A 72,089-nucleotide genomic window follows, 5' to 3' on the forward strand; every position below is an offset into this window, starting at 1 on the left:
TGTGCTGACAGCTCAGATCCTGGATTTTGCTTCAGATTCTGTGTTTCCCTTTCTCTCTGCCTCTCCCTCACTTGAGCTCTCTCTCAAAAATAAATAAACATTAAAAAAAAATTTTAATATAACAACTGGGAAGCAAGCCAAAAATACAGAGAACAAACTGAGGGTAGCTGGAGGGGAGGTGGTGGGGGATGGGCTAAGTGGGTGATAGCATTAAGGAGGGCACTGGGGATGAGCACTGGGTATTGTATGTAAGAGACGAATCACTGGGTTCTACTCCTGAAACCAATACTACACTCTATGTTAACTAACTTGAGTTTAAATAAATAAATGTTTAAAAAAATAGTAAAACTGAAAAAAAAAAAATAGAGACCTGAAAAAAAATTTTTTTTTCTCATTCTAGAATGTGGGCTCAGTGGTTGTCTTTTTGTCGTAGAGTAAAAAATCTCAAGATTAAACAACAACTTCAGGCACTGATTATAAATATGAAGATTGGGGCGCTTGGGTGACTTAATTGGATAAGTGTCAGACTCTTGATTTCAGTTCAAGTCATGATCTTACAGTTTGTGAGTTCGAGCCCCACATGGGTCTCAGCGCTGACAGTGCAGAGCCTGCTTGGGATTCTCTGTCTTCCTCTCTCTCTCTCTCTTTCTCTCTCTCAAAAATAAATACATACACTTTAAAAATAAATAAATATGAAGATTAAGATATTAACTTCATTATTACTGTCAAGATGTAGTGCCCAGGAAAGTAGAAAAACAGCAGTCCTTCCAGACCATATTCCCAACAGGGCTTATTTGTATATGGACCCTGCTACATGTTTGATGCATGGAGCAAATGCTTTATCTAAGAGGACATTGGATGGCACTTAGCCGTTGTTTTGCCCATGTATTTCTGTCAGTAGAAACTTAAACTGAAAGTTCTTTGAGGACAGGAATTATGCTCAGCTCAGGCTTTTCTCTGGTACCATGCATGGGCTAGATGCTAATCAGGTTTAGAAAAATGTTCCCCCACCCGCAGTCAGCTGTTTATGCCTGGGACTCAAGCAGCCCTTCTCCACTTCATCTAGATCTCTTTTATGGGTAGTAATCTTCCTCCTTTTCACTTGAATTTTTTATGAGAAATGGAAGATTAAACAAATATAGCCAATTGGGAGAAATAAAGCCTATGGCTAAAATTGGATTGATCTGCATTCCTTTGGGTTTGGTGGCTCATTCCCCACATTTCTCTAAGAGTTGAATCTTACCTAATTATTTCTCTGGGAGGATTATGATCAAGAGTGGGTATAGGGGTGCTGGGTGGCTCAGCTGGTTAGGCGTCCAACTCTTGATTTTGACTCAGGGCGTGATCCCAGGGTTGGGGGACCGAGCCCCACTTTGGGCTCTGTACTGAGCATGGAGCTTGCTTAAGGTCCTCTCTCTTTCCCTCTGCCCCTCTCCCCCACTCACATGCACTCTATCTATCTAAAATAAGAAAGAAAAAAAAAAGGGGGAGCGTCTGAGTGGCCTGGTTGGGCTGGTTGGGCTGTGATGGCTCTGACTGACTCAGGTCATGATCTCATGCTTCATGAGCTCAAGCCCCACATTGGGCTCTCTGCTGTCACCTTGGAGCCTGCTTTGGATCCTCTGTCTCCCTCTCTATGCCCCTCTCCCACTCACGCGCATGCACCCACACTCTCTCTCTCTCAAGAATAAAAATAAAGAAACATTAAAATAAGTAAAATAAGAAGAAAAAAGAGTGAGCATGTTTGGAGGCACAAATAGTCAAACAAATGTTTTATTTGTTGCGTACAGAAAACCAGATAACCAAAGGAAATCCAAAGTGGAGAAGGGAGGCCCAGGAGAAACACATCAGTAGAGGGCTGGAGCCTGTTTCAGATAGGGTTTGAATTCTTGTTTTGGAGGGTAGAGTGGTTAGAAGATATTCCTAAATTCAAGTGTTGAATGTGCTGGTCTTCAAGCTCTGAGCTGAGCCTTTTGCCACTGAAGCCCTGTGGAAAGCAATCAGAACCATTTAAATTTGACATTTCACAAGCTAAAAGCAGCCGCTTCATGCTCCTGTGAAAGTACCTAGTGGCTTTGCCCAGAAGTTTTCTACCAGAGAGAGGAATCACTGCAGAGGATGTTTGCATCTATTTTGAATTTCCTAGGTGTGCAAGGACTCAAGGTCCCCATGATGGGTCTCCTCTCCTTCTGGCACTTGGGGAGGCCCAACATTCTGGAGAGGTCCTTGAACATTTTCCCCCAATGTCAACTGTTGGTTTTCCCAGAAAAGATCTTGAACTTCCACCTTCCTCACTTTTCCCCTCGAGAGCCTTTGTAATATCCGGTTGCTAAATGTACTGTCCTTCATCACAAGCTTTCTGAAGATAGGTAGATTCTACTGTCCTTGACGATTCTCTGGCAGCCCTTGGCATCTCTCTCGGCAAACCTCTCACCCCTCCTCAGTCATCTCAGTGTATAGTGTGTAGAAGTACCGGTATCATCTTTCTGGGTCTGAAATCAGGTGTGAGGTCAGAGCAACCCAAGAGAACACTTGGGTGTTCTCACCCACTTGGGTGGGTGGAGTGGGGGAGACTGCAGTGCTGGGAAGGGGCTGGGTTACTGATGCTGAGCTGGTATGACATTCACCCTAACATTTGGGGTCATGAGGAGGTCATGACTATCCAGGGTGGACAATGGGGTGTTGCATAAAGAGCTCCCCAGGCAAAGTTTTACAGGGAAGGAGAGTCAAGATAATAATTTGATGGTAGAAATCATTTGAAACATTTACCTAGATCAGATATTTATAAATGCAGTATACAGGAGTGTTCTTAACCTGAGGAGGAATCGACAGGGCTCCATGATAGACTTTAGGTAGTCTATAAAACCTTTGAAATCACAGTCAAAATTGTGTGTGTGTGTGTGGGGGGGGGGGGGGGGAGGTCCATAGCTTTTATCAGAATCCCAAAGAGGTATAGCACATGAATAGTTAAGAATCAATCAGTGACTGGTGCTTCCAGCATCTCTAACCAGCCCTCTAGCAGCAGGAGACTTCTGGGAGAGCAGAAACCATTCCTCATCAGTGTATCATTGTTAGAAACATTGCATAGCCCAGCCTAACCCTCAATGGGAAAGACTTCTAAGCAAGACAAGAAACCCAGGAACCAGAAAAGAAAATATGGACAGGCTTATTATAGAAACTTTTTTAAAAATTTAATTTATTTGTTTTGAGAGAGGGCATGAGTGGGTGGAGGGGGCAGAGAGAGAGGAGAGGAAAAATCCCAGGCGGGCTCTACACTGTCAGTGCAGAGCCCAGTGCGGGGCTCAATCTCTCAAACCATGAGATCGTGACCAGAGCCGAGATCAAGAGTCTGATGCTTAACCCACTGAGTCACCCAGGCACCCCCAGAAAAGTTTTTATACAGGAAAAAAAAAACAACAACTTGTAAATAAAATGAAAAGCAAATGATAAGGTTTGTTATAAAAATATTTGTAATCTACATAATAATAAAAAGTTAAGTCTTAAAATACAAAAAAAAAAAAAAAGGTTTAAAAATGGGGAAAAGTGGGGCGCCTGGGTGGCGCAGTCGGTTAGGCGTCCGACTTCAGCCAGGTCACGATCTCGCGGTCCGTGAGTTCGAGCCCCGCGTCGGGCTCTGGGCTGATGGCTCAGAGCCTGGAGCCTGTTTCCGATTCTGTGTCTCCCTCTCTCTCTGCCCCTCCCCCGTTCATGCTCTGTCTCTCTCTGTCCCAAAAATGAATAAACGTTGAAAAAAAAAATTAAAAAAAAAAATGGGGAAAAGACCTGGAGAATTCATTTATAGATGAGGATATTCAAATAGCAATAAGTATTTTAAGAAGACCCACAAACCTCCCTGATGATCAGATATGTACAAACCAAAACAGAGACACATTTCTCATCAGTTAGTTTGGAAAAATGGAGATCAATGGTGTCTCATGTGGTCATAAACTGTTGTGGGAATATAAACTGGTGAAATATTTTCAGAGAGAAACTCAATAGTTTCTAATTAAATTTAAAATGCATATAATTTTTGTTTCAGAAATTTCACTTATAGGAATTTTGTCCTCAGAAAAGTCATGCAAGCATGTACAATGTTTACTGAATCAATGTATTAGGAAATATCTGACAGCAACATAAATATTAATTGATAGTAGAATAATTTACAATACATTATGGTTGATCTATACTGTGGGATATTATGCAACCATCAAAAAAAAAAATGGTGTTGCTTTCATGTCATGACATGGAAGAAGGTCCATGTGATATTACCATGCCCCAAAAATAAATTTATACCATAGTAGGATCCTATTTTATCTTTATTATAAACTACAAAACAATGCATATATGGGTGAGTAATGTGCACGTTCATGGGTACACATTTCTTATGGGCATAGCCAAAGTTCTGGAAAAATACATATTTATCTATTAAATTTATCTCCCTGTGATATTTGGGACTCACTGTTAAAATCTGTTTACATGGGTGCCTGGGTGGCTCAGTTGGTTAAGCGTCTGACTTTGGTTTGGGTCACGATCTCACAGTTCGTGAGTTCGAGCCCCATGTCAGGCTCTGTGCTGACAGTTTGGAGCCTGGAGCCTGCTTTGGATTCTGTGTCTCCCTCTCTCTCTGCTCCTCCCCACTCACGCTCTGTCTCTGTCTCTGTCTCTCTCTCTCAAAAATAAACAATAAAAAAATTTAAATAAATAAAATCCATTTTCAGTGTGTTGAATTCTCAACCTCCGTGTACTACTTTTGTAATTATAAAACCAAAAACTCTCCTTCAGAGTTCATCTCAACACAGTTGTGATATGGTTTGTACAGAGGCTGTTTTGACCCAGTTTTGAGGGCCTGGATAGAGTTTTGTCAGGTCCCCTTCTTAAGCAGACAATTAATTTCACAACCCCAACCACCTCATTTATGGGGCTCCTCACTCCAGACCGTTATACACTTGTGCTAATCACCCCAGAGCAGGGACCAGATGATCACGGATAGCCCCGATGCCCCAGAGCCTGGTTACTCAACTAGGCAATCCTAGACTGGTTGACCTCGTTTCACGTATTCCTTCCCACAGAAACCACAAGAATGTGGAACTTTCCCACAGTTCTGTTTTCTCTCTCTGCCTTGTGACTGACCCTGGTGTTTCCCCAAGTGGTCCTGAGTGGTGCACTATGCTCTTCCCAGGAAACTGTGAGTATAACTATCCAAGACTCTCCAGCTTCTCTCTCTTGATGTGAATCTGGCCTTACTATATCTCATCCGAGGTAATATGGTTAAAACATTAGTAAAACGTGCTTGGCTGTGCTTTCAAGGGACATCCCATGAGTAGATGCCCAGTGGTCATAGAGTTAACACCAGAACTACCCCTATTTTATCTGCCTTTGCCTGGCATCTCCCCTTGGCTTTCACCATACTGACCTTTGCCTGGGTTCTGATGCTTCTTCTCTCCTGAGCTTGCACTTGATGCACCTTTGGCTCCATTTCCTGGCTCTGACTTTACCTCTCCCATCTGGTCCAACGTCTCAATGGAGCAGTTATTGGCTAATGACCTGCTGTCTGGCCCAGCTCCCAGCAAACGTGACCCAGCTTCATGGACAGTCCTATAGCAAACATGGCCAGTGAAGCCCAGAGACAGAGCAAAAGTCTGAGACTATTAGACCTGGTGCAGGCTGAAGCTTGGGTCAGAGAGCAGGCAGACTGTCACAAGTTTGGAAACTTGGGAAACCAGCACTTACCAGCAACCTCTCTGAAGCCATTCCTATAAATAGAAACGTGAGCACATTGGGGACACTGGAGCTGAAGCAAGCGGGGTTTTAGGAGCCAGATGGACACAATGAAGGGCAAAGCAAGGGAGAGGCCAAATGGGTGAGTTGACTAGAAACCAGCACACCCATAGACGAGGCAGTGCAGGTAATAAAGTGAGAGGGATTTTTAACAGCTCAGGTTTGAAACCTGGTTCTCCATAAGAGACTCTTAAAAACTGAGAATAAACTGAGGGCTGATGGGGGGTGGGAGGGAGGGGAAAGTGGGTCATGGGCATTGAGGAGGCACCTGTTGGGATGAGCACTGGGTGTTGTATGGAAACCAATTTGACAATAAACTTCATATATAAAGAAAAGAGACATGGTTCTGCTGCTTCTGTGCTACCTGCACAGACGTGGACACTTAAACCTTTCAAGCCCTAATTTCTTCATCTGTTAAGCTGGACGTACCCACTGGCCCACCCATGCCCACCTCACAGGTTGTTGTGAATTCCATGCCCTGTGTCTCTCCTCACCAGAGACCAGAGATCTAGAAGGCGTGAGAACTGCCAGTGGAAAAACAATTGACAGGCTCCTTGTGGGGGACACCTTGATTAAGAGCCAATTAGCTTCTTACATGTCTCTGCTCTGGCCCTTCTAAGGCCCTCCAAACAGGAGCTGTCATGATGTGGTGGCCATTGCTGAGCCATGGAGAACCTGAGAGGGAGGGTCCTGATACTTGGTTGGGCATGAATTCTATCCCTTTCATTTCTCCTCATGTTGCAAGTCTAGCCTCCACAGACCTTCAAATCCCATGCCCTTCCCCTCAACACCCCCTGCCCCACACACATACCAACTTTCCTCTCATCCCTCGTTGGGGCTGATGAGTTAAGAGTTACACATCTGTGTCCAAAATCTCAAGCCAAGACGTGAACTCCCAAAGCTACCTCTGCAACCCCCATCTTGTTCACCAATTCCTCGGGAATCTCAAGCAATTTCCATTATTGCCAGACACTGTGTTTCCTTGTTGCGTTCCACTTTCATACAACTGGAGTTTGTAGACAAGAAAAATACAGCTGTTACACAGCACTAACTGGGCTTTTATGTCGCTTCACAGGCAGGAGACTGGCTGTGGAGTGCCACACACCTCCTTATCACGGCTTGCGTGCTGGGACCTCTATTCATTTTATGCATTGTGTATCTCGGAATTTTCCAGGATGTGGTGAAGTCATGTTGCTTGCTCTCAGAATTATGCAAAAAGCTATTCTTTTTCTTGAGCAAGAAATCGTAGGCACTCCAGAACCCTTTTGACTCAGGCAGAGCTATGGGGTGGGTTTTCCACAAAAGGCAGAAGGAATGAATTGACACTGACTATGTTAACTAGCCCTCCCAAGGGGAGTGGGGGCCCCTGCTCCAAGCCAAGTATGAGGGCCATTCTGAGGCAGGAAGCCTTTAAAAATTCACAGTGGAGTTCAGCTCCTTTAGCTTTGGGGGTCCATTATGTATTGGCTGGGAGAGCTGTAATCATCAGTTGCCTATTTTTTAAATTAAAATAATTAGGCCAATATAATGTTCAGGAGAAGGCCAGAATTGACAGCCTCTGTTTGTCAGCAACAGGGTCCAGGAGGAACTAGAGCTGTGTAGGCCCTTTGGGACTAGCATCCTGTGAACTGAGAGTCAGGGAAGATATTACCCCACAGAGGGAGGAGGAGCAGAGGCCTTCATCCTGGAGGGAGCCCTTGGCCTTCTGCAAAAGGGGGATAAGTCATGCTTGTCCAGCCGTTGGGAGCATCTTGGGAGGTTCATGCTTCTCTCTGCTGCTTTCAGACCTCAGGACCCTTATCAGTGGATACACACACTGATTTGCCTCCACGGGTAACCACTGTAGCTGCAAGTTCCCTGCAGGTGTTAAGGGTTTCTGCTCATTTCCTCTCTGTAAGTATTCAGGATGTAATAGAAGGAAGGATGAAGCGGAGGAGGAGAAATGAAGCAAAGTGCTTGAGGAGAGAGCCTTCTGGGTGATGGCAGAGCATGGCAGCTTCCGAAGGGAAGGCCTCCTTACTTCTGCTAGGGTCACTTTGAGCTTTCACCACTCAGGGGGTTAATATTTCTGCCCCCAGAGTAGGCTACAGGGAGTGGGTGCTGCTTTTGCACTGTGGGTGTCCAGCAGCTCCTCCCCCCTGCCTACCACACCCTCCAAAGTTTGGGGTGGAACCGTAGCCTGTGGGGAGTTTGTCTCACAAACTTCATTAGGGTGCAAGCCCAGTCTCATTACTTGAGCCTAACTTTGCCACGTTAGCCTGTAGATCGGACGTTCAGAGACCCTACTGGGCCCCCATCTAACTTTCCCCGTCCTCTGTTTGTAGTGGCTCCATCTGAGTCAGACCCTTTTGGACACTGAGTGAAGATCCTCTTGTACCTCTTCTAATATCTGATTTCGTGGCTCTGTGGAATCTTATACACAGTGTCCCTAAATAAGACCTCAACCTTAGCACAGAGCTCAGCCCTCTATTATCCAATCCCTCTTCACACTGGGATCCACAGTCTCATCGAAACATTGACACATGACCTCCACCCCCACTATTAGACGTGTACCCCCAAGAAATGCCATCTTGGACTTCAATTTTCTATTCTTACCCAAAGAGCCTTCCAGAGCGAACTATCTTGTGGCCTGTTGCCTGTCCCCAGTATCAACTAGACACTTCCTGAGAAACTGATTCAGGGTCAGACTGTACAAAATGAAGACATACAAAATGGAAAGGAGAATTCTCTCTCCTCCATCTTTCCATTCCACCCCAGAGAAAAGATGTTCATTCTTGTTGTAATCACACCATAACTATAAATAATAGGTTTATTTCTTTATCTGGATTCACCAACTTCCAGCTGCATCTATTGCTCTAGGTAATGCTTATGACACAAAAAGTTGGGAAAAGTTGGAGCCATTGCTCTATCTGTACTTGTAAGTAAATCTTTTTTCTTACAACCGCTCCCTACCTCCTAATGCCCCCTCTTTGATGCACTGTGTCTTCAAAGCCAGTAGGTGTTTATGAATGTGAGGGTTCACGTTGGGATGGGCTTTGATGATGACTGGCAACGGTGGCCATTTGGGACATGTGTTAAAGGAGAGGACAGACGGCAGAGTGAAGCTGGCATTCCCCTGCAATTTTGCATTCTTCCACTATTTCTCCTGCCCAGACAGCACTGGGCTAGGCAGGGTCCTAGGCCTGTGGGTAAAAAGCAGATCAAACACCATCTTTGTCCTCCACATCCGGCAACTGCTGCTGGTGCGCCATGGGCTGCCAGCGTCCCTTCCCAGCCCCACCTGTTCTCACACCAGCCAAGGGAACTGATGGGCCACAGACACTTCACAAGCATCAGAGACTTAGAGAAATGAGGCAAACCTGAGAGACGAGATGTGGGGGGGAGAAATATCTGGCCTGAGACTCCCTGCTCACCCTCTCTTCGGCCGAACCGACCTCCTGCCTTCCTCTTCCATTGTCCTACAAATCTGATGTCCTCCTCTTCCCTTCTCAGCTCTGCATCGGGCACTGTCATGACCCAGGGAGGAAAACCAAAAGCCTTCAGCCATCCTCCACACAGGCAAATTCTCACTGGCTGTTTTCTTCTAAGACTTCAACTTGAATCTACTGGGGCTTCTCCATCTGGATCTACGCTGTCCAGTAGGATTGTCGCTAGTCACATGTGTGGCTATTTAAATTTAAATGAATTAAAATTAAATCAAATTAAAAGTGGTCAAGAGCCACTTGTGGTTAGTGGCCACAGAAGTGAAAAGCAGAGAAATGAAGCAGTTCCATCCTTACAGAAAGTTCTGATCTATACCTGACTCTGAGCTCCCGACTCCCCTTTCCTCATATTTCCATTCCTTTGTAATATACACAAGAAAACACTTTTTTTTTTTTTTTTTTTTTTTGGTCTAAACCTCTTCCTAGTCAAGGCTCCACTCATCTCTGTGTAAGGAAAGTTTGTTCAAAGATTTTCCCTACGACAAAGGCCCACCATTCCACCTCTGATAAGAATTGTACCTCTCTGCTGGAATGCTGAAACACTGGACTGAGTTCTCTTCTGCTTTCGGGACAGGGATGGGATGCAAGCCAGCCCCCAGGGGGCCCAGCAGGTCAAGGCCAAGGAGGAACCTGAGTGCTGGACTTAGATGGGCAGTCTGGAAGACTCTGTACAGACACTGATGATCAGAGCTGAGCAAATCGGAATCAGGCACTTGGGCAAAGCGTGAAAGACCATATCTAAAGATTAGCAGACCGAGAGAAATAGAAGCGAACAGTGAGGTCAGTGAATTCAATTCTCTTATCTGAAGAGGAGAACCCTGAACTGGTTAAACAACCGGCACAGCTGACGATGAAAGGCCTCAAAATCTGTGTAATGCCGGAATGTAGCAAACAGATCGACTCACAATGAAGTGCAAGCACATTAAAGAAAGTGCGTGGTGCTGCGGGGAGGCCTCACCAATGAAATGAGCACGCTTCAGAAAAAGTTTACTCTAGAATGGAATGGTTTTAAATAACTCCCACTTTTCTTTTGACTTTTGGCATAAAATGGGAAAGTCACCCTTCACAACACAGCAAGAGTTGAAACTCACGACTCCACGTGAGTGCGTGAGTGTGTTTGTGTGTGTATGTTAACTAGGAAAAAAAATCAAGAACTTTTGTTGCTGTTGTTAAATACCAACAATACTCACGTTGAAAACAATGCATTGGTCTACCCAGAATGAAGGCAGTGAGGGGCACGTAGTAAGCAATCAATGAGTACTTGTTGATTGATTGAAAATAAATCACAAAATAAAAATATAAATTAGGAGTTTGCGCCTCTGCTGACCATCCTTTCCCTAGACTAATGAGTTGTTTATTTCGCTGGCGACAGCTTCCCCTTAGGGTTTGTTAGTGCAAAATGGTGTTTACTGAGGCTGGGCATGTGCTAATCAGTGTTAGAGATTAGTCTGTACCTCGAGCAGTGGTAACTCCAGAGACAAGACAGCGGGGACAAAACTTCATTTGTTTTCATCTCACAGTGGGTTCTGATTTAATTCACGAGTCCTATAAACAAGGAATTCTGTGATTGGCATCTCAGTAAGTGGAGGGGCCCTGTACACTTGGGACATGTCCTGTGTTTGAAGGGCTAAGAAAGAGGCACTGGCTGGTTAGGAATTTCAAGCCAGACAGTCAGGTCTGTAAGCAGGAGCTGTGAATACTTGTACTGCATGTGGCTTGTGCATGACGCTCACATTGCCAATAATAGCAACTGAATGGGCATTTGTTGTTTTTACTGCTAAGTGTCCATTTCTCCTTCTACAGATGAAAGCGATCTTACAGATTGCTTTGGAGGGAGTGATGTTTCTCTTCCCGCCCCTCGTGTTAAAGCGATGGCTTACTAGCCATAAGGAAGACACTCCAAAATGTAACATCTCAAAAAAGACACAAGGTTATTTGTCTCTCATATGACAGACAATCCGGAGCCAGGAAACAGGCTCTGCTCCATGCGGTCAGCCCGGGACCCAGCTTAGCAGGGCAGATCCGCCATCCTCCTGGTTGCCAAGATGGCCCCAGTCTTTGCCATTTCCACCCAGCGGGAAGGACAGGAAACACGGAGGAGTGCCAGTCCTGGAGGTGTCTACGTATCACTCCAGCTCATATTCCGCTGGCATGAACTTTGTCCTTGACTACATTTGGCTGCAAGGGAGACTGGAACTTAGAGTTTCCAGTCAAGCCCCATGTGTTGCGGCCATACTCTAGGCAAAAGGCAAGCACATAATCAAAGCTAAGGCAAAGGACGCCGTCCCACAAACACTCTCCCTAGAAATCTGAATCTTGAGCAGCGTGGCAAAAAGCCTGGAAACGGCTGGAGCCGGGCCAGCTCAGTGGCAGCATCCTGAAGAGATCGTCGACTGATTTCTGCCATCCGCACTCCTGGAACCACCCTAATACTTGTCTGGCCTTTTCACCTCTCCCCATGGCATTGCTGTAGGTAGCCGTTGTTGTTCTGCTAACCCAAGTTGGTGTTCACTGCTTCCAAGAAAGACGCACCTGATCCAGCTACCTCTCGTCAACCACCTAACTTCTGTCCCAATGACAAAGATTTCTCGCGTGTCACCTGTTGCCAGACAACGTTCTAGGCGCCGGGTTCCATCATCGCGCCCTCACTGAGCTCTGTCTGCTTCACAGCCACATCCTCTGATTTCCTGTGAGCAAACCTCCTGGCATTCAGGGCCCTCTCCTCACTTTCTCCCCGGCAGCCTGAGACTCCGGATCGCACTCTGCAAGTTTCCCACAAGGGCAAGCGCGGGTGAGGAGATGATCAACACGGCTTGTGCTTTCCATGGGCATTCTCACTTTTATTTTGCCTGGTTTTTTATGTTTGCAATATGTAAATTAATTGCCAGTGCATCTTGCAAGTAGGTTATGTCCGGGCAGCGATCTGACTATTGCTCTGCAGCCTCAACAGCTCCACCAGCCATAGGCATAATTTTGGTGACAAGCTGGAATTTGCATATTTAGCAGGCATCAGTGCACTGCGTTCCGGTGCACCCAAATGAGAATTCCATCTTCCTTCAGGCTATTATTACCCGCATCCAATACCAACAAGCACATTCAAAAACAGATGCCTTCATTAAGGTCTCCCCTTCACCTCATTGTCATGCAAATAGCCCAAATCAAGGAGTCTAGAAAGTGCCGGAGAGGTGACAGGAGAGCATCTTAAATAAGTAGCAAGTCAGTGTTCAGGGCATTCCTTGATTAATTGGGAGTTATAGCAAAGTGCTACAGGCTTCAGCCAATGGGAGCTTGCTGACACCAAATTATCTTTGAATACCTCCAGTAACTCTGAGAAACTCCCTCTCGCCACTTCTGTCGAGACTTCGAGACTTCGTGGGGTTTCTTGTTTTCCCCACCTTCCCTTGAGGCGTGGAGGTGGGATGGAAGCAGGGGTGGGGCTTGGAAGGAGTTGCCTTTTGCAAATATTCCAGCTAATTAGCAGAGCGCCGGCCGGTAGCCCAAGGGGCAGGTGTCTGGGCAGTGTCTCCGAGTCTGGAGTCTGATTCGGGTGGACCCTGAGCACTCAGTAATAGCCCTCTAACAGGTTTCAACCCTAAAGATATGTGGTGGCATGACGGCATGAATAATTCAGTGAGCATGAGGTCTTGAACCCACGTTTTTCTCTCATAAAGAGGAAAGCTACGAGCCTCAGGTACCAAGTTTCCAACTTCTCAGAGCTAAATCTCGCTCTTTCAGAGCTTGGTTACTAAGTGCTGTGTAGGTGTGAAAAGCCTCATTACCATGTAATTTTGTTGGGAGCAGACTTCCAAGTACCTGCTTTACTTTATATTCACATACACAAAAAAGATCAAAATGCATTTTATTTCCTAACAATAGCCAATTTGGCTATAATTATTGTGGAATACTGAATTTTAAGGCATGGCACCCAAGTGACTCCCCACGTCGCTCCCTTCCGTACGTGAATATATTCTTATTTATTGCCTTCCCCATAATGAACTTTGAGATAAACAACAGAAAAAGTAATTTGTTTTTTGACAATGCTGAACCTTTGAATAGAGAAAATCACACAGTTAAACACAGAGCGCAGTCCTGTGTGGTAAGTGGTATCCATGGCAACCAATAGATTTTATGCTAAGTCTGGCCTTTAAAAACATTTCACGTTTACCACTGAGAAAAAGATGGCCTTGATTTAAAAATGATACAACAAGTACCACGAATGGGCATGCTTTCTGCTCTGAGCTGCAAACACAATTAAGAGGCATCTCCTCAGCCCAGATCACCTCAATAGTATCTGTGTCATCCTTGAGGAACATCACGGCCAGCTGCAAAAAAAAGAAAGAGGTTGAATATTTTGTATTCTGCTGCAGGGGCTGCGAGGCAGTTTGTTTTTTACTTGTTCTCCTTGTATTTAACACCAGGAGTAAAAAATAGGGAGTAAAAATAGCACGTTTCCCTCTTATCTTAGTCTGTGATCATGGCGACAGTGAAAATATTATGGCCTGCTTATCTTGGGAGTAGCTCCAATCATGCCCGCTTATTATAACTTGAAATAATGGATGGAGAAATACCTACCATACCAACTTCAGACTGAGCGACGCTAAATTAGTTTCTGTTCACATTTAGAAAGTTGGGTACCAAAAATGGAATGCAGTTGTGGCAAAGAGAGGATGTTGCCTTAATCATACACTTAAATAAAATGAGAAAGGACAAGCCCCCTTCTTCTTTAAAAGGAAAAAAGAGAGAGATTTGGTCGATGATGCATCAAAGGAAGGAAACATAATAAATGTCTTTGGGAGGAGTTTGTTTTGCTGAGCTATTTGTAAATGCTTCGATAGCTCCCTTAACATGGCATTTCTACGTTTTTTTCCCCAAGATGAGTTGTCCTTTATTCCTCAAAATGGGATTATCTTGACCATATCAAGAATTAGAGAAACCTCGATATATTTCGTCTGAAGGTATTTTCAGCTGGAAGGCTTTTGCAATTGGCTGGTGTTATGGGCTGAATTGTGTCTCCCTCGAATTCGTGTGTTGAAGCCCTCACCCCCAGTAGCTCAGAATGTGACTTTATTTGGAGATTGGGCCTTTCAACAAGTGATTAAATTACAGTGAGTCTGCTGGTGTGGGTCCTAATCCAATCCGACTGGTGTCCTTATAAGAAAAGAAGATTTGGACACACAGAGACACACAGGGGATGTGCATTCACAGAGGGAAAATGACGTGAGGACACAGCGAGAAGGCAACCATCTGAGAGCCGAGAGAGGCCTTGGAAAAAACCAAACCTGTCAACACCTTAAGCTTGGACTTCTAGCTTCTAGAACTGTGAGAAAATCCGTTTCTGCCATATAAGCCACCCAATCTGTGGCATTTTGTTATGGTAGCCCTAGCAGATCAATGCATCCAGGGCGGGAGTGAGGCATCCTTTTACAGAAAGAACAGCTTTCCAGAAGGTGTGTTAATCAATACATTGGGGAAGAAGGTCAGGATGGAAGGAAGCCTCAGTTGTTCTATCTTCCCTGAAGCATGGGGGTTTTCTGGGGGACAGTATTTGTCTACTTCACAAATACTTCTCCTACCTCCTCTGACTCAGTCGTTCTTATTTGTCAGTGGCAAAAAAGACAATTTTGTGACACCTTACTGTCACCTTTAATTAAGCAAGGATGCTTTCTGAGCCATCCACATTTCATAAAGACAACAGCTTACACTTCTTTCATATCGCCAAATACCTGAGCAGTGACATAGACCCAGGAGGGTGGTGATGCCAGAAAGGAATGCGTGTGTGCAACGGGTGAGGTGGTTGGGGTGGGGGCGGGGGGTTGCTGTACTTTGTTCCTAACATTCATAAGCTTTGCTTGATGCCTGGGCCTCAGGCCCAGGACCACACATCAGCCACCTGCCCAAAGGCATGGGCCATTCATCTTTCTGAGATAATTTTCTTCTTTCAGTCCACAGAGAGCTCTGGGCTATCTTTGGTCAGGGAAAGAATGTTGACTGTTTCACATACTGAAACATAAATCACTCTCTCTAGGCCTTGTTAACTTTTACTTATAAACTGTTTTAATGTAGAACTGTCAGGACCCTGTGAAAATAATGGGTGGTGACAGGTTTAGGATTAAAATCTTCTCAGGTAGTTAGGGTGGTGAGTCAGGTTATAAATTGCTTTTAAAGAGCTGAGGCATGGACTATGAGCTTCATATGCTTACTCCAAATGGACACCAATGAGGCAGCTGGGACAAGTATATGCTAGTAATTCATCTTAATTATTTGTCAGCAAAGCCATCATAATAAGAGATGTCTTTCATTTTGATTAAAATGACCCTTGGTAATCTCTAAAGGGTCTTGTCTGAAAAGCACCATTGAAAAAGAGAAGTTGAATCTTCTGGGGCTTGGGATTTTATGTCTCAAGCAAGGAGGCCTGAATCAGAAAAATATACCAATGGATGTGAAGATATAGCTCAAGTGTCCAATTATAGACACATCCATAATTCTCTCAGATGACCTCATTTGCTTCAGTGCCAGGGCATCGGTGGACTCATAATTTCTCTTAAAACACATCATGTCTCAGGGCTTACTGGATAGGGATGGCTGTTTATTCACAGAGAGCTCAGGCTTTGAGGAAGGACCAGGACCTGTCATTATACCCCACAGAGAAGGTATATATTGTCTAATGTAGAAGTTCAATGAGTGGACGAAGCAGGCAGCAACCATCTCCAGCCATAGTGAAGCGAACAGGTTTCTTGGGGGGCTCAAAAGAGTGTATGGATGGCCATCAGGGGAATGAAACTTGAATGGGAATTTAGGCAGGAACCAGGTTAAACACTGGGTGAGTTGAGAAGAGCAGACCCACACTGCTTGGGGAGCCTACGGGAGGACAATGGCCACACAAAGTCATCTTCAAGGGGTCAGACTATCAGAATCCTCTATTCTTTCATTCAGTAAACAGTTATTGCATGGCTACTATGTGCCAAGACTGCTCCAGGGCCTGTGTACCTCTACGAACATAACTGACAAAAACCTATCTTCTCGTGGAACTTACATTCTAGGGGAATCTGTTACTCCACAGGAAGCCTCATTCACCAAATGGGACGAAGGCAACTTACGTGGTTTGTTCCTTGTGACAAGACTTGCCTGGGAAGGACAGCCTCAGGCAGCTGGGAAAACACTTGCCAGGAAATGAGCTGGAGGGGTTGGCTGCCTCAGAATCACACATCCTCTCTGTCCAATGCTTCTGGTGGAGAAGCCTTTCCATATCTTGGAGAAGCTCTACAATTCAATAACAATTCACTAAGATGTTTCTGACTCTTAAAACATGTAACTATAGCTACAGACAAACTGCATTACAGGGCTTCAGAGAACCATCTGCTAGACTTTAATTTGCTTCTTAGGACTGAGAGGATTATAAATCATGCAGTAACACATCTAGGAACATTCTTTCCTCCATATTTCAGCTTTAAAAAATTATACATAGTAGTATCAATTACTTTACCCTCACCCAGAACCTCTCATCGATGGACAGAAACAAAATCTCATTCATATGATGTTCAGTTTTACTAATATGATATGCTAATACAAATAGAAAGTAATTTGAAATACTTTTCCATAGGAAATTTTTCACATTTTTTTCTCTGTTAAATCTATAAGGCTATGTCCATGTCATTCCAAAGAGTCATTAGCAGACTTTGAGACTTAACAATTGAAGGAACATATAAAACTCATGGATAAAATTATTCAGGAAAGATAAGATTTCCAACCCACTATCCTTAGGAAATGCACTTCACTTTGTATTTCTAATAATCAAATCTTCCATTTGCAAACATTTGTTGAGCACCTGTATTATGCCAAAGCCAGGCCCCTCTTAGGAGCTCTCAATTTAGTGGCAGAGAAAGATGTGAACATGAAATCGCATAAAATATGATATGGTATAAAGAACTATGTTTCAAGATACCATGGATGCACAAAGGTGGAAGTCTTTACCTCTGCCTGGTATGTGGTTCCCAGAGGAAAGGACATTTTCACTTCCTTGGGGAATTCCCAGAAAACACAAACCGCATATGTAAAAGAGGAGAAAGAAAGAGCATGGAACATTCTGGCGACTACAAGTGCTTCAGTAAGAATAGAGCCCAGGGTCCACGAGGCAGTGATGAGAGATGAAGCTGGAAATATTGACTAAAACCAGATCATGGTGAATCTTTTCAACTCTATTCAGGGATTTGTACTTGATTTTAAAAATAAGCAGCCTTTAGAGGAAGGTTACTTTTTCTGATTCACCTACCAAGTGCGTACTCCATCATCTCTGAAATAATGAGATTCCAAAATGGTACACTCTGTGCCCATGACACAGAAAGAAGTTAATGTATCCATCTAAGGATCAAACCTTGTCCTTGTTTTTTATGGATCCATGCCTTAACAGTTGCTTTGACTTAGAAAAATAGTTTAGTGATCTAGGAAAGAAGGGGCCTATCCTATAAAAGGACAGTGGTCCCGTCTATGGCCATACCACCCTGAATGTACCCTATCTCATCTGATCTCAAAAGGAAAGTGGTCCCAACTTTGAAATCCAAAGTATGGGTAAGGAAGATTAGTATCTTTCTGACCTCGGAGACCTGAGGTTTCTGCATCTGAGGCTCATCCGCCCAGACCATATCTCTTAGGGAAGCCCCTAAACTGTACAGCTATGAAACTTGGAAGACTAAAGTTAGGGATGAAGGAGGGGGCTGAGAGCCAATTAATACATCCTGGTTTTTCTATGTCTCTTTGCCCCTTGTCACTTAAAAAAAATCATATAAAGAATAATGTCCAGGGAATGTTTTTCTTTAGATCTTGCCCGAACTACTTTCAGATGTGATGAGATGGCATTCTGCCTTATTTAACAAGCCTGGAAAAGAGGAGTAAATGAGTTGATATGACTGGAGAATTTTGAAACCCTCTCTTTAAATGGCACTCATTTGTTTTATAGACTGGATGGGATGAAATTTAGCAAATCATACTTGCCTTTCATTGTGGAGAAGATTGGAATCTGTTGACAGAACATTTCTACTTGGACTCTCATGGTTTTACCTCAAGCATCCATCAGTTGCTCTGGGTGCTTTAAGTTTTCCTTTCACTGTCATTTGCTGATTTCCACCACAGAGATATTTTAGCCAACTAACACTTCTGTGGAGAGAGAAGGTGTTGGCGGATTGAAGAGAGCCCTGTCAATTCTCCCTATTGCATTCTGAGCTCTGACAGTCTCTTGATTTGTAGGGTGGGACAAAGCACTTAACCTTTGTGTCTCCAAAAGCAAATGATAAATTTTGTCCCATTTACACTGTTTATTAACAGATGGGAGTTGCACATGACTAACTGCTTGGTTCCTTCATTTCTTTGACCTTAAGATGCCAGCCTCGCACGAGGGGTTGCTATGCAGAGATGTATAGCATGCAGAGCCTCGGAGGAGGTGAGCAGCAAATGTTTGATGATGATAATGATGATGATGAAATTCACTTGACTTCTTAGCAAATGCCAAACTCCCTGCAAGATAACACATGTGGAAGCTAAGCCTTATCTACTATGGAGCCCTGGAGGAAGCTGTGTAAAGCAGAAAATGAAAGTGAGGCCTCACCAAAGCTGAACATACCCTATTTTACCATAGAAAAGCCACTGATAATAACTAAAGTGGTTCAAAACCAAATGACAGGTCAGATCTTTGATAAATTACCAGAGATTAAATCAGCTAAGTGCTATTGACACTTGGCCACTAAGCCCAATGGGGATTCTTTGACCCGGGAAAACACTCATCACCACTATCTTGGCAGTAGAGGAGAGAAGCAATGAAGTCATGGAGAGTCTAGCCTTCCATTTTCCATTCACTTTATGAATCTGTTTGTCAGGTTGCTCCCAAAGTCTTCTGCATAGCAGCAAAGGATACTTCTTTATCCCCAGATGAACTATAATTTTCTCCTGCATTTGTGTGTGTATCTGAATCCATATGAAGTTGCAGGGAAAGATTTAGAGCTTTCTCTAAACTCATATTTTCTAAAATGTGTTCCATAGAATGCTAGTTTCAAAGATACTCCTAAAATTAAAATTCCTTCAAGTAAGTTTGGGAAATGTTTTCAAAACGTATTTCCTAAGTGCTGGGGATACAGTGATGAACAATTCATTCAGTGCCTGAACTCTCATGGATCGTGGCATGAGGTAAGGTCAGTAGAAAGACAGAGATGGATCATGTCAAGTCTTATAAACCATGGTAAGAACTTTGGCTGTTATGATTAGAAAAGGCAGTCACTGGAAGATTTTAAGAAGCTTTGTTCCTGTATATAATGGAATACTAAAGTCTTCAGGAGCTTCTGAGAGGAAGAAATCTGTAAGACTTTCTTTTACGTAATTATTCCAGTTTACTTGACTTATAACACCTACTAAAACATTGGGAAACACAATGTTGAACTTGAGAGGGAGATCGCTTTGCCCAACTTTGATGCCCTTGCATATTGTGCCTATTTAACACTAAGATGCTATTCCTGGTCCAGAATTTTCACTGCAAAATTGTTCCCATTTTGAACCTTGACTACTCTATGCTTTTTCCCACTCCTCTGTTCACAGTGTTGAATTACTGTTGTGTGGATTCATTTATTTCTTCCCCTGTATTTGTGTAGGTTAAGTGCTATCATTAATAGACCTAGAAAAGTATACTGGCTCAAGTATCATAGAAATATATGTCTTGTTGATATAATAACTATAAAAGGCAGGTGAATAAGTCAGCGGTTATCTTTCCTCCCCACAGTTCCACACAGTCATCCAGAGACCCAGGATGATGGAAGTTTTGCCATTTTCAATACATGGTTTCAAATTTTCTCTGGGACTCATCTTTATTCTAACCAGAGTAGAGGAAGAGAGCATGAAGAAGTATATATATGCAAGTGTGTGGGGGGTGGGAGAGTCATGAGACAGGGCCGGAAAACACCCAACACTTCTGCTCACATTTAGAACTAGAAATTATCAGATACCTGAGTGGCTCAGTCAGTTAAGTGGCCAACTTTGGCTCAGGTCATGATCTTACAGTTCATGAGTTCGAGCCCCACTTCGGATTCTGTCCTGACCGCCAGATCCAGCAGCCTGCTTCAGATTCTGTGCCTCCCTCTCTCTCTGCCCTTCCCCTGTTCACACTTTCTTGCGTGCATGTATGCATGCTCAAAAATAAAACATTAAAAAAATTTTTTTTTAAAGAACTAGAATTGTCACATGACTCTACTTAGGTGCAAGGAAGTTAAGAAATGTAGTCCCTGCTTGTGCAGCCACAGTCTATACTATGGATGGCTTGCCTGAGGTATGTTGAACAGCTACTCTTTTCTGCTACACACCTACCATACTACTAGCTCTTTGAAAGATGAACTGTAAGTTTTTAACGCATTCATCTCTGTTAGTTTCATAAATATATCATGGTTCTGGCATAAAACATATGTCCAGTAAATTCTGGTTGAAATAAGCAATGGTGTGCCCCAATTTTAAATATCTCAACCAGGAGGATGGCAAGAGTTGAAGAGTTACCAGCAAACAGAATAAGGTAGGTATCTGGTATTTCAGTCCCAAAGAGATATACATTGGCAGAGAAAGCGGTTGAACTTGAAGTGTAATTTCTCCCATGATTTATCTAAAGGAAGCCTTAAGCAAAGCAGAGGCAAATTTAAAGACAGGCATGAGATTTTCAGAGGCTTATCTACAAGTAAGGAAAGTTCTACATTTCTTCATTGTGCTTTTGGCTTGGAACCTCTCACCAAACAGCCTGAAATGCTGTCAGACATCTTCTGGGTCATAAATCACACAGACGCATGGTGAGCGCTAAATCAATAGAGTTTCTAATTTTTGAAAAAGTGGGAAGGTGCTTATATAACCCTGCTGGGGAAAGGGAAGGCCATTGGCAGCTTGCCTTGTTTATCCTGAATCGGATTCACATTTGGAGGCCTCTCCACTCCCTGGAAGCCCTTTTGCTCAGATGGCACTGGAGAAAATGCTGAAATCTGCAGTCCTTGGACACCCTATTTCCCCATATTATCTTGTTCTAACCATAGTTCATTTTGCAATTGGACCTGACTAAAGAGATGTGTTTACAGTGTTGCACACTGTCATACTGCTAACATTTTCTCTTCTGTAGGAGTAAGAAGAGGTGGGAGCTGGAACAGAACGAACATTTATCATCAGGGACACCTTCCCTCCCAAATGTGATCATCATACCTCTTCAGAGAAAGAAAGCATTTTGGGTGCTTATTTTGTATGATCAAGAAGTTTTCAATCCCTAGCCCATAACACCCCCACAAGATGATCTCAAAGCAAAGAACATCCAAGCAGAAACAGCCCGTACTTCAGCCCTCTAAGCTGCTCTGCCCAACCCACCCCCTTTTTTATCTCCATCCAAAGATAGCTAAATGCTTTGGGCTTTCTTTGGGGTGAAAATGTGTTATTCTTTTGAGCAGAACCAAGGTGGGGAGAGGCGCCAGCAGCTTAATATACCACATACATGGTCCGTTGAATCAGTCCAGCAAATTTCACTGGAGATAGATATCAAAACTGCCCTTCACGGACCAGGGAGAGTTAAGTGGGAGAGAGATAAAAAGATGTGGCATAAATGATCAAAGCAATAAAACTCACTGCTCAATTAGTCCCTCGGAGAGGCAGGAGGTAGAGGGGATTGGTGGCTGAGGAGAAGTTGTATATTTGCTCTGCAGGGATCATGTTCATTTACTAGTGTCACCCAACCTGCTTGATTCAGCTGCAGAATTCAGACTGGTTGTTAATTTTATGGGAAGTCCACCTACCTCACCCCCTCCTCTTCGGTTACTTTAAAATATTAGCCAGTTAAACTAAGGATATCCATCATCCTATGCAAAGCATGCCTCTCTGTTTTGATGGTAGGAGAAGAAAACAGTATTGCACATACTACAACTATTGCTGGTAATTTAGGTTTCTTTCATTTGCCCCAAGCTACCATTATAGGACACACTGAAAGCAAAAATTCTTTAGGGTCCATCTGGCAACTTCTAGACATATATTCTATATGAATATATGTTTTTATCGGCTCAACGTTATAAGCAAGTCTTGATATTAAGCATTTCTGGCAGCAGCTCCCAGCCTGACCCCGGAGGGTGTTCTAGGAAATCCAGAACTAGGGCAAAATTAGCTGTGCCCCAGAAAATCTGGTCTGTCATTGAGAAAGAGCAATTTGTATTTTTGAATTTTTCCAATCTGGTCTAAATTAGCCCTTGTACTGCCAAGGTCTGGCTACCTAATGAGAACAATTATTTCTGGATCTCAATTAAATTGAATTAAAGAAGTATTTTATTTGTTTTTATTTGTAATTTTTTTCATTATAAAAGTAATATAGCCACATTATAGAGAATATGAAAAATATATTGGAAAAAAAGACTCTCATGATCCCCTGCCCTAATAAGACCACTGTATCAATCTTGGTGCAACTGAATAATATTTAAGGAGCATCTAAATATGGGACAGTGCACTGTGGTGCGACAAACAACTGCATAACAAGAGCATAAAGTAAGAGTTTTGCAGGCTAGTTGGGAAGGCTGTACATGTGCATGTAACTCAAGTAACAGAATGATACAGTGTGTGATATGGTCCAAATGACTGGTACAGGCCTCAGAGGGAGGAAACAAATAAAGGTTAGCAGGTCAGGGAGAGCTCTACAACGGGCATAGGAAAAATGAGCGGCACTCTGAAAGGTGGACAGATATGATGGGGGAGAGGCTGCCAGATCAGCCAGGCAAGGGAAGAGGGATCGTGGAGCCTGGACAGAACTAGGAAGTGAATCTAGCATGTTGGCAAGAATAAAGAATTTTGGCTGAAGGATTTACATAGGGGAAAAGTCAAGTAGAAGATCTGCTAGAAAGTATGAGCCCTGGTAGTACAGCCTGAAAAGTTCTTGTGAGAAGGGATTGTGTTATCCTGCTCACCAGCACAGTATCTGTCACATAGTGGGCACTTAATAAATTATTGTCCTACTACTCACTGATGTACATCTTCAGACCCACACAGTGCTCAAGCAGTGTTTTTTGACTAAATCAAAGGATGGGGTCAGGTTATAGAAGGTCTTGCTCCTTCCTCAAGACTTGCAAGAGTCTTCAAATTCAAGAATGAGTCTTGCTACTGGGCTTTTTGAGTCAGAGTTGGGGGAGAGACAGAATGAGAAGGCGGTCTGAGAAGGTGTTGTTGTACCAGAGTGACTGATGGAGTGGAGAAGGGGGAGCTTAGAGGAAAGTAGAGATAATTGAAAATTATTATAATAATCAAGGAGAGGATGTGATGAGAGGCTGGAGGAAATGGTAGCAGGGGAAACCAAAGGGAATGGAGAGAGAGGAAGGAAGGACAAGTCTGAAGAATAAGTGGGTATTATAGAGAGTGGTCTTGAAGGCAAAGTCAAAGCTTTCATGAAAGCCTTGAACTTGGAAATCTGGAGGTATCAATGAGGGAAACTGGGTCAAAAAATGCGCTCTCTTAGCAGGAAAAGAATATATTCCTTTAATTCCCATCACCTATTTCACCCATCCCCCTACCCACCTCCCCTCTGGTAACCATCAGTGTGTTCCCTATTGTTAGGAGTCTATTTCTTGGTTTCTCTCTCTCTCTCTCTCTCTTTCCTTTGCTCACTTGTTTTGTTTCTTAAATTGCATATACGAGTGAAATCATATTTGTCTTTCTCTGACTTTCTTCACTTAGCATCATACTCTGTAGCTCCATCCATGTTGTTGCAAATGGTAAGATCTCATTCTTTTTATGGCTGAATAATATTCCATTGTGTATATATACCACTCCCTCCTTATCTATTCATCTGTTGATGGACACTTGGGCTGCTTCCATAGTTTGACTCTTGTAAATAATGCTGCTATAAACATAGGGGTGCATGTATCCCTTTGAATTAGCGTTTTTGTACTTTTTTTGGGTAAGTATCCAGTAGTGCAATTCCTGGATCATAGGGTAGTTCTATTTTTAACTTTTTGAGAAACCTCTATACTGTTTTCCATAATGGCTGCCTCAGTTTTCATTCCCACTAGCAGTGCAAGAAGGTTCATTTTCTCCATATCCTCGCCAACACTTGTTGCTTGTGTTTTTGATTTTAGCCATCCTGACAGGTGTCATTATAGTTTTGGTTTGTATTTCCCTGATGATGAATGATGCCAAGCATCTTTTCATGTGTCTGTTGGCCATCTGGATGTCTTCTTTGGAGAAATGTCTGTTGATGTCTTCTTCCCATTTTTTAAATTGGATTATTTTTTTGGTGTTGAGTTGTATCAGTCCTTTATATATTTTTGGTACTAACCCTTTATCAGTTATATCATTTGCAAATATCTTCCCCCATTCAGTAGGTTACCGTTTAGGTTTGCTGATTTTTTTTCCTTCACTACGCAGAAGGTTTTTCTTTTGATGTAGTCCCAATAGTTTGTTTTTGCTTTTGTGTCTGTAGGCCCAGGAAACATATCTAGAAAAATGTTATTATGGCCAGTGTCAGAGAAATTACTGCCTGTGCTCTCTTATAGGATTTTTATTATTTCACTTCTCCCATTTATGTCTATAATCCATTTTGAGTTTGTTTTTGTGTATGGCATAAAAGAGTGTCCAGTTTCATACTTTTGCACGTAGCTGTCCAGTGTTCCCAGCACCATTTGTTGAAAAGACGGTCTTTTTCCTGATGTAGATTCTTGCCTCCTTTGTTGAGGATTAATTGACTATATAATTGCAAGTTTATTTCTGGGTTTTCTATTCTGTTCCATTATCTATGTGTCTATTTTGTGCCAGTATCCTACTGTTTTTATGACTACAGTTTTGTAATATAATTTGAATTCTGGTTGTGATACCTCTAGCTTTATTGTGAATGATAGTGAATATTAATTCATGTTTAATATACTTTTAACAATTTTAAAACATTTTGTTTACTTTATGGGCAGATCATATTATAATTTTTTTTTTTACCTTGCATGTGGCTAATGGAAAGCTGACACCAGAGAGTGTCAGCTCTGCTGGTTTCTTATTGTTTGCTTGTGCTTCTATTAGAAGTAGGGTGAACACATGTTCCAGTTTGCTTAAGACATTCTCAGTTCACACCAACTTTCTGGAATGATGATTAATAGTGCTTCCTTTCCTCTCAAAAGAGTCCCTCTTTGGATGATAAATTGGAAAATCACCCTATTAGTACTATCTTCAATTTATTGTTTTATTGCAAGAAACCTTTTAAGCCACTTGTCCAGCTTGGGTGGGCTAGTTTGGTTAAAAATAAATGATACAATCCATAAATCCACTTCATGGGCATGTATAAACATATGTGCTGCAACTGCCTTCAGTAAATTCTGGGACCACTGTCAATCTCTCCTCATGTGGGCATCGATTCAGCCTTAAAGGGCCACTGTGTACTACACATGACCCATGACTGTCTGACTTGTAGACTGAGTGAAGGATCACTATCCACAGAAATACAAATCACTAACAAAGTAATTTCTATCTTAGTTTTTACACAAAAAATAATTAGGTGTTTGTTAAAACATTCACTTTAGTGAATTGCCACATGCTCCCAGTGGGGATATCCATTCTACTTTGGGATCTTGGAGGATCTACCTTACTCCTGTCTCTATCTTTGGCACTGTATCGAGAACATAGGAGGTGTTTAGGGTGTTCAAGGAATAATCAGTGAATGAATTAAATATTTGAATGAATTAAATTCAAATAAAATGCGGAACTGGAAGTGGTGAAGAGAAACTAATGTCTATTGAATACTCTTCTTGAACTCGATGCTTTTTTTGTTGTTTTTGTTTTTCTAAGTTTTTATTTAAATTCCAGTTAGTTAACATACAGTGTAATATTAGTTTCAGGTGTAGAATATAGTCACCCAACACTTACCTACGACACCTGGTGCTATCACAAGTGTCCCCATCACCTATTCAACCTATCCCCCCCCCCACCTCCCCTCTGGTAACCATTAGTTTCTTCTCTATAGTTAAGAGTCTGTTTCTTGGTTTCTCTCTCTGTCTCTCTCTCTCCTATGTTCATTTGTTTTATTTCTTAAATTCACATATGAGTGAAGTGATATGGTATTTATCGTTCCCTCACTGACTTATTTAGCTTATCATAATACTCTCTAGCTCTACCCATGTCATTGCAAATGGCAAGATTTCATTCTTCTTTATGAAGTATATATATATATACACTTCATCCGTTTATCATGCAAATGAAATATAAACCTTTTTACCGAGAGCACAATAGTGCACCTGTTTCCCTCATGAAAATATGATTATGTTCCACAGCAAAGGGGCTTAAGTAGGAGTGACATATACCTCAGGGCTTCAGGGTCCATCCTGTTATTAGCTGTACAGCATATTCTGGGCTGGTGGAGTCACACAGTTGCAGGGCATAGTTGGAGTTCTTCTCCTTAGAGTTCATTTCCAAACCAAAGCAAAGAAGATAATCAAAATGACTTTTGGCTGGAAGCTGTGTTGAGCCATAAGAAAAGGGGGCCTAACTCACACAACTTTGCAGAGTGAATTAACTCGGAGGGCCAAATGGGAGAACTATATGAAGTACACACACACACACACACACACACACACACACACACCACATCTTCTTTATCCTTTCATCAGTCAATGGACATTTGAACTTAACACTTTCATTAATGCTTTCATTCAGGTATGCTTTATTATTCCATTCTTGCAGATGAAACTGAAGTTCAGAGGAATTACATAATTTGTTCAAAGTAAGTGGCTGAGTCAGGTCTGCCTGACTTCAAACCCATATTCTTGCCAAGCACTGGGAGCATAGAGGCAATATTCACAGGCATAAAAATCAATGAGTTTTTCAAGGCAGAGAATGTAAAGTCAAAGAAGAAAATGGCCAGCGACTGAGTTTGGGGAGTTGCCTACAGGTGAGGACCAGAGAGAGAAGGAGTGAACGGAGAAGTATGAGAGAAACCAGGAAAAGTGCTGGGTGCTGACATCTGCCAAGGGAGAAGAGAATTTCCTTAGTAAAGGATGACACATTCAAGATTTGCCACAAACCAAAGAAACAGGGGCTGTGGGAAGAGTGACTGGTGACCTCTGAGAGTGCATGATAAACTGTATGGATAAAGGCCATGCCTTTGAGAGTTTAAAGAAAGAGTGATTGATGAAAAAATACAGAGAGAAGCACACAACTCATTTGGGAAGCTTCTCACTGAAAAGAAGTTGAGGGCCAGGAGAACCAGGCAATGTTTTCTCAAGTCACAGGAAATTTGCGCATTTGTGAAGATGTAGCAGAGATGATTGGGTGTTCACTGGATAGTCCAAACAGCCTCCCACATGTTCCAGGCTTCTTTGCAAATAGCTTTAGGGCTATGTGATTATTTCTGTCTATGGGCTCTGAGCGGGTGTGACATGAAACTTTTAGTGGAGGCTAGTAAGAGCTGATGAGTCTTCTCCATCACCCTTTCACGGACTCAGTGTCTCTGAATGTTACATTCCGGAGAGCATCACTTCAGAATGATGGAGGGCAACCAAATCCTTCCCAGACTTTGTGAAAATGACACATAAGTCTTTGCTGTGTTAAGCCAATGAAATTGGGACTGTTGACTGATAAAACAGCTTGTGTCAATTATTCTAACCAAGGAGAGGATGGGATGAAAGAGAGAGAAAGGGAAAGTCTGAGAGTGGCATTTTTCAGGATTCAGGAATGAATGGAGTTTTTTTTTTTTTTTAACGTTTATTTATTTTTGAGACAGAGAGAGACAGAGCATGAACGGGGGAGGGGCAGAGAGAGAGGGAGACACAGAACCTGAAGCAGGCTCCAGGCTCCGAGCCATCAGCCCAGAGCCCGATGTGGGGCTCAAACTCACGGACCGCGAGATCGTGACCTGAGCTGAAGTCGGACGCTTAACCGACTGAGCCACCCAGGCGCCCCTAGGAATGAATGGAGTTTTGAAAAAACACTTATTCCATTGGAAATGGAAGAAGCTGAGAGGACAGGAGTGAAGGCTGAGGGTTTCCATAGCATGATCCAATCTTCTTGGCAAGCAGAAGATGATCTAGTAAACACTGAGCCTTCTGGGTGTATGTGGGCTTGGAGCTGCAGGAGAGACCACAAGAGAACAATTGCCATCCTCCCTGTGCTAACTGGAGAGTTAATGAGGGATCATTAAAGGGATTACTCACCTAGAGCCCGGCTAAATTTGAATTTCTCCTCAAGAAAACTATAAAGAGCCTGAAAATGTCCAGAGGATAACTAAAAGGATGGAGGAAATGTGAATTTTATTGGAAGAGAAGTGAAAAGGATTAGAACCCTTCAGCCTGGAAGCACAGTCTGAACAAGACGTGATCAAGGTGTTTCTTCCATGAAGGGGACAGAGGAGGAGGAGGAGATGGTCTGGCTCACCCAAACTTGCACAACCATACAAAGGAGCATAGCCTGAAACCTGAAAGACGTGGTGTTAAGATAGAGAACCACAGTACTACTGTCTACAGCAGGTTCATTATTGGCATGAGGTATGGCATAAGTGTAAATATAAATATAGCAGAAAACTGACTTCTGAGACCAAATTTCCAACAATTTGCACAGGCATTAAATATAACAAAACAAGGAGTTTGCATGGTCTAAGGCAGAGTGGAAGTAGAATGTGGTTTCAAGACAGAGAGACCTGGTTTTAAGCTCTCTAACTGTGTTCCATCACACATTCAACAAATATTTATTGAACACCTACTATGTGCCAGCACTGAGCGTCACAACAGATTCTAGCAGCAAACGAGATGTACATGGTCCCTGCCCTCATAGAGTTTACAGCCTAGTGCAGAAAGCAGATATCAAATAAATGATTGCAGAAATAATTATTTAAGTTAAAACTGTGATAAATTCCTCCAAGGTCAGGCCCAAGGTGCTGGGAGAGCATCTGGAGGGATTAGACCAATCTGGGGTGAGAGGGGGAAGTTTTCCTTAAAGGAGTAACATAGGAATTAAAATTTACATGATCAGTAAGAATTGGCAAGGGAAGAGGGAGGAGAGGAGAGTTCTAGGCAGAAGTGAAGGCTTTGAGGCCAAGTTCCTTGCCATCTCTGGGCCTTGGTTTCCTTATCCGTAGTAAATGCCATGGGTGACTCACAGCAGACCATTACGCACCTCCCCTGGCTGTCTTGAAGGTTGGATGCAACAGCTCAGAGCTGCCTCTTTAGAGAATGTGTTCTCTGCCAGCAGAGCTATTTGACCTGGCAACACCCAGGAGGTTATGACATCCCTATCCTGCCCTCGCTCTGTGCAGGTGGAAAGGGTGGGTGCAACCCACAGCCGAGGACTGACTGATACAGGTAACAGATGGACAGCCCCTCCCCCAGCATGGTCTGTCATCCACACTCCAGAGCTTGGACAGGATCTGGCTGAGTCTGGACTTTCACTGGGACCATGTTTTTGCTTCGCTTCCTCTCCCGCCTTATCCTGTGGCCCTCACTTCCTCAGTGGTTTCTCTCCTGAGAGTGCCCCCTCCATAATCACTTACATAAGAATCTCCAGCTCAGGCTCTGCTTCAGGGAAGACAAGCAGAACAGTTACCTTAACTGAAATAATGGATGTCAAGAACTTGAACCATATAGCAATAGCCATGGAATGGAAGAGCACTGGACTGGGTGGGAATCCACAGTGCTGGCATGAGGAGCACTTGGGAGCACTCTTTCACATCTCCCCTCCTCCAGATATTTGGCTCCCTCATTCTGGGCAAGGACATTAACCATACTGCTTACAAAGGATATTTACATCCTTTGTCAAATTTGGCCCTCAAAACAACTCCCTAAGTAGGAAGGAGCAGGTATTCTCCCATGCCTCGTGCTCCAGAGGAAGAAAACAGGGGTCGGAAGGGTGAAGTTCATCCATTAATGTTGCCAGGACTCATAGCTGCGACCCTGCTCCCCAGGCACGTACACTTCCCTGTAGCTGCCCACCCGCCCTTGACAGGTGCCCCCAGAAAGCCTGAGCAGAGAACATGATGGGGGACTTGCCTGACTTGATGTGGCATTTTTCTGCTCCTGTGGATTTGTTTTCATAATCTTTGCTAATTTGACCTTGAGGGCAAACATGTTAATTGTGTGAGTGCATGCAGCACTTTTCAGAAAGTGTATCTGTGTTTCCTTTTTTCTAACCTAAATGAGACGTGCTGCTTTCCTTTTACTGCTGAAAATTTTCCCCCTTCTTCAAGTGCAAAAAGCAGAAAATCTTTTAGAGTTCAGCTAGTGTGTAAAGATCTCAAGGGGAAAGTAAATGAAATGCTTCAGGTATCATTTCAGTTAGGGAATTAAGGGGGTCTTAAAGAGCCATGGCCTCCCAGGTAAGTTTGCTGAAAGGGGTTGAATGGATGGTTTCAGGGAATGAGTCCCACCCACCCTCTCCCCTGGTGAGCTTTGAATAAGAGGGCAGAGTCACCTTGTGAGTCCCCTGTCTGGTCCTGACATTCTATAGGCAGAATAGAGGATGCTTTGGCATTTGTGTGATAGCCTCTGGATTTTTCTTTTCCTGCCTCCAAGTGCACAGAAACAGGACTTTCATTTCTTGAGAGTTAATTTCCTTCAGCAGCTTATTCTCATCTGAAGTCACAATCCTCTTTGGGGAAGCAATTGGTTATTGTGTAAAGGATTTTGAAGTTACATACTAAGGATTATGACTCTATTTGGTGAGTAAGAAGCAATATCAGGAGAACTCTTAAGCACCAAATACCCAGTTTTGATGAAAATGTTCCGACTGGAGATCAATAAGAGAAGGAACAGTAAAATCTATGAAGTTGTCGTAGGTGGGAGACTTGGTAATGCGAACTTTATCCAAATGCAACCTATCATTTTATCGACCACGCCTTGCAATGTGTTTCTGCCCCGTGTTATAACGGAGCTTCACTGGTTTTAAGAACCTCTTCGTTTCTGTTCTTTGTATCCCATCACTCTCATCATAAACATAATCCCTGCTCCGCCTACCTCAGAGGTTGCAGAAGAACACATGACAAAAGGTGCTTTGCCGGAAAAATACTTCACGTCTGCAAGGAGACCTGCTCATCATGTGCAGCAGCAGCACTCTCGCCCCACAAAACAAAGCCCTCAGCATGAGTCCTCTCCACCCTCCTGAGTGTTGACGTCTTGAACGGTTCTCCACCAGCACTGTTGTATTTAAACACGTACTCAAACCTGACCGAAATAACACTCATGAAATATTAACTTGCAAAATCTAAGCCCAGGATGCAAAGAGGTGGGACAGTTGCAAATTTCATAACGTTGATCATCCGGTGTCTTTCACTTCTGTTTAAATTTTTATGAAAGCTGTGTATTTGCAACCAGAACACGCTGTCCTGGAACTCAGAAAGTTAACTTCAGCCTCGCGCGGGACAGCTCAGAATCTGTACGGGTACCTTACCAGAGCTGTGCTCATCTTTACTCAGGGGAGGGAGGCACGGTCTCCCATTTGACCCTCCGAGTTAATTCACTCTGCAAAGTAGTGTGAGTTAGGCCCCCTTTTCTTATGGCTCAACACAGCTTCCAGCCAAAAGTCATTTTGATTATCTTCTTTGCTTTGGTTTGGAAATGAACTCTAAGGAGAAGAACTCCAACTATGCCCTGCAACTGTGTGACTCCACCAGCCCAGAATATGCTGTAAAGCTAATAACAGGATGGACCCTGAAGCCCTGAGGTATATGTCACTCCTACTTAAGCCCCTTTGCTGTGGAACATAATCATATTTTCATGAGGGAAACAGGTGCACTATTGTGCTCTCGGTAAAAAGGTTTATATTTCATCTGCATTAAAGTGAATTTTCAACCATTTCAAGCTCTTATTATTAGTTCCCATGTGTCTATTTGCAGAGTCAGTAGTGAGTATCCATTTATCCTGAAGTCCATGTGCAATGCTCAAATGGCCATATTTTTCCTGCACAGTGACAAGTGACACTCTTCATGATGATTCTGAGTACTATGAGACCCTGCGCCTGTGGAATCATCAAGGAGACAGGCTTAGGGTTAGTGGTCGTCATTTGGCTGTAATTAATGGCAAAACTCTGGATTAGATAAATTATTAACCCACCATCCTATGATCTCACTGCCAGCTAAGAAAAAAGAAAAACTGACATCTTTCAAAAATGGAAGCTAAGAGAGCCACTTTTAAAACAAATCACCAAAAGAATCAGAATTTGGGCTTTTAATAGCTATATTCATGATGAAGTTACAGGGGCATTCACCTTCTGAAAACAATATAGATGTGTACAAACACATAACCTTTTCTGACCCTTCAAGTCACGATCACTCGAGGGGCAGTGATTTTGCCACTTGCTCATAGGGAGAGAGCCAGGGGATGGCTCAGGTCATAGTTCTGATGAAAAAAACCCCAAGGAGGCACATTTTCATGAGGCTTTGTACCCAAGCCAGGGGAGTAAGCCAAGTCCCACCTCTTTATAGAAATAATGTTTCTCCATTGGGCAGTTTTGTAGGCGTGTCTCTGTGGGGTCCTCAGCATACCCATCTGCTGGAAGGTCCTACTGCCAGCTGGGACTCATGGGTCTAAGATGACTTTTCAGTAGGACCCACACCCTTGGGGTACCCAGCAGTTCCCCAAGTGTCAGGATTGTCCTAGACAACAGCATATATCTGTTACCTTTCAGAAGCTATAGGATACTGGTTAAGTGCATGGACTTTGGTGTTAGCTACAACAGACTTAAATTTCCTTTTTGCCGTTTACCAGCTGTTAGGTTACCATGGTCAAATTACGTCACCGCTCTAAACTTCTGTTTTCTCATTAGCATAGCTAGGAAAATAATGTTAGCAATAATGTCTATTTGTAGAGCCACTATGAATTAAAGGAGATAATGTACTTATGTCTTAGGCACAGTGCCTAGCACATAGTAAGTCTTCAATCAAGAATGATTATTATTTTTATCTGGCAAATTTCCACAATTATATATATATATATATATACACACACACACATATATATACATATATATGTATATATATACATATGTATATATACATATGTATATATATATACACACACACAGGCTTCCATTATCTTTATTGATTTAATAACCTAAAATCATTTTCTCACTCATTATTATAATAGCAATCATTATTGCAATTACTGTTTGTTCATGACACCTCACATTATTGTAATTATTATTTTTATCCTACTCTCACAAATGTCATCAATAACTACCAGCCATTAGTTGTCGTTAATAATTACCAACTCCATGACATCCCACCCCACTGCTCAGGATAAATGAGTTTGTTTTATGAGTACTAAGGGCCAGCTGTAAATGAAGGATTTCTCTCCATTAAGCCAAAAAAATCTCCCAGGATATTCAAGGTGAGTTTGTTTTCTGCTCTGAATTTAGTTCAGTAGCTGACTAAATTTAATGTCTGACTGAAAACATCTGAAAAGACCATGTTCTGAAGGAAAATATTTCAAGGCTCTGAGGCATGTGTGAAATCATGTACACCAGACAGGAACTTGCCATCCACTGTTTTGTGAGGCAATATTCTAGAAGAAATAACTACGTTAGTTGGTTAATTAGCTGGTTAGTTTGTTTGTTTTAAAAATCACCTGAACTATCAGCTCACTTCGGTAAACTTTCCTTAGTGAACGCATGAGTATATGAATATGTAAGCCAAATCTCACTTTAGGTTTTTCTCAAATTATTTTATTTTATTTTATTTTATTTTATTTTATTTTATTTTATTTTATTTTAGATTTTATGAAAATTGAATACAGCATATGGTATAGAAGCCAGACCATGGGGCTCCAGCCTCCAAGGAAATAAACTGCAGTGAGATGCGGCTTCACTTAAGCCATGAAATGATGAGCCTTTAAGAGTGACAAATGAGATGAAGAATGACCAACATTCCATTTTGAGTTCTAGACCTTTCATTTCCTTCCTCTGCATGTAACTTGCTATTTTCTTTTGCCTCCAGGGTGAAGACACTCTGGAAATCAGGAGGTTGTAGAAGGGATGTAGGGTGGGTCAGCTGCCCTCTTCTCCCCTCCTCTTTGAGGTACTACCCGTGCTGGGTCAGTGTGCCACTTCCACAGGAGTAAAGGCATGTCATCAAGTCCCCCAAATGCTTTTCTACTCATGCAATTTATATGCTTTTGATCTGCTCCCTTAATGGTAAGGCTGCAGAATTCTCAAGGTCAAGCACCAAGTTGGACTAGGTTGGTATCTCCAGCACTTTACACAGAAGCTGTTGTGCACACGTGGCCTACAAAGATTCTTGAATAAAAAGGAGGATGTGCAGAGTCCATGTAAGAGTGGGTGGGAGGGGCATGAAATGGGCAGGCTGGAGCGTGAGCAAAAGCAATGATCTGGGCTCTGTCCATCCTACAGAACAGGGTCAAGTCACCTTGGATCAAGTCTACCTTTTCCTGTTGTGATTTATTGCTGGTAGAGAGGTTTTAGTGGAACCGTATGAAATTCCATCTTTGTTGGTCAAAAATGTACTCTTATCAACCATTTAAGTTTCAACCTAACAATAAGCAGGGGGGTTAAGAGCATGTATTTGAGATGCAGAGTTGTGCATTTGGTTTCTGACCAGTGCTTAGAACCTGCATGACATTGAACGAGTTAATTCACATTTCCAAGCTTCCATTTCTGTGTACAACTGAGGATGCTAACGCTTGCTTAGTGGTGAAGACTGAGGTAAGGTTATACACGTTGACCACTTAGCTGGTATGTTCTCCAGGGTCTGGAGCACTCAGACCGTGTTGCTTTGTGTCTGCCTCTATTGTCTTAAACCTAGACACTGGCTGCCTTTCCTCAGTCACCCTGCTATGCTGCATTGTACTTTTTGCATGATGCTAGTTATTACACTGTTTGCCATTTTAAAACTAGATTGAAATAGAAGCTTAAAAACAAGGCATTCAGTTGGGCTTTTTCCTATTAAAATCAGAAATTTCAATGCATGAGGAAAGCATTTTTTTTTGTATTTAATTATTCAAACTAATGGGTTTTATTGTAATGAGATTTTTAAAACCATTATGATGGGCAAAGGGCTGAAGCTTAAAATATTTTCATTTACAGATAGGTTCTGCTTTAATGAAATCCAATATGTAAAAATCTAAACTCAGGTAAATTGGAAGCTTTATCTACATTTACATTGTTTACGTTACAAAAGAGGTATTTCACCTTACAAAAGCTTTTAGTTCAGTGTTCCTTTCAATAGCGAGATCCCTATGTTGCATTTAGAATACAACTTGAATTATTACCACGTTATTTACACACAGGTGTTTCATGTAAAGCAAGGTTCACCCCAGGGAGATGGTTGGGTTGCAGTAGGAATGGCTCTGAATTTTGTAATCGGAGAAGACGGATTGAGAGAAGAGATTTTGAGTGACACCCTCCACAGAAAGTAAGAAAGGTTCAGCATTAGACTTTCAGGGCTCCTATCTAATCTTGATGTGAAGGCATCTGTCAAATGCGCCATTATATCTCTTTAGCTTAAACAGAGTGGTGTTTAGCGATTAAAGTAATAGAACACGAAGCAGGAGTCATGTTTTCTGCTTCTGTCTCTTCCAGCTTCAGAGTAGATACTCTTGACATGTTCACTCCGAGGCCAGTTGCCCATTTACAAAGCAATTATTTCCATCCTGGGGGATGTAGTAAAACCTTGTTAATGTTTTAATAGCCTTGTGAACGCCTCAGACTGTCCGAGGATCCGGCCTTCTTGCCCTCCCCAGCTTGTGAACCAATAGCCACAACACCCTCCTCGCCCACCACTTGTCTTTACCTTGAAAAATAAAACAAGTGGTTATAAAAGCCAAATCATCCATTACAGAATTAAGAAACCAAAAATGTGTCTCCCTGACTGTACATAAGAACTTTCTGGAACAGCTTTATTAAATAAAACTTTAAATGGACAGCAACCTGTTACCAAAGCTGTTGTATGAGCTATTTTACCCAAAGAAATGTGTTAATTCCATCTTAGAAAAGCAGAGCCAGTATGTATAGTCAGTGAAAAGACAGAAATATCCTCATTACACAGAGGTGGGCAAAATATTGAGGATACATCTCACAATTTACATCGTGAAAGTTTGAAAGCAGAGTTTTTGAAGACTTCAGGCCTATGGTCTTTGAAAACAAATACTAGTTCTAGAATTATAGTGGAATCGGATCCTTGGATACAATCATTTAAAAATACAATTGCTTTGGGGCACCTGGGTGGCTCAGTTAAGAGACAGACTTTGGCTCAGGTCATGATCCCACGGTTTGTGAGTTCGAGACCCACATCAGGCTCTGTGCTGACAGCTCGGAGCCTGGAGCCTGCTTCAGGTTCTGTGTCTCCCTCTCTCTCTCTCTCTGCCCCTCCCCCACTCATGCTCGCTCGCTCTCTCAAAAATAAATAAATATTAAGAAATTTTTAAAAATACAATTGCTTTACTTATCTATTAAGGAAAAGTGAACTATCTTTAAGGGAAAACAAGGAGGTATGTTCTAGTGTGTATTCAAACAGAAAAAGGAAGATGCCAACATTATGAATTAAAGCTACAGTTTAGGGGCGCCTGGGTGGCGCAGTCGGTTAAGCGTCCGACTTCAGCCAGGTCACGATCTCGCGGTCCGTGAGTTCGAGCCCCGCGTCGGGCTCTGGGCTGATGGCTCAGAGCCTGGAGCCTGCTTCCAATTCTGTGTCTCCCTCTCTCTCTGCCCCTCCCCCGTTCATGCTCTGTCTCTCTCTGTCTCAAAAATGAATAAAAACATTAAAAAAAAAAAAAAAGCTACAGTTTAGTTAAATATAAGTTATCCCCATTCCTTTTATTACCAAAAGTAGAAGTGATTCATTTATTCCTACTTTCAAATTTTAATGTGAAACCAGTCTCCCCAGGACCTGAAACTGTGCCTGGAACAGAGTACCCACTTAATAAGTGAGGGAATTAATAAGTAGTCACCTAATCAATGAATGAATGCATAGGATGGATGTAATCCATCATGAAGGTGGGATCTGGAATTATAGACCAGGCCCTATTCAGAGACTGTTCCCACCTGCAGTTAGCACCAGTGGTTGGTTAGCAGAGGGCCGGGACCCAGTCACTGTAGCCCAGCTGGGGGCAGCCACCCAGGGGCTGCAGGACTCCTGGGAGGTACTGGTTACAGAGAAAGGTGGCAGAGGTGCTAGAATAAGGAACCAAGTACAAGGTCACAGTCAGGCTAGAAACCAGCAAGCCTTGATCCAAGTCCCTGTGCTTGAGGGCAGGATCTGCAGTGGGAACTCAGATCAGGTTGAACCTGAAGACAAAGACCACAGTTCCTAGCTGCGGCGTGAAGCATTACATTAAGGCTGAAAACCTGGCAATGCTGCGGAGTTAGCCTGTTTACAGCTTCCTCAGTGGTGAAAGAAATAAGAAAGAAAGGCTTTAAAATCTATGATCCGCTGACATCTCGTAAGGTGCTACTGATTTACATATCAGAAAAGCAACAATTATGAACAAGGATTATTTGAATTAAGGCTTCCTTTAAGCATTCCATTAATACTGATCCCAGAAATAATCTAGAATAGATATCTTGATTTTTTCCTTTAATGAAGAAATCTTTCTTCCTCTGTATCAGGAAGGCATGAAACAGATGGCACCCTGAAGCTAGATAATTTGAAGAGAGTTTAATAAAGGAACTATTTACAAAATAGGGCTGGATTTAGGAAACCAACAGAGATAGTGTAGTGCCCTGGACTGTCAGGATTGGGGAGCCATTTCACCCTGGGGCATGAAAAGTGGTGTTTGGAGAGGGCTCCCTACTGAGCTTTGTAGAAAGATGCTCAGAGGGGGAGCTGGGGAAATAAACACCCTCACCTGTTTATCTCCCACTGCACCTCGCCTTGGCTGAATCCAACCAAAAGCCAGAGAGCACACAGAGCTTCTAGGGCTGGGGAGGGTGGAGGAGGATAGTGAGGGGACCTGTAGGGTAGAAGATAACCAGCACACCTCACTGGGAAATTAAGTCATGTTAATGGTACCTCAAAGACACTACAAAAAGAGTAAGAATATTCATTTGGGGAAATTGATAAAATCAGCTCCATTTGACTCTAGAGTAATGTATTTAATATTGGTGATACATTTCATAAAAGCCTCCAATCTGCAAGTGTCTTTGCTTAGACTGTGAACTTCCTAAGGGCAGGAACCGTTCTTTATTCTTTATCCTTAACAACTAACCATTGCTGGCACACAATACATGTTCAATAGCCATTTGTTAAGTGATTGGGTAAGTTAGTAAATAAGTTTGTGAATGAAATATGTTTTGGTTTATGTAATTTTCTTGTCAAAGGAAGCTTTATCCAAAAAGAAAAACAATCACAGAAAGCTTCTTTGATCTTCACCCCCCGTGATTGAAAATTCTTCCTAACGTATAACATTGGCTGTTCCCACCATTCTAAGAGGATTACACTAAGCATGAGGGATATTTCTTTGATGACTGAGAAGCTAGCAACACTCAGGGCTGTCATTCTAAACTGTAGGTGTCAGCAACAGAGCTGACTTTCAAGACGCTGAAAGTTTTTAAACAAAATAAATAAACACATGGAATTGCCATACCAGATCAGACTGGAGGTTAGGCTGCCAAGTATTCTTTGCTAGGGCTAAATGTTCTACATTCTTCCTTAACCATAAACTCTGTGATTAATTTAGGAATGAACTAGTTAGGTTCCAGTGAGTAGAGATTTTATTTCTTCATCTAAAAAAAATTTTTTTTCTGCCACTGTCATATTTTGACTTCTCTTCTGGTATTTTTCCAATTTTCCCAACTGATTTTCTATTTTTATTAAATAAGTCTCTGGACTTTCATTCAAAACATTGTTTTACTCTCTTAAGTCAGTCTGATAGGGGTTAGGTAGCCTTATCTTAATTCTTCTTTGAACTATCATTTCTTTAGGTGAAAAAACTACAAGTCTCTCTCAAACATTCTGTGTAATCCAAGTTCCGCAGTAATGTGATCTAAACCTCTCATAATCTTGAAAGAAGGTGAGGGACATTGATCTGCCCCCCTTTGGTGTTCCGGGGACAATATGATTGAGGGTCTGTCACAGATACAGATTGGTCAGAGAACACTGACTTTCACATCTTGAAAAGAGGTTGAACCTGTGTGGATTTTTCCTGCATAATTTTGTTTATCCCTAGAGTGATTTCCTGGCAAGCTTCTATTGATTGGAAGCTTCTATTGATAGCTTCTATTAATGTGATTTTGGTAAGCTTCTATGGTCCAGACTTCTTGTCCCTTTAGAAATCTGGCTTTTACCATCAGTTCTGTCCCATTTCCAAAGTAACAAACCATCACAGACATGTGGAAACTCCCAGCCTTACAGGACTCTTTAAAAAAAATTTTTTTTTTTTTTTAGTTTATTTATTTTTTGAGAGAGAGAGGGAGAGCAAGAATCCCAAGCAGGATCTGCACTGTCACTGTCAGTGCAGAGCCTGATGTGGGGCTCAAACTCACGAACCATGAGATCATGACCTGAGCCAAAATCAAGAGTCGGATGCTTAACCGACTGAGCCACCCAAGCATCCCAGGACCCTTTAAGTATTCTCCTCCAGGGCTTCCTAAGAGGAAATTCTCCCCCTGTTCCTTATACTAGACTTTGAAGTCACTCCTTTCTCTGTGTTGCTGTAGAAAGACCAATCCTGTTCTGGGATAGAGCCTTTATGGACCCAAAGACTGACCAAATCTCTCCTCAGTCTTCTCAGCAGAACTGAGTGACACAGCCCTGTAGCTTGCCTTTCCTATTCCTGCCTTCCTTCTTCCCAACCCACCCTCCTCTCCCATCATGCCGAAACCATTTTTGTGGCTTAACCTTGAATGTCCTGCAAAGTCCTCTGATTCCTTCCTCAGTTTAGTCCCCACTTCCTGAAGAATGGCAAATTATAATTTAATAAGAGGATAAAGTTTATTTTTAGAGTAAAATTTAGGTTATACTAAATACATGTATAAATGTGTAGGAATGTGTTTGAGAAGACATATACAAACAAAAAAATAATAATCACAAAATAGATAAGTGAAAAAATAAAAACCAAAAGGATAAAAAATCACCTTTAACCTTATCACTTAGAGACAGACATTGTTTCCATTTTGATATGCGTACTAACGGTCTTTTGGAAAAAAACCTGTAGGTACGTGTTTTTAATAAAATGGGACAATACTATTTATAACTTTCTTTTTATCTCTGCTAAATAATACATTAGGGATATTTTTCATGTCATTAATCTTTGACATCATTGGAAATGACCACATGATATTCCATTTCATCAATGTTCCTAATTTATTCAACAAATGTCTTCTTGTTTCCGATTTTTATCTCATTACTGATGCTCCCATGGTCACATTTATGCCTAAACATTTGCACACATACCAATATAAAGAGGTAATTCTGAGTAGAATTACCAGGTCCAGGATACGAAAAATGGCGAATTGCGTTACAAATCAGCCATAGGGCTGAGGTTTAGAATCTGATCTGCTGAAGAGATTGAGAATTTGAGATAAGAGGAAAGATAAGAAGCAAATGAGGCTGTTTGAGAAGAATGTGAAGAACACAACTAGTGAGGGAGACGAATAAGAGAGCTGATGCTTAGCTTGTACACAAAAACATCTTGAGGAATGGGGTCCGTACAATACTTCAGAAATTTTGTCAGACTTAACTGGAAAACCTACTTTCTACTTTGAACACCTCAGCACTTCTCCCTATATCTCTTGACATGTTTCCTCAGTGAAAAAGTTCTTAGATCAAGGTCAAATAGCAAGATCAAGGTCTCCATAGGTTTTTTAAAAAGGATTAATAGAAGGAAGTTTGAAAGGCAGCATTGTTGATTTCACATAGTATTGCAAATTTCCCCCAACAAATCAAAGCTGCAGTAGGCTATATAACCACCCCCATCCTTATGACCTTTGAAATAAAAGATGTGAAATGTCTGTTGTGACATGTTTGTCTCTTTTGTGACAAGTCTGGTAAGGGTGTTGTCCCAGTTGTTTTAATGTCTGACTAAAATAGAACCTTGAAATAAATATAGCAGGCTGATTCCCCTTGCAGAATAGTTCACAAATACAATTAGGCTTAGGGAAGGATTTTGAGATTGTGTCCAATGAGGCTATTTTATTATTTTATTTTATTTTATTTTATTTTATTTCATTTTATTTTAGAGAGAAAGAGCACATGAGCAGGAGAGAGGGGCAGAGGGAGAGAGAATCCAAAGCAGGCTCCATGCTCAGTGTGGAGCCAGATGCGGGGTTCAATCCCACAACTCAGGGATCACGACGTGAGCTGAAATCAAAAGTCAGGAGCTCAACTGACTGAGCCACCCAGGTGCCCCCAATGAGGCCATTTTAAACATGACTTGGGGCGCCTGGGTGGCTCAGTCAGTTGAGCATCTGACTTCAGCTCAGGTCATGATCTCATGATTCATGGGTTCGAGCCCCATGTCAGGCTCTGTGCTGACAGCTCAGAGCCTGAAGCCTGCTTCGGATTCTGTGTCTCCCTCTCTCTCTGCCCCTCCCCTGCTCACGCTCTGTCTCTCTGTCTCAAAAATAAATAAACATTAAAAGTTTTCTAATTAAAAAAAACATGACTTGAGGAAATTAATAATAAAAGTCACTGTCTGATGTCTTGGTGGCCATGGAATGTGCCCTCGATTCTGGACTTGCATATTGGTTCAAGCCAGGATGACTCTGGAAACCAGAGAAAAAATAAGGCACACCACGCAAAGAAGGAAAGAGAGAAGGCAAGAAAGAGTCAAAGAGAAGAGTAAGGAAAAGAGAAGGCAAGAAAAGAAAGAGGTACAAAAGGAGAGGAAATAGAAAGACTGGTTCATTGCTGACAATGGCATGAGAGTAACGATTTGCTAACCATGTTCTGAAAACTTCTGTACCAGGAGTCTTAAAATACTGCATTCTCTTCTCCTCCAGAAAAAGAAGAAAAAAAAACACAAAACCTTTTTTTTTTAATTTTTAATTTTTATGTCAGCTTGCATAGCATTGGCCTTTAACACACACACACACACACACACACACGCAGGCAGTACTTAAACAGTCTCCCAGGAACTAAACAGAACGAATGTCAGAGTCCTTGACGGGTTAGTCTGTGATGAGCCAAACAAACAGAACCTCTTGGGAATGCACTTGTAGGAAATCCCTTCATGGGTGCTTCGAACACAGCTCAAGGGCAGGGTCTTTGACGTCCGTTCTTTTCGAATGGGTTCTTTGGCATAGACCTCTCCAGAAATGTAAGCCCCACTTCTCAACATTGTCACCAGGATGGAGAGATCCTACAGCTGACAGCAGTGACTGGCAGGAGCCTGGGAAAGTACAATAATATTCTAAGTTGTCTTTAGTCTTATTTTTATTTAGGCTAATTTGCATGACTGGTTTATGCCAAACGAAGATATTTTTCTTTCTCCTTGGAATAGCTTCATGTTAAAATATCACTCTTTTCAAAATGCCCAAATATTACTGTGATGAATAATAAGACAGATGGAAAATAGGAAGGGCGGAGCAAGTTCAAAACGCTTTCTACATGGCAGAATAAATTAGCCTTGCAGATTCCCAACCTCCTCTACTTTACCCGTCTCAGGGCACCTTCCACTCCATCCTGTGGGGATGTAAGGACCAGAGAGGATCTCAGCTTCCACAGGAACCACATCAGACTCTACTGGCTCCCTACGCGGGACCTGTTCAAAGGGCATGTGGCAGCTCACAGTGAGCTTAGTGTGATATACTCTAAGAGGGAGCAAGCCCAAGGAAAGCTTCCAGGCTGTGGGGTTTGCTGCTTGCGGAACTCTGCCTGAAGCATCAACCGTTTTCCGCGAGGAGTACCAAGAATCCAGTGCAATGTGGATTTTCAGAAAATGGAGGATTGCAAGGAGTTCTTTCTCCCTCTAAGCAGACAAAAGCAGGAAGCAACTACCAGCAAAATATTTGACTAAATCAGGTTCACAGTTTTGTGTTGCCAGTAAGAGGGGTGTGTCTGTTTGATCCCCATGATGGCAGCTGCCATCCTGATGGATTCCAGTGTTGTTCCCCCAGCTATAGCGTGCTTCTGTCTCTCCTTCCTCTACCAAAACCTAGCCCACCCTCCAAGGCCCACGTGAAATGTCAGCCGCTCTCCCAGGAAGCCTCTCCCATGTAGATGCCTCCTTTCTGTACCAGCTCTTCTCTCCACTAAACAATTTAGAGATTAATAATGTAGCAACAGGAGAGAGATTAAAAAGCCATCTGGTGAGCAGCCCCTGACACAGCCTAAAATACCTACAAACACAAAAAGAGATGAGAGCTCACAGTAAAAGCAAGGCCTTGGAGTCAGACACACGTGCATTCAGTTTCTCGACCTACTAACTAGCTATGTAGTTTGGGGAGTGGTTATTTAACCTCTTCATGCTTCAGTTCTGAGAATAATCGTAACACTTACCTCATAGGGTTTGAGAGATGAGTGGATTATAATTATAAACAGGATAAGTGGCCTGAACATTAGCTATTGTAACTATGCCTTGCAGTGGGCTGGACCACCTAGTGCCATGATCCTGGGGGATGGTCCGCTAGCTTACTGACTGATGAACCCGACTGAAAATGCAACTGCCTGTTGCCATCAACAAAAGCCTGTAAGTGGGCAGAAGGACTCACTGTTTCTGACCTTCAGTCTATTCCTGAATGCCAAGAGCTCACGGTACCATAGTCCATTCATTCATTCATTCATTCACTGAACAAATATTTAGTGACTGCCTAGTAAGTACTGAGTACTAATCTGGGAGCTGGATATAGAACAATCAACAAGGCTAACGAAAATGCATGCTATCGTGGAATTTATAAAGAAAAAACAGAAATAGAAGTAAAATAAATGATGGTAAGGTCGAGGCCCAGGGAAAGTCACCAGGTGGCTCTGACCCGGGGGCAGAGGAGCCTCCATCCCATGGGGGGGTGATGACTGACAGAACTAAGAGTGCTGAATGCCCTGGGGAGCATCGAGGCCCCTCTCAGCCGGCAACCTGCTGGGGAAGCCAAGGGCACTGTCTGCTGTTGCGGCCCCTGGGGGGCCGGCGGGACTCGGCCTGAGACCCAAGGTGGCCCCGGTTCCTTTCTCCCCTTAACTGTCCCTTCCGAAGTGGTGGCCCAGAAAGCATCTGTTAAGAAAAATACCTCATGCTGTTTTTATTTATTAGTTTCATCTTCAGCCTAAGGGAGCTGTAAACATGTTGAGGACAAAGCCCAATTCTTATACTTGGATTGTGCACAATAATTTTCTTAGGGCTAAGTAACAATCATAATAGCAAGTGCTTACTGAGTACTCACCACATGCCATTGTCCCAAGCACATCATGGGCCTTGACTCCTTTAACCCTCACTCCACACAATGAGGTGGTACTTATCATTATCTCCAGACGAGGAAATGGAGACACAGGGAGATTAAATACTTTGCCTGCGGTCACTCAGCTGGTCAATAGCAGTTTAGCCTTAAAGTTACTGTGATGGGCTGAATTGTATCCCTCTGAATTCATATGTTGAAGTCCTAGCCCCCACTACCTCAGAATGGGACTCTATTTGGAGATAGGATCTTTAAAAAGGTAATTAAGTTAAATGAGGTTGTTAGGGTGCGTCTAATTCAATATGGCTGCTATCTTTATAAGAAGAGGAATTTGGACAGGGGTGCCTGGGTGGCTCAGTCGGTTAAGCCACCGACTTCGGCTCAGGTTATGATCTCATAGTTCGTGGGTTCGAGCCCCACGTAGAGCTCTGTGCTGACAGCTCAGAGCCTGGAGCCTGCTTCAGATTCTGTGTCTCCCTCTCTCTCAAAAATAAATAAATATTAAAAACAAAAAAAGAAGAAGAAAGCTAACATTAATGAAACCTAGTATATGCCAGGCAATGTGCTTAGGCATCTTCGCATAACTCAGCTCGCGTCTCAACCATAACAGACACTGCTACACAGGACCGGGGTGAGGCAGGAGAGGCTCCTTTGCTGGCCCCTCAGAGTGTTGCCTCCTTCAGCTTTACGCCACAGATGCCTCATACTAGCCCCGGCCCTGGGGCTCCACCACACTTGTGCCCCTCACGGTGGCCCAGCCACCCTCCCCTGTGCGGCAGGGAGCGGAGCTCTCTCTCAGAAGCCGGCTAGGACAGCAGGAGGTCAGGAATCGGTGGAATGTGAAGGGGGGCGCTGGAGGATTCACATTCCCGGGCAAAGTCCAAGGTAGCAGAAAAGGTTTATAGCCCCAAGAGAAGACCCAGAATATAAACAGAGAGATAAACGGAGCTATTTTAAATGGCTGCCCAAGAAATGCTTTCGTGCTATGCATATACCAACGGAAAAGGAGAAAAGCAAGTGCCTCAGCTCAGGTCAAAGACATTTTAACATACATTTACAGGGCACTTTCAAAAGTCCCAGCAGCACTTAGGTAGAAGGAATTTCTTTTATTCACATCATGTTTGGCTCTATCACTTCCCTTCCTCCTTTGCTGATGAGCACAAGTAAGAGCTAAATGAATTTTGCTAACATAATATCCCTGAAGGGTGACTGAGCCTTGTGTTTTAGCTAGGTCAGTATCTGTATTCAAGTCCACAAGAGAACTTCGTTTTAAAATTTGATGCTAGGAAAAGCTTTGTTTCCTTTTCTGCCATAAGAGCTACAGAAGTTAACTAAGTTTCCCCTTTTACAGTGGCTACCAGGAAACTCAGAGTTGTGGTTAAGTTTCAACTGTTGCCACTATGTTTTAACTGCTTTTACTATTCCCATTGTTTGATCCTGATTTTCTGTCCTATCTGTACTTATGGCATCATTGCACATACTTTTCTTAGAAATTACTGTGCATTCTTTGGGAAAAGAGAGTATAAACGAAAAACCAAACAAGTTCTATTATCTGTCCCTAAAACTAGCTTCTCGAACTAAGAGTTTCTAAATAACTTCTGTTTTGGTCATTGCTTTAACAGCCTTGGCCACTCTGGTATGACAGAGAGACATTGCCTTAGTACCTGTAGCCCCCACAGGAAATAATAATGTGAGTTCAGAGTGTATTATTTACCCATTACTACATTTTGAAAAGCTTAGCAACTTAAAACAACAAGCATTTATTGTCTCACGGTTTCTGTGAGTCAGGAATGTGCAAGTAGCTAAACCGGGTGGTTCTGAATTAGAGTCTTTCATGAGATTTTGGGCCAAGATGTCGCCCAGGGCTGCGGTCATCTGAAAGCTTAACTGAAGCCGGAGGGTCTGCTTCCTGGAAAGCTTCACCCCCCTTGTGTGACAAGTGATCCAGAGGGTGCAAGGCCTGAGCTATGATGCCCTTTATGACCCAGTCTTGGGAGTTACATGACATCATTTCCATTGTATTCTACTCACCAGAAGTAAGTCACTAGGCCCAGACCACACTCATGGGAAGGGGAACTAAGCTCTACCTTTTGACAGGAAGAGTATGAAAGAATTGGGGTATATTTTTAAAACACTGTTCAGAATATGAAGCTGCTTTCATTTTTTTTTTTTTTAAGTACATGCAGCCAAGGCACAGCTTGGTATTCAGTGTGCCTTTACCTAGATGCAAAGTAGGACAGAAACGAGGATGAGAAAGAAATGCTTTCCTCAATTGATATGCTGCCAGCAACATCCAACAACTGCAGGCTCCATGAAGTTCCAAACACAGGCAGACGTGGGAGAGAGAACATGACCCCAAAAAGAGTGGGAAAAAGAAAGAGAAGGATCAAAATTTCAAAAGGGAAGAAAGGGAACTATGTTCCTAGCTAATCTTAAAAGTCAGCCAGCCCCACTGGAAACCACAGCAGAACACTAAGACCAAGGTGGCAAGGTCTAATGCGTCTAAAAATTACTTTCATCTTTTGTCAAGCCTTCTAGTTAGACCCCAGGTGAGAAACATGAGTGGTGACTCAGAAAGCAAGGTTGATAAGAGCTGAGTTCATCTCTAGAGGTGACAAGGGTGTTGGAGAATGGGGACTCGAGGGGTTTTAATCACAGCTCAAATTGTTGTAGAGCAATGTTGCCAGAAAAAGTCTAGTAACTCCATTTGGCCAGACGCTGGGTGCCTGGCATATCCCCCTGCTGTTCTGGATCCATGCTGTGGGGATACTGAGCTTCTCATTAATTTAAAGATCTCCCCCTCATAGTGCAAGAGGCAACAGGAAATAGGGAAGCTCTCTAACTCATCTTAATATGCTTGCTTTGGAGATTGAACACCTTAGTGCTAAGGTTGATTCACAAGACAGTCAAGTTTTTCTTCGACTTAAAGTTATCTTTGCTCTGGCCAAATTGCCATAAGATACCCCAATACACACCAACTAAGCAATCATGAGGTGCATAACATTCTTGTTATGTGGGAATTAACTGGCCTAAAATATGGGCAGCCAGAGAGTATATTATGGAATGAAGCATGGAGCTTAGGAGTTTTTTTCTTTATTAAGAAACCCAGGTGCTGCTTGGGTGACTCAGGTGGTTGAGCAGCTGACTCTTGATTTTGGCTCAGGTCATGGTCCCAGGGACATGGGATGGAACCCCACACTGGGCTCCACTGGGCTCCACACTGAGTGCAGAGCCTGCTTGAGATTCTCTCTCTCTCTCTCTCTCTCTCTCTCTCTCTCTCTCTCTTTCTCCCTCTGCCCCTCTCCCCTGCTTGCACTCTCTCTCTCTAAAATAAGATAAAGTTAGTAAAATAAAATAAAATAAAATAAAATAAAATAATACAATTAAATAAACCCAGTTACCTACAGACATTAAATTTGTTCATTCACTAGCATTTAACCACACAGCACCCACCTCCACCCCTTGGCCCACCTCCCACCCCACCATGCCCACCGTCTGACCCAGCAGAAGACACTTCCCAGGCCTCCTGAGTCTGATTCTGTGCCCTCCTCTGGGCATCCATAGGAGCCCTATGCATAATAAATGCCCATTGTGTTATGCTTATCTGACAAAGGGTCCGTTTGTACTTCAGATGTGAGCCCTAGAGGGAAGGGATTCAGACTCAGTTACATTTGTGCTGAGCCTGAGATGGTGCTGAGGCAGGTGCTTTACTTTGAGAAAATGATCCCAGGAGTAGGGATGGAGTGTGGGGAGGGAGAAACAGGGAAGGAAGGGAAACCAACGCAAGGGTATGTTCTTGATGTGGTCACCACTGGGCGAGGGAGAGCGTGTAGATATGTGCTCCCACCCCTTACTGGTCAAGAAGTGCAATAAACCCCTCACCCTTCCAGGTCCCGTGGGATGTGCATCATCAGTGCAGGGCTCTCTGCGGGCACCAAACACATGTGTGGGAAAAGCCTTAGGGCAGCAGAGATGTGGTGCTGTTGGGAAGCTGGTTGCTACAGAGGTGGCTCATTTAAAAGGTATAGGCAAAGGATATGAGGCAAGGGACAAGAGGTGACCGGACACTGACCAGACAGGAGAAAGAGAAAACAATTCAGAGCCCATTGCATTAATCTAGCCAAAGGTGATAGGGACTTGAATTCACACCTAATCTGTGGGTACAGAGAGGAGGAAGCCGCAGGGAGAGCTATTTTGGAGAGCACACTGGTAGACCTTGCATTTTCGATGTGGGTGAAGGGAGACAGGACAACAAGGCTGAGAATGCCTCTCTGAGCTGCCTGGGCAGAGGGTAAACCCGAGAACACAGGAGGAAGAGAGTGGGAATTGAGAAGCCTGGGTCAGGGAGGGGGTGCGACAGTCATGGAGGACCTTGGAAGTAGCTGGAGACCAAGGCTTAAGGAGAGGGAATGAAAAAGTGCCAGCGAGGGCCTAGCTGAAGCGACAGGCTGTGAATTCGGCTTATATTGGCCCCAAGCTGCATGGTGTTGACGGTTTCTGTAGGCTGGATGAAGGAAGAAGTAATGTGGACAGCAGATCTGATCTGAGCTTGGGGCTTTTCTGGGTGGGTCTGGAAGAACGAGGGAACAAAGGAATTGAAAATATGCTGAAAGTGTGAAAATATGCTGAGACCATGTATTACATTTTATGACAGGTTCTAGATGGTGTTGGCAACCTTTACATATGCTCCAGATTCTTAAATTAATACATGTAATATGGTCATTTGTCCTGTCGGTGAAACCTGAGAAAGAAACGCAATGTATCTGGTATTGGTGCTATTTAGTATTTATGGCCAAAATTTTCTTTTTCTTTTTTACTGGCATTGGCCAGAAGCTCCTAGTAGGTTTCCCAGGCAGCTGAAATGAGCTCCCGGTGACTCCCCTACAAGGGCTGAGTTAGTAAACGTTCACAAGGCACATCCTGATGTGGCTTTGCCGGCACTCAGCTGCCCTGCGAGTGACAGTCACGTAGAAAAGCCGGAAGGGCTTTGAGTGGTCTCTCCCCCACTCAGGACTCCAGCGGCATGTGCTTGCCTCTCAGCCATGTTTTAGTGCTCATTTTTCATTTTCTGCACTTCTCCCCTCCCTCTTCCCTCTCCTCCCACCTCTTCCCTATCCGTGCCTCGCTCCAGTCCCTGGTACTATAAGGTGACAAGAAAATATTAGAATCCACCCCAGCATGTTCCCGTGGGTCATGTCCTTGAGTCCTGCATTGGTTTTGCAAGTGCTCCAATGACCCTGAAGAGAGCCGAAGCCTGGGGCAAGGCTGGCCCTCTCCACCACTACAGGTGCTTTGTTATTCAGGATGGAGGCCACAGCTGTTCTTCCCCTTGTGAGGTCACAGGGTGGGGGACAGGACCTTAACCCAACTCTGCTGAAAGCTCCAGGCCTTTTGTTTTCTCTGGTTCTTTTGTTAAGGGCTTCTCTGTCTGTGTGAACAGTATTCCATCTAGAGTGAGTTTTCAAACTCTTGACATTTGCTTTAAAGGTAAGTCTGCTTTGAAGACTGGTGGAAATTTCAATCATATTCCTATTCATAGTCAAGGAGTGAGTGGGAACTAAAAATATCAGCGTTTTGGATTTTTTTTTTTTTTTCTCCTGAAGCCCTGAACAGAAGCACAGCAAGTTCTCCAAGCGAGGTGGTCTGGCCCCCTCTGCCCCATGGCCAGCCCACTGCCCCCACATCTGCACCAGCTCCAGGAGACCCACAGCTCTCCCGCAAAAGCACCCACGAGTTTTCAAGGCCGATTTTCTAAATATCTGAAATGAAGTTCCCTAAATACATTACAAATTTAACAGGCAAGACAATTTGGCTACAGAAAACCCTCAGAGCAGTCAGGATGTTCGAAGTATTAAAAGCCAAATTAGCTGACAAGTATCATCTCCACTCTATGTGCAGCCTGACATCAAGCAGTTCTAAAAGTTATTAGCAAGGCATTGTGGCCAGAGAGAGCTACGTGCTGCTTTCAAGCCCACGTTCATTATTCATTGGCTGGTTCTGCCTGTGCCCTTACAGGGCAGTTAGTGTCTCTAGGCGTGAGCAAGCCAAGCAAGTGCGGGATTGGAAAATATTTTACTTGAAAGGCAATTCTAGCACAGATACTGATTTACCATTGATGGCTTCTTGTGAGTCAGTCTTTCTAAAAGAGGAAAGTTTCTTAAAAAAAAAAAAAAAAAAAAAAAAAAACCTCCAAAATCTGTCAACTTCTTTTTAACCAGATCTGTCTTCTGGAGTTAGATTTAAATTAAGACAAGATGACTCACTCTGCCAATGCCTCATTAAAATAGAGATATCTTAAGAAAGCCAGAAGTTTGGACGTTAAGAGGTTGGACACAAATTGTTCTTCCATTTCTGGAGTTCTGCTCTTCCAAAGACAAAGACATCTGGCCAAGTTCTTATTTCTTGCCCAACAGGGTCAGGTTGCCCCCTTAGCAATGTGGGCACACATTCTGATTGACAGGCTGAGTTACCAGTCCGTAGCCAAGGTAATAACCATTTGGTAGGACTATACCAAAGCTAATTATTAAAGTTAATTAACAGGAGGCTTAATTAACTTGTTAGCCATCCAACAGTGGAAAAAGTGCTAACGGTCACTAAGGGACTGGTCAGTCCTCTGCTGTTTTATTTTAGGTTAAGGGCAAAGCAAGAAAATATTTACCAGTGAAACAGAACAAAAGAAAAAATTGCTAAAGATCAGAGGCACCATGGTAACACTCCATTCTGAATGCTGTGCTGCAGCCAGAAGACAAGCGATAATGGTAACAATTTCTGGTAAATTGTATTAGATAATGCTTGTCACAGATATACAAGCAATTGAGCCATTGTTTCCTTACTATAAACTTATCTATTCCTTTCATTTAAAATCCAAGGGGAAGAAACTCATCCACATGAAAACAGGTTACACTTTGGATAAATTGCCTATGAGTTTTTGCCAATGCAGAACATGGGAGCCTGGTGAAATAAAAGTAGATGAACCTAGTGGGCACTCAAGAAGCATTAATTACCCATTCACCCTATCTACCCATCCTCAACCAAGCCTATCTTTATGATGAGATTCATCCTTACTTTCTGGCCGGAAAATATTAACATGACCTGTAAATGTCAGTAGATTACATGTAAATACCACATGTAATCTACTGCCTGTTCAATGTTGGGTAAGTTCATCCAAGTCCATGGAGACCATGGAGAAAAGAACATGGTTTTGTAAGCCGGATTAACACAGATTCAACACCTGGCCCTGTCACTTACTAGGTGTCCCTCACGCAAGTCTCTCGGCCCTTCTGGACCTTCCAAGTAGCATTGTTGAATGGAATAAAGGTAATAGAGCTAAATAGCCTACCAGTGTCTGGCATTGAGCAGGAGCTCCATAAATCAGATGATTGTGTTGTGTGGGCTGTTTAAGTCACAATAAGCAGAGGGCCCGTTTTATGGTTTTATTCCTTTATTTGTATATGATTATGGAGCACAATCTACATCCACGTCCTAAAGGAGCTCCGGAGAAGACCAGACTAGTCTTGCGTGATGACCCCTGTGGACCGTGGGGCCCATGGGAAAGTATTTGAGCCATTCCACTCTGCCCAGGGTCTTATTCCACTGAAGTTGTCCTTGAGTTACCACATAGTAATGGTTCTCAAACTTTTTGGTCTCGGTACCCCTTTACACTCTTAAAAATTACTGAGGACTCCATATTAGTTTTCTCGTTTTTGCTGTAACAAATTACCACAAACTTATGGCACAAAACAATGAGATCATATTACCTTTCAGTTTTGAAAGTCGGAAGTACAAAATAAGTCTCACTGGGCTAAAGTTAATGTGTCAACAGGGCTCATTCCTTCTGGAGGCTTGGAGGACAATCCGTTTCTGCATTTTTTGCAGCTTCTTGAGGCCATTTGTACTTCTTTACTCATGATTCAGTCCCCCATGGCTCTAATCTCCGCTTCTGTCATGACATCTCCTATTGCTCCCTCTGATCACCTGCCTCTCTTACAAGGACCTGTGTGATTATATCAGCCCCATCCAGATAACCCAGGATAATCTTCATCTCAGATTTTTAATCATATCTGTGAAGTTCTCTTTGCCACATAAAGTATCTTCACATGTTCTAGAGATTAGGATGTGAACAATTTTAACAGGCTGCTCTTCAGACTACTACAGATCTCAAAGAGTTTTGTTTACGTGGATTATATCTACCAATGTCTGCCATGTTAGGAATTAAAGCAAAGATGTGAACAGTATTTATTTATTAATTCACTAAAAATAACCAACCCATTACAGATTCATGTAAATAATATAGTTTAATGAAAGATAATTCATGTAAATAATTCATGAATGAAAAATAATTCATAATGAAAAATAATTTTATTTTCCAAAACAAAAAGTAAAGTCAGTAATAATGGCATTATATCATATGTTTACGAATGTCTTCAATGCCCAGATTAATAAAAGGTAGGTGTTGTGATTATTTTTTGGTTGAAATCTATAAAGAAAATCCAGCCTTACACAGATACGGAGCTGGAAAAGGAAGACATATTTTAATAGCTTTTTCCCGTAACTGTGGATATTCTTCTTTGGTACCACACTGAAACTCAACACGTGGCAACTTCTAAAGGTTAAAAGCAATACAGAATCTGAAAACATACCCGTGAACTTGTCATACTCTATTATAGTAAACCCATTGGGCTACTTCAAATCCATTTTGATTGGCTCTTTTATCCATGTGTGACTTTATAACATTGTATCAAAATACTGGTCATTGGAAAATATTAATTCCCTAAGTTATGCAGGTCTTCCACATATTGACACATTTCATTATATAAGATTGAAAATCACAGTCATTAATATCACCACAAATTTATCAGAAAAGTCTTTAGGAGTTAGGAAGCTATCAACAAGTTTTCCAAAATTCTAACTTTTCTAGTTTTCACTAGAAAACTCAAATGTTCTCTTTGGCAGCTAATACTGTCTGCCAATTCCCTTGAAGTGACAGCCTCGCTTAGTTTATTTTTGAGACAATGTCTGCCTAATACCCAGGTACAAATAGCCATAGTTGGTACGCTCTTCCTTCAAATAAGGATATGATCCGTGGTGGGGGAGGGGGGCAGTGGCTAGTTAGCTTACCGCTCAAACAATCACAAAGTGTCTTTGCTCAAAACAATCATCATGATTTGGCATGCCACCTAAGGGTTGTATGCATACTTCCCATTTTGTTACACAGAATAGTAAAAAGGCATGTGTTTGAGAGTTGAGAATTAACAGAATTAATAATTTGTATTGCTTAATCAAGAACATTCTTAAATGGAAACGGCTTTGGTTTTATCATGCTTTTTAACATTTGGTCATGTTGCTGTGAGTCCCTGGCAGTTGGGTCCATCTGCCTGATTCGTGCTAAGGACCCAGCAGTTCTATCCACTACTGTCTTTGCAGTATCATGACCAATGTCAAGACAAGACAAAGGCAAATATCTTAGTATTATTATGAAAATAGTTTTGACCTCAACAGATTCCTTGAAAGGTCTCGTCTCGTCTATCCCAAGAATGTATTTGCTATCTGGAGCTGCCTCTTGGATTTCTAACAATCAAATCATTCCCACCTCTTCCCTATCTCTTGCAGTATTGGCTTTGTATGGCAGCAGTTTTCAAAGTGCGGTCTGTAGACCCCTGGAGATCCCCAAGACCAATCAAATAGACATAGCCAGAGAGGACTTTACAAATTAAAAGATCATTCAAATAGTATGTGCCAACGACACTGATCGTTTCCGTTGATTCTGTCTTGTCCTTAAGACTTGAGGCCAGTTCTTATTGCTACTATTAAGACAACTCGAGCAAGATTTGGAACTTGAGTTGGCTAGAGGGCAGAATATGTTCAGATCCTTCTTGCAACTACTTCTTAAATAGGAATAACCTACACAATGCAATCCATCTTGGAGACATTCTGCATCCCCAGAATTACACTGTATCTCATGCCAGAAGGCCTTGCTAACTCTGATTGCTAAGAGGATAAAAATAGATTATTAAATAGCAGAGAAAACCAGAACAGTTTCTAAAAATAAATACGAATTAGATACACTTTTTTAATTTTTTTTTTTTAACGTTTATTTATTTTTGAGACAGAGAGAGACAGAGCGTGAATAGGGGAGGGGCAGAGAGAGAGGGAGACACAGAATCCGAAACAGGTTCCAGGCTCTGAGCTGTCAGCACAGAGCTCGACGCGGGGCTCGAACTCACGGACCGCGAGATCATGACCTGAGCCGAAGTCGGCCGCTTAACCGACTGAGCCACCCAGGTGCCCCAGATACACTTTTTTTTTTTTTTTAAACAAATGCCTCGTTCCTAGTTTTCCCCTTCAATGTTAGTTTATGGCCTTACTGCCTATTACTAATAAGTCATTTTTACCAGTATCGGTAACTTGATAATTTATAAAACACTTTTAGATACATTACCGCATGTAATTCTTGCCGTTAATCTAAAAGGAACATCCATTTTGGAGATTAACAAAATGAAAAAAAACAAAAACAAAAACAAAAACAAAAACAAAAACAAAAACAAAGGCTCAGGGAAGGGAAGCGATTTACCCAAGGAGTCTCTATTAGTTTTCTATCGGTGCGTAATAAGTTGTAGGGGCACATGGGTGGTTTAGTCAGTTGACTGTCCGATTTCAGCTCAGGTTATGATCTCACAGTTCTGGGTTCAAGCCCCACATCAAGGCTCTGTGCTGACAGCTCAGAGCCTGAAGCCTGCTTCAGATTTTGTGTCTCCCTCTCTCTCTGCCCCTCCCCTGCTCATGATCTGTCTCTATCTCTCAAAAATGAAATACTCTCAAAAATAAAATAAACATTGAAAGAAATTAAAAGTAAATAAATAAATTATAAACTTAGCTTAAAACAGCACAAATTTATTAGATCAAAGTGTCTGTGCATCAAGAGTCTAGCTGGGCACAAGTTCACTGAGCCTTCTGCCCTGAAATCAAGATACTGGCAGAGGTTGCAGTCTCATGTGAGGTTGGGATTCTCTTCCAAGCTCACACAGTTGCTTGAAGAACTTGGTTCCTTGCAGTTTTAGGGCGAAGGTTCCTATTTTCTTGCTGACTATTAATCAGAGGTCAGCCTTACCTCCTAGAGGCCTTTGTTGGGTCCTAGACACATGGCCATCTTACAATAATGGCAGGTTACTTCCTCAAAGCCGGTGGTTTTGATGGAGTCTCGTATAATGTAATATAATTAGAGTACCTATCCCAGGACCCTCGCCATTGAATACAACTTTTCAAGGGAGCCACTCTCCAACACATACACATGGGGATCATACAAGGTGTGTACACCAGAGGACAGGAATCTTGGGGGCCATATCAGGGCTCTTCCCTCCGTATATCCGCACATCAGTTACAAGGATCAGAATTCAGATCGAGCTGATCCAACAGTATTCCATGCGAGCTGAAGAGACGGGGTATCAGGAGCCTTGAGCTCCTACACACCTGCCCTTTATCACACCCATTTCTCTTCCCCTGCCCCCAGAGAGGACATAGCTGAAATATGTTCAGCAAGACCAAGATCAAGCAACTTGATCTTGGTTGGGACCAGTCTGATATAGGCCAGGAAGGTATCCTGAGTGCCAGAGAACAGCACCACTGATGATGACATTCTCCCGAGTTGCTGAAGTATCTTTTCACCTTGTACACAGATAAAGGTAGGCCTGTTTGTTTGTAGCTGCCAAGTTCCTTTGGAAGCTGGCATCCTTTGCTTCTTCACTTCATAATCTTCCTAGTGACTGTGTTCAGAGCACAACACTGTGCCTGCCCTCCCCCATGTCCAATCGTAGTTTGCTCGGAGGTTCTTTTTTCATGTCCAGCAATTCTTTTTTTTTTTTTTTTTTTTTTTTTTTTTTTTTTTTTTTAATTTTTTTTTTCAACGTTTATTTATTTTTGGGACAGAGAGAGACAGAGCATGAACGGGGGAGGGGCAGAGAGAGAGGGAGACACAGAATCGGAAACAGGCTCCAGGCTCTGAGCCATCAGCCCAGAGCCTGACGCGGGGCTCGAACTCACAGACCGCGAGATCGTGACCTGGCTGAAGTCGGACGCTTAACCGACTGCGCCACCCAGGCGCCCCATGTCCAGCAATTCTAAGTCATCTTATGGCATGGCTCCCTCACCTGGGATTGTCCTACTGGGGAAGTCATCACTAGCTGTCCAACAGTACTTGTTCTCTCCTTTACAGGCACGGAGCTAAATATTTCCCAGGCTCCCTTGAGTTAGGTATGGCCACAGGGCTCAAATCTCTCCAGTGCAATGTGAGCAGAAGCAATGTGGGCCACTTCCTGCCCTGGCCAATAAAAAAATCTCCACACTTGCTCCTTTATGCTCTTTCCCTCTATCTGGCTAGTTGTAGATGATGATGAGGTCTTCAGGCATGAAGAAGCCACAGATGGAAGGAACCCATGGTTGGGAAGAAAGTAGTTCCCTCAACCTGAGCACTCTTTCAGAATACTTACATAAGAAAAATGCAGTCTTGTATGGTGTTGAGACATTTCTTATTTAGGTCTATTTGTTACCTTAGCTTAACTTATCCTAACACCCTCTCTTGTGCTTCCACGGCTCCTAGCCCAGTGCCCATCACAGAGTAATAAACATTTGGTCAAAGAACGAGTAAATGGATATTTGCACCCATTCAGAATCCTGCCATCTTCTATTTATTTTCTTCCTGCAACCCAACATAATTTTATCATAGCAAACAATGAATGCTCTAGAACCTTTAGTGCTGGTATTTAATGTTCTTTGTATTGATCATAGATGACCTTGATGTTACATTGAATTTCTTGATCAATTCCATAACCCGAAAGGCATTTTCTTGTTTGGGGACTAACTGGAAAACATGAGCAGAACGGTTGTGGCATGTTGCCAACCAAGAATTTTTATTTCAATTTGGACTCTTCTGGTTTATAGTAATAACAGATATAATTTCTCAAGTGCCTAAAATACGCCAGGTGATAGGTAGATAGATAGATAGTCTGACATATGTACACACACATATATATACATATATTCTGTGTGTGTGTGTGTGGTGGAGGGTTTAGAGAGTTTTAAAATTTCATTTCATTTCTTGAGGCTTTTCTGTCATACATGTATCTTCTTAATCTGAACAATGAACTCACAATACTGATACTACCATCAATTATGCCCATGATATAGATAAGAACTAAGACTCAGAAGCTGAACTTATGCAGCGTTGAAGTCGGTAGGTGGAAAAGCAGGCCTCAGACCCAGGTTCTGTTTCCCCTCTCCATACAGACTTCTGTCTATGACTGTCTCCACTTCAGGGTTTTTGTGCCACTAAGCCAATCTGCCTTCTTCACCAGGAGTAATAGAGTCACCACTAGCCCAAGTGGCACCTTTGTACAAATTAGAACAAAGCTCCCCTTCATTAAGATACCTTGCTGCTTTCTGCCAGAAATTGGTTGCAACAAATATACAACTCTTCTATATCTATAATGTTCATGATGATGCTCCCTAGACTGTTCAGTGTTCAACCTACACAACAGCGTGAGATCGTCCTGGGGGAAGAATAGCAAACTGTCATAGAGAGTGTGATCTCAATTTTAATATGATTGGTTTCTACTGCTGAGTCTTGGCGCCCAAGGGACACTTGTATTTTGTGGAAGTTTTGTGGTTCTCTGTCTCCCTATTCTGATCTAAACCTGCTTACAGAGGACTCAAGGAGAGAACTACCTTATTGTTTCTCTTGGCATGCGTTCCTTTACTTACCTGTGAACGAACTCTGGGTCCTCAGGAGTAGCAACCCAGACCATGCAGTCGATTTTACTTCTGCCAGAAATGCGGTGGCTCCAAGAGTACAGACCTTAGGCAAGTATAGGAGGGAAGCAGCTGCTGGTGGGCTGGCAGAGCTGGGAGCCGCAGAGGGAGTGGCAAATGCAGCCCAGCCATCCTTCAAGATTCTCTCTTGATCTGGAGATCACAGTGTTCCACCTTTATTGTGCAAACTGGAAAGAGAAATGGAGGGATAAAGGCTCATCGGAACATTCGTGAAAGTAACCAAACAGATATTTGTGCTCTAGGACAGTGCCTCAGGAGGAGCCTGAGAAGAGAGGGGGAGGTGGTGTTAAACACTAAGCGTCCCCAGGGGCTTGAAGGATCCAGGGAGGTATAATTCCCAGATGCTGCTGCCAATATTAGTAATTAACAGTGTTTCTTGATTTGGTCCTTTGTTGGATGTGGATTTTCCTGCTTCAGGGAGGAATTGCTTCAGAGTGGAATGGATTATTAAAGTTAACTTTGGGTCCTTCGAAGGAGGCTTTGGGCTGTAACATCTGGATGATCACCAGTTACCAAAGGTTACTTAGTCTCTGTGAGCCTCTCTTTTCTCAGGTGTGTAATGGGAAAAGTTAATGGTACCTACTTTGCAGGGTTGTTGAAAGAACCCAGTGAGAAAGTTCCTGTAAAGCGTTTATTTATCTAAGTGCCTGGCATTGAGCGAGCACTCAGTAAATAATAGTGATGATGATGATCAATGTATCAATAATATAAAAAATATTACACCTACCTCTCCCAAGAGCGACAAGATATTTCTCTCCCAGTCATTCCATTCAGCAAAGTTTCCTCCAAGCTCGACACTTAACACCTTGAAAGAAATTCTGCAGGGAAGACAAACTGTAGAGAAGAATTAATTTGGTGACATAAATTTGTGTGCGCTCTCACTCCGCCTGCCATGACTGTGCCCTCTAGTTCTCCTCTTCTGGATTGTGGCAGTAATTCTAACAGAACCCAGTCTTCTGAGCCTAAGAGATAACAAAGAAATAACCAGTTCCACTACTGGCGGGGGGGGGGGGGGGGGGGGGGAAGGGGAGTTTAGACAAAGACTCTGATTTTTAAATTGTGCAGATGCCTTTGGACCTGGGACCCTGCGTTTCCCACCTGCTCGCTCCCACACTTCTGCTGTCATAGCTGGATTTAGACACAGGGCTGTGTACACACAGGAAGAAAGAGAACCTGTGAGTCTGGATTCAGCCAGGAAAGGTGAAGCTGGGCTTGGATCTGATAGCACCCCAGTTTCTATCCCTGTTTACTTCTCTTTCACTGGGAAACAAGTCCTCAGGGAAAAGAAGAGATTCAGACTGGAATTTTTTTAATTGATTTTAAAGTCCAATATGATGTAAATGCGCTTATACAAATGACTACATATTTAGGTAGGATGATACATGGGGCAACAAAACAGGAGGATGAAGGTGGAGAAGGACACTCCTACAACTAAGTAACGATGAGCTTTAAATAGTCCCGAGCTGCCCCACATGGCTGTGTAGGCGATGGGGTGTGCCACCTACACAACTGTACGTGGTGATCCTGAAAGAGTCTGAAATCCCCTCCTGTTTGACAAATGGCAAAGTCACACCCAGCGAGGCCATCCTTGAAGTTACCCATGTACCCTTCCCAGGCTGCTCTGATCAGATTGCAGGTCCTGCCAGGATAAATGCAAATAATTGCATGTTACGTTCATATATCATATCCCAGTCTGTCTTTATGTCCTATGCGTGATCCCACACACGTGATGGTATCATGCATGATAGGTATGTGGTATGACCTCATTTTTTAAGGGGAAGAAAGTTATTTGAGGCTTGAGTAAACGTCTTAGGAAATTCCAGGCCGTAGGCTTTTTGTTTGTTTGATGTTTTCGCCTCTCTCTTCGGTAGTTTGATCTTGAGGTTAATATTAAAAGGATGTTATAAAGACTTCTACAAAGATCTCAAAGATGAGAAAAGGAGGGATGCTTTCTGGGTCAGGCTGAGTTTGTTTTGAAAACAGAGCCCGTGTAAAGTTTGGTGATGGGATAATGAAACAGAGAGAAGCAAGGGGTTAACAGTGTGGAAGAGGGTTTGGGGGCTTGGTGATGGGGCGCTGGAAATAAGAATGGCTCCACGTGAAGCGGGAGGAGGGAGGTTGCTAGGCAACTTCCCAGGGCAGAGGAGAGAAATCTTGAGGGAGGAGAGGCTTTCAAAAGTGCAGTTTGTGCTGTGGGTGGCTATCTGTGGCCGGAACAAACAGACCCGAGAGGTGGGTCACACCTAGTTGGCAGCCGGCTGTTCATCCCGGGCTGCTTCCTGCATAATAAACACTCAGGAAGAGTCAAGGGCACAGAGCCCCAGGAGAAGTATGGCAAACAGTCTGATTGGCTGCCAGGTACAAAATAACAAATGAAAGCCATTTATTCTAGAATTTGTGCCACGGAAGAGATGATGACATGGCCAAGGGGACCAAGATCTGTGGTTTAAACATGTATTCACTGAGGGCCAACTGGGTACCTGGCACTGTGTTCCCCCGCTGGGAGGAAACAGAGGTAAAGTAGACACGATCCTTGTCCACAGGCAGCTCCTATCTCATGGAACAGAGAGGCCTGAAGACATGTGCATTGCTAACCAGCTGGAGTCATATAAAACAAAGCTGAATAATTAAGCGCCAGGGTTCAAGATCCCAGTCTACATCACACTAGCTGTGTGACCTTAATCTCTCAATTATAAAACACAAATGATAAGAGTACCTATGTCACAGGGTTGCTATGAGAACTGAATGCATTGACAGTTGTTAAGTGCTGAGGATACCGTCTCACGAACAGTAGGGTTTTTTAAGTTGGCTCTGAACAGAGATAAGGAACCAGGGCTATTAGTGCAGTATTGAATGTGGCGCCAACCCCTTTCCATAGACACATTTAAAAAACATTAATGTTTTTTATTTTTTTTATTTTTTATTGTTTTTTCAATATATGAAGTTTATTGTCAAATTGGTTTCCATACAACACCCAATGCTCATCCCAACAGGTGCCCTCCTCAGTGCCCATCACCCACCCTCCCCTCCCTCCCACCCCCCATCAACCCTCAGTTTGTTCTCAGTTTTTAACAGTCTCTTATGCTTTGGCTCTCTCCCACTCTAACCTCCTTTTTTTTTTTTTTCCTTCCCCTCCCCCATGGAACATTAATGTTTTTTTAACTTATTTTTGAGAGAGCACAAGTGAGGGAGGGGCGGAGAGAAAAGAGGACGGAGGATTTGAGGCGGGCTCTGTGCTGAGAGCGGCGAGCCTGATGTGGGTCTCCAACTCATGGAGCCCAAGATCGTGACCTGAGCCGGAGTCAGACACTCAACCGACTGAGCCCCCGGGTGCCCTCACACATGCATTTTTATAAACAGGGTGCCCAGCTGGGGTACCTCTGCGATGCTGGGACCCAGCTGCCTCTCAACTATTCTATCAAGTGGTTCTTTGATTATCCTTCTGAGTGCTGCACGTCACTGTAAGACACCTTCTCTGGAGGAAGGAAGTCGTGTCTCTCAAAACCAGATACGCAGCATAGGTAGATCTGAGTCTGAAGAGTCAGCCATTGGTGCACTCAGTCCTCCCTCTTCTTTGCTTTAGAGTACAGGCCAGTCATGGTGCATTTCCTTCGCCATCAATAGCTCATCTGTCTGCACAGGGTCCATTTCCTTTCCTTCTCCATCTACCAAACCCCTAGTTGTCCCACCTAGCAAGGCTGCCTCCAGCTCTCCCTGGAGATTTGCTCGTATGTCCCAAAATGCACACATTGGAATATTTGCATTTCCTCCCTTCCTGCCAGGTAAGCATGTTGTCTGTGGAACAAAAGTATACTTAGACCACATATCAGTACATGATATTCCTTATTGTCCCAGCCATGTCCCTGCAAGCGCTCCCGTGACACTTGGCTGGCAGGACCCAGAGCCAGCCAACTGCCATGGATAGAGACAAGCCAGAATGTCAGCTGTACAACAGATAGGGTATTTATGGCACACTTAGCAAAAGAAAGAGAGAGAGGGAAAATGTCAGAAAAGAGGCAGAGGGAAAGTCCTGAAAACTCACATCTTCTGCCGGCCAAGCTGCTTCACACCCACCCTCAATTCTGTCCCATAGCCACGAGGGGCCGTTACTCCGGTGTCCCAGTTGCCCAGGGCCACTCTGACTAATAGCACTCACTCCAACCTCAGGATTTACCAGGAAAGAGAAAATTATCAGACTACAGAAAGTCTCAGCGTTCGGCCCCACAGGAACTGTTTTGGTCAATCCAGATAAAGGCTGAGATTCAGAGTTCTCTCACTTGATTTCAAGCTCGGGGGCATTCAACTGGGGATGTGTAGAAATCTCTCTATTAATGCCTTACTCCTGTGGTAAACCATAATTTTCGTGTTTAAGTACCAGGGCCTCTTCGGGGAGATAGTAAAATGCTACAGTCCCTCCCTGTGCACAGACTCTATTTGGGCCGTATGTGGTCTGCTGACTATCTCCATCCTCGCCCATATGTTAAGCTGGCCTGAGGCCCACTTACGAGTTTGTTTGACCCTTGACCTCAGGCACACATCCAAGGCCACATGGGCTTAGATGGCCGGTCTGAGTAATGCCGGAGGTACCATCTGTCCTGCAGGAAGACCATCTTCTGTGTCAGTCCTAAAGCATTGGCTCCATATTTTAATCACAGCTGGGAACTGCTATTTGCCAAAATGAAAGATACCTGAACGGTAAGGCCAAGAAGACACATGATTCCGGGGGCAACTTTAAATATTAGCAAGAAGTTTCCAGCCGCAGGAGGATTTCCTGGACAAAAATACGATAATAACCAAAGAGTAATAAATAAAATTAGAACGCTGCTCAAGAATAAGGAATTGCCAGACGCTTAGAAAAACCCAGAAACTTTTCTGTACCTTGGGGAATAACTCAGCAAAGTGTTTTCTCAAAAATCACAACTACTCAGAAAGTCTTTTAAAGTCTTCTTCATGGATCATTTGCATTGAGGGCCATGTGTCCCATCTTTCCTTATCTCAGAATATGCCCTGGTTTCTCCCAGGGAAACCTGAAACTCCAGCATTTCAAGCAATATCTAGAAGTCGTGGAAGGGAAGTGACTACCACTGCTTACTTAATCCCTGGAATGAGAGAATTGAAAGACGTTTCTCTGCTCCAAAGACCTATGGGCAGTATTGGAAGTAATTGCTGGAAAAGCCATTTTTAAAACAATCCCTGACCTTGTATATATTAAATGAGTCTATTGAACATGACTGGCCACAAGCAGAAAGTAACTTGGTTCCTTCCTGCAAGTGCCCCCTTCGAGCCCACTGTACCCTTGCTCCTCCCCCACCCTGGCAGGTTTTATAGCCTTCCCAGTCCCTCTCAGACACTAACCGTTCTGGGCCAGATCAATGCAATCTTTCACCCATATTTTCATTTTTAACTTGTGTGTATTTTTTCCTTGTGTGTTTATTTTTTCCTCCACTTGGGCCTGCCTTAGATAGGGAATTTACTGGGGGAAAGCAGGAAGAAGAGCCTTGAACATCTCAGTCAGGAGGGAGGAAGCCTTCTCTCTCCTTACCTTCCTTTCCAACTCATTGTGTCTGGTTCAAGACCCTCAGACTTGAGCTCAGAGTAAGAAGGATTAGAGGAAAGAGTTTGAAAGACCCGCAGAGATGCAATCCAGTGTGGGTTCTCGCCGAGAATAGACCTACTATAGCGTAATGAAGAAATAAAAGCACAAAGATGGTACCTCATTTGCCCAAATTAGAAAATGGATTTGAATCTGGGTAATCCAACTCTGGAGTCCAATGGCAAAAGGAGAAGCTGTTCCTTTTGACTTGAGTGATGCCCCCATGTTGCCCCTTATAACCTTCCCAGACATCCGGCAGCGCCCCACTTTCACACCACACCATGCCCAGTGGTCCTCCCTGCCAGGGTCCCTTTTGAGATGACTGTCTGTTGGATTTCTTCGTCAGTGCAGTCAAGACTGGTGCTCAGGTAACCACAGCTCGGAGCATTCAGCTATTTGTTAAGCAGTCTTTTCTTCCCACTCTGTGGCTGGCCAGCTGCTCAGCCAGTCTCTAGCCTTCAGATTTTCAGACATGCATGAGGAACCAGACCCTGGAGCCCCCAGATGTCCAGGGACACATGTCAACCCCCCTGAAACTTTCTCTTGGCTCACATAGCCTCGTGTGAGGGGAAACTCCCCGCATCCTGGCAATCCTCTCCAGAGAAATTCCCTCTCTCTGATTTTTTCCTCTTCTTACATACCCCAAAGTGGGCTGCGAGCTAAGAGTCACAAAATCTACTTCACAAGCTCTTAGCATTTCTTCTCTGGTGGCCTGACATCTACTGTTCTTAGCCTTGTGGGGCTTCAGCCAAAACTGAAAACACAGAAAGAACATAAAAAGCCACATTTAACATCCTGTAATACACGCCAGGTAATACTCTGTAATGCATAACTCTGTTCTTCAGGTTCTTCTTCCTCCACATTAATTAATTAATGTAACTAATAATAATTAATGCAGTTAAGTGATTAATGGAAGGAAGGATGGAGGGAGAGACAAAAAAGGACAGAAAGCAGGAAAAAGAGAAAATGAAAGAAAGAGGAAAAAAAGAGATAAAGGAGAGAGAGAGAGAAAAGGACCAGACTGAGCATTGACCCAACCGATGTAACTAACTTGAGATACCAAGCCCTCTTTGTGTATAATACATAATAGTTTATGAGGTTCTTTGTAGACTCTTCAAACAATTTTTTAAGAAAGGTGTTGTTACTATTTTACAGATAAGGAAATGAAGAGGAACCTCAGGGTATGTCTAACTTTCAGAAGTGCTCACAAATGGAGGAGAAAGCCCTTCAGCAGGTTGTTATTATTCTGCAATTAACAGACATTTGAAGCCTTGTCTCTACTCGGTGCCTAGGCTCCTGCGCACCCCTGGTTCTTCCTCTCTCTCTGGCCATGCCTCTTAATCTTACTGATTTTCCCTCATCTTCCCAACCTCTAAACACCTCTAAGCTTAGGCCTTAGACCCCTCTGCTGTCCTACCTCCACTCACCCTCTGGTTAATCTCATCTGGATTGGTGGGTTTTTGTGTGATCTAACTACTGGTGGCTCCCAAAGTTACGTCTCTAGTCTGAACCTCTCCACTTTCCAGCTGCCTACTTGCTCTCTCAAGCATTAGATGTCCAAAGCTGGACTGCTGTCATTCTGCCCTGAACTTACTTCTTTTTACAGTCTTCTTCAATGTGGTTACTGACAAGTCCATTCTTGTACTTGGCTCAGAAGACACCTGCCCTCTCTCTCTGCCCCTCCCCCGTTCATGCTCTGTCTCTCTCTGTCCCAAAAATAAATAAACGTTGAAAAAAAAAAATTTCAAAAAAGGGGCGCCTGGGTGGCGCAGTCGGTTAAGCGTCCGACTTCAGCCAGGTCACGATCTCGCGGTCCGTGAGTTCGAGCCCCGCGTCGGGCTCTGGGGCTGATGGCTCAGAGCCTGGAGCCTGTTTCCGATTCTGTGTCTCCCTCTCTCTCTGCCCCTCCCCCGTTCATGCTCTGTCTCTCTCGTCCCAAAAATAAATAAACGTTGAAAAAAAAAAAATTTCAGAAGACACCTTAAAGGCATGTCTGACTCCTTTCTTTCTCTCATGTCCTGTATCTCCAATCCATTAGAAAGTCCTTCAAAGTGTATCCAGAATCCAACTACCTCTTACCACCTCACTACTACATCTTGGCCCAAGTCACCCCCATCCCACCCGGGCACCACAGTAACCCCCTGATTGGTCATCCTGCTTCTGCCCTGGCCTCTTGAGTTTACTATCCATATAGCAGCCCAGAGTCTGATCCTTTTCTTAAATTTTTTACTTGTGTAGAGTTGACACACAGCGTTACGTTGGTTTCAGGTGTACAACATAGTGATTCAGCTTCTCTCTGTATTATGCTGTGCTCACCTCAAGTCACCATACAATGCTATTACAGTATCATTGACTATATTCCCTCTACAATGCCTTTTCTTCCTGTGACTTATCAGTTCCCTAATTGGAAGCCTAAGTCTCCCTTTCCCCTTCACCCATTTTTCCCAACACCCCATCCACCTCCCCTCTGGCAACCATCAGTTTGTTCTCTGCATTGATAGTTCTGGTTCTGCTTTCTGCTCGTTTATTCATTTGTTCTTTTAGATTCCACTTATGAGCGAGATCATGTGCTATTTATCTTCACTTAGCAAAACACCCTCTGGGTCCATCCATGTGGTCTCAAATGGTATCATCTCATCCTTTTTAAATACTGGATAATATTCCTTTATATGTATCTACTACATCTTCCTTATCCATTTACTTATCTGTGAATATACTTAGGTTACGCCCACATCTTGGCTGTTGTAAATAATGCTGCAAGAAGCATAGGGGTGCATATTATCTTTTCAAATTAGTGTTTTCATTTTCTTTGGGCAAATACCCAGTAATGGAATTATTGGATGGTATAATATTTCTATTTCCAATTTTTTGAGCAACGTCTACACTGTTTTCCACAGCGGCTGCGCCAGTTTGCATTCCCACCAGCAGTGTATGAGTAGTCCCTTTTCTCCACATCCTCGCCAACACTTGTCATCTCTTGTCTTTTTTATTTTAGCCATTCTTTTTTTTTTAAGTTTATTTATTTATTTTGAGAGAGACAGAGAGAGTGTGAGGGAGGGAGGGGGGCAGAAAGAGGGAGAATCTCAAGCAAGCCCCGTGCTGCCATCAGCGCAGAGCCCGACAAGTATCTTGAACTCACAAAACTGTGAGCTCATGACCTGAGCCGAAACTAAGAGTTAAACGTTCAACCGGCCGATCCACCCAGGCGCCCCTTTATCGTATCCATTCTGACAGCTGTAAGGTGATATCTCATTGTCACAACCATAATGCAAATCAGAATCTGGTGTTTTTGAAACGCGAGTCAGATCATGCCAGAAATCTGCAGAAACCTCCCCCTGCCTAATGGTTTTTCCTCATACTTGGAGTAAAACCCAAATCCTTCGGTGACCTATAGCCCCATGTGCTGACTAGGAGCTTCCTCGCCAACCCCCTCTTCTACCATTTGCTTCCCGGCCTCCCCTATCCCTTGAACATGGCGCATATGCCCCCATCTGACCACTGTGCATGCATTCCCTCTATCAGAAATGCTCTCATCCCACATAATCACAAAGCGTCAGGCCTTTACTTAAAAGTCACCTTCTTGATGGACTACCTCTGCCACTCAATCTGTATCAGCCATCAGTATACCACATCTCAGATCCTCTCGGTCTCTCCTGTTTCCAGGGCTCTTGGTCACCAGTTTTGTCCTGGTTGCCACTGTAGCACCCGACCCAATGGGGGCTCCCACCAACGTCATGCGGACGCAATCCAGCACCACCTCCCCTCATGCCCACACCATATGCCTCTTGCCTCACACTTCAGGGCTCCCCTACCTGTGCAAGGCAGCAGATGTCACAGGACCTGCTTGCTGCCCGCATCATATGCAACCCAGAATTGCAGAAGATAATGCCCCAACGAGATAAAGGATCACACATCAAAGTCTTCTCCCTTCCTCACTTCAGACAGAATCGAATGGTTCTTATGGCCTCTTGGAAGTCAGTCCTGTGGGACGGAGAGATCAGTTGCACTTGACTCCGAGCAGTGACTTACCATGGAATGCATCCTTGCATTGATTCTCCCCCCTCTCCTGCCTACCAGTCCTGTCCCTTGCTCTTGCCTCCCCAGAATTTTCTCACCAATAAAGCACATAAGCCTTAGTTATAAGTGCTCTGTTCTGTGAGGTACACTTTCTAAATTTGTGAGCTCCTTGCCAACACACACACACACACACACACACCTCTTCCTATCTCCTCGACTTTATTTTTCATCTCAGCACTTACCATAATATACTATACCATATATATTTACTAATTTATTTCATTTACTGTTTGTCTCCTTGTCAAAATATAATCTTCATGATTTTTTTTCTATGTTGTTTGCTGTTGCATCCCTAGCATCTAAAATGCAGTAGTTGCTCAATAAATATTTGTGGAATGAATAACTGAATATGAAAAGGAGCTCAATCTGAAAAACAACAGCAACACAAAACCAATGTATACATACCACTGACAGGGAGGAAGTAACTGCCTAAATGCAGAACAGAACTGGAGACCATGCTGTGCAGAGGGCCTCATGGGAAAGACGTGGACATCAATGACAGGCTAATTATTGAATATCCCAGTGGGGGAGACCATCTGGGGGTCCTACAATGAAGTGACACTACAATCATTTATGGTTTATGTTTACGAAACTGAATAAAACTAGCTTCAAGCATCTTGAAAGAAACATATTTTGCTTTCACCTCTATTGATAGTTTCAAAATTTCTAATGTAGATCCAATTTGTATTGTTTTACATCTGGGAGTAAAATATACTGTGACTTCAGATAACATCGCTGCTGCCTAAAAACCAAATCCTAGTAGTTCTGTGATGTTCCACTTGCATTTTACCCAGAAAATCACCTTTCATGAGAAGAAGATGCTAAAACGTATCAAATGTTCCGCAGATTCAAGGCCGATATAAATAAATTTCGAATGGGAGAATTCACTTCACACGTCGCCCGTGTGGGATCAGGAGTTATCCTGCCTTTCACATCCCCTGCCAAGGCAAACAGAGGTGCCTTTCTGATCAGTTTGGAAATCAGCCATGTCAAGAGGCTTTTATGGCAGTCAAGCAATATTTATTTGAAATACAGACTGCCTATGAAATATCTAAAATTACTTATCTACTGGAAACAAGATCAATACAGAACAAAAGTACATTGTTAGTGACTCTGAATCTACAGAACACTTTATCTTGACTAAGTGACTATGGCGGAAAAATCTACAGACACAGTATATCCAGATTTCAGGAAGACGTTTGACTAAGTCAGTCATGATACCCTCTCATGCACAACAAGGAGAAATGAAGATCTTCTTCATCTAGCTGGTGTGAGGGTCGCAGGGAGAAAAAAATGATTATTATTATTAGTTTATATAATTCAATTCTTGGTGGAGAATTGCTGTTCTGTAAGTGGTAGTTATTATTAGTAATTTTATATATTAGCCCCCGAAACGGAAGTTCTAACTGAAGACCTATCATGTATAATTTGAGTTAAATGCATCCGGTACCACCTGGAGGGCAGAACTGGGTTTGTCACATCCCAGCTGAAGGGCTAAGTCAGAGTGTGAGATGGGGGTAAGTCTAAATCTGGGACCCTTGCACATTGGTAGGTGACATTGGTGTCAGGAGCATGACGGGCCTGGGACGAGACCAGGTAAGAGCTTTTGGTCAGAAAACAGTCAAGCAGAGAGCAGATCAGTGGTTGCCTGGAGACGGGAGGTGGAAGGGAGGGACAGCTAAGGAGCACAGGGAAACTTTTGGGAGTTACCTTGATTGTGGTGACAGTTTCATGGATGTAAATGTACATCAAAACTCGTGTTTGTGTGTATCACTTACACCTCAGTAAAGATGGAAAGCAGAGGATAAGAAGGGGAGAAAAGGGAAGGAGAAAAGAAGTTAATGGTCACTCTAGCATGAGATGGAAGTTAATAGAGCTGAAAGCAATGCAAACGTGCAGACATGACCCCAGTGTTCTGATGTCAGGTCACGACTGAGGGAGACATTACTGGGTGAGCAAGATGACTGTGTCTCTGACACCTGGTACGGCTTGATGCTTTTTCCTTGCAGATTTCTTCATGCCCCCTGGCACTTAAAAGGCACTTTAATCAGATCCAGGAAATGGAACTTACTGAGTACCATATTCAAGTACAGTATCAGAAATGGTTGTCTTGGGAGATGGTGAGTGCCAATCACTGGCAGGGTTGAAAGGAATGTTGGGCAGTCACCTGCCAGATACACCAAATGATGCTGCCTAATCACCTAGGAAGCTGGAGAAAATACTGCCTCTCCCCCCACCACGCCGCCAACTCCTATCCCTGCCAAGTATCCAGGGGGTGGAAACTGGACACCTTTTTTTTTTTCCTTTAACTGCCCAGGAAATGCTGAGGCAGCCTATGTTTGGGATCTGCTGCTGTAGACTTGGACTCAATTATCACTATCGTTCTTTTTAAGTTTCTATGATCCAGTGAATGCCCAGAAAAAAAACCCAGGAAAAATTATTTCTAAGTGTGGGAACCCCAAGGTCCTGATTCCAAGCAGCAACAAATGTGTAAATAGCTTAGCCTATCGAAACCATATTCATCCCTGAAGACTTGGTGAATGTGTCCACTCCTCCTGCCCTCTTCTTAAGGCCCCTGTAGCCTCTTCTGTCTCCTCTGAACTATCCATAGCACCAGAAATCTCGGCTTTTGTTTTAAAGGAAGAGGAGAAGCAGAAGTCACTTCTCTTGTGTTGTCTTGCATTGTCTATTAGGGGATTCAATAGACCCAATTGATAATGTCCTGCATGTACAGCAAGTTACAAAGTAGTTGAGAAATCAAACAAAGCAAAGAGTCGTATGGAGACCACTGCAGCATCTTCAATACTGAGAAATCTGCTATTAGACCAGCAGAATTCGCAGCATAGTCCCATCACAGGCAGTGCTGGGACAGGTTTTTCTCTATAAGGCAGAGCCTGCCTTTCACAATTTGTGTCACAGAGAAGTAGAGCAAAGCAAGTGCCTCCTGTGAGCAGCCTAGCTCCCAAGGAGAAGGGGAAGTGAAGGAGTTTGGCTCTGTGTACCCAGTTTCTCCTTCATAATTTTCCAATTAGAATACATTCTTCCTCTTCTTTTGAGAGGGTTAGGTAGGGAGAAGCCAGCAGGGTTACGTGATGGACTTTCTCCATGTGAGATGAGCCCCCCAGAGTGGGAAGGAAGCCTTCCTGCCTTCCCCAACACTTTCTTTTTCCTCTCCTGTATATGTCTTGTCTTCTCAATGGACTTGTAAACCAAGCAAACACAGGGATTATGCATTATCTTCTTTAGATGCTTTCTCCAAAATGCCAGGAGCTGTGCTGGGCATATTATGGATATTCAGGACAAAGAACACAGGAACAATTAACAGAGACAGGGAAGAGAAAGGGGAAAATTTATGATGGTGATTCATAAGTGTACCTTAGAGATGAGTGAAGCATGAGTGGTTAAGGGCTTTTAACTCAAAAGGCAGATGGCCTGAGTTCAAGTTCTGCTTCCACCCTTAACTAGTTTCACTGGAAACGTTGCCTAAATTCTTTCATCTATACCCACCATACAAAGTTATTGTGAGCATTGAATAGATTTTGGCCTCTCAATAGGTTAGAACAGGGTTGGTAAATTATGGCCTATATTCAATCGACCTAATGCCTGTTTTGTAAATAAAGCTTTATTGGAAGCCAGCCACACCCATTCATTTATATACTGCCTTCAGCTGCTTTTACACTACAATGGCAGAGTTTAGCTGAAACAGATCTTACGACCCATAAAGCCTGAAATACTTACTATCCTTTACAGAAAAGGTTTGCTGACCAATCCTGGCTTAGAATACAAGAGCTCCATTCTTTATCCCTAAAAAGTAGAAGACTCAGTACATGTGTCACCTTCTCTTTAGGGTAGTCATCAATTTTTACAGTTAGGCTTCAGTACTTCCTCCCTTTTGTCATTCCATAGCACCCAACCTACTTTTATAACATTTTCTACAGAGGATTGTCTCACTGGTCTTGGCTTCCTCCATTGAACACTGAGATTCTCCAGACTGGGGCTGTGTCTTATTCACCGCTCTAGCCTAGTGCTTTGGAAAGAATTGATCCCCAGGAAATGCTTGCTCAACCAGA

General features: G+C 43.0%; 2 long non-coding RNA genes across 3 annotated transcripts; one reads left to right on the forward strand and one right to left on the reverse strand.

The window, feature by feature from the left end:
• Positions 1–1,757: 1,757 nt before the first annotated feature.
• On the reverse strand, positions 1,758–5,981 carry LOC123591438. Its single transcript, XR_006709321.1, has 2 exons — positions 5,414–5,981; positions 1,758–1,987 (listed from the first exon to the last, which is right to left on the reverse strand). It is a non-coding gene; the product is annotated as an uncharacterized LOC123591438 (long non-coding RNA).
• A 73-nt stretch (positions 5,982–6,054) lies between these two features.
• On the forward strand, positions 6,055–10,569 carry LOC123591442. 2 transcript variants are annotated; one of them, XR_006709326.1, is made up of 3 exons: positions 6,055–7,671; positions 8,638–8,695; positions 9,271–10,569. It is a non-coding gene; the product is annotated as an uncharacterized LOC123591442 (long non-coding RNA). The 2 variants fall into 2 exon arrangements; XR_006709325.1 differs by having other exon boundaries at positions 6,055–8,695.
• Positions 10,570–72,089: the final 61,520 nt, after the last annotated feature.

This window comes from Leopardus geoffroyi, chromosome B1 (assembly GCF_018350155.1).
Source record: "Leopardus geoffroyi isolate Oge1 chromosome B1, O.geoffroyi_Oge1_pat1.0, whole genome shotgun sequence".
Lineage (NCBI taxonomy): Eukaryota > Metazoa > Chordata > Mammalia > Carnivora > Felidae > Leopardus > Leopardus geoffroyi.